We start from the raw sequence: 71,886 nt of genomic DNA on the forward strand, positions 1-71,886 counted from the left end.
GGGAGAAGATATTTGCTAAATATACATCTGACAAACGATTAATAACCAGAATATACAAGAAACTCAAACAACTTAACATCAAAAAAACAAGTAACCCAATTAAAAAATGGGCAAAGGAGCTGAATAGGTATTTCTCAAAGGAAGATACACAAATGGCCAACCTGTTCGTATTATCTGCAGATATGCTGTCCCCGGAAGAGGGTTGTTACAAACTGTCCAAGAGACAGATGACAAAGACAAAAACAGGAAACATCAGAATGAGAAAACGTCAAGAACACTGAAAAGGCTTACACGTGTCTGCCCACGCAAAGTCACTGTCCACACATGCAAGTTCAAAGACAGAACCGCCATCGCCAGAACGACATGTGCCGCCGCCTCAGCTTCGGCTGTGGACGTCTCTTTTATCAGACTGAACATGACAGGACAAAGGGCCACTCGAGCCTCACAGACGACTGAATCGGTCACGTTAGGGACCACAAAATTGTGGAAGCTTTCTTTTAAAAACCAATATTTCTACCATTTACTTAAAAATGGTTGTTACTCAGAAGGCAGCAGCGACCGCGGGACACGACGGACGACACCCGGGAGCAGAGCGGGCCTGACCCGCCCTTCGGCCCGGCGAACCCCCGACCGCGGGGCGGGGACGCGCACCTTGCCCTCGGGGGGACCCCGGCCCTCCGGACGTCCTGCGGCCGTGCGGGGCGGAGAGCGGCATGCCGAATCGGGCCACCGCGACACACGTGAGTCCGAGGGCGCTGCCTTCGGTACAGCGGCGGGGCAGCTCCCGCGCGGACAGGGTGCCGGAGCCGCAGCCGGCTGTGAGGTGCCAACCGACGCACGCGGGGCCGGTGCGCCTCCCTCGGCCGGAGCGGCTGAGGCGTCGCCCGGCCCGGTCGCGCTCGCGGCCACCGCCCACAGCGGTAACGCCCAAATCCACCCTGCTCGGGGGCCCGAGGAGGCCGCAGCGCGAGACCCGGCCCGCACCGCCGCCATCGCCTTCGCCATCGCTGCCCGCAGACCCCACCCCTGCCGTCGCGCGCATGCGCCGCCCCCAGCGGCCGCGTGTGGTGACGGGAGGGGCCTCCCCGTTCCCTTCTTTCACGGACGAGCTCACTCTGGCCGCACTGAGGGGGGCGCTTGTTTCCCCACGTCCTCGGGGGCTCCTCGCTGGGGATCGGCGGCCACGGGCCTGCAGTGTCCAGGCCGGCTAGGCGGGGCTGGCGTCCCCGGGGCCGCGGGCGGTGGAGGAGGGGCCGACGACACAGGCTGCCGGGCCGCTGCTCGGTGCTCCCCACCCCCCGGCGGCTGGAGCGGGATGGTGCGTCCCGCACGGCGCGCGCGGCTCCCGCGCTTCGGGCGCTCGGCGCGGGCGGGGGCGCGGAGGGCGGGGGAGCGGGCCCCGCTTCGCAGGACCGGGCCGGGGCCGCTCGGGCCGCGCTGTAGTCGGAGCGAGCGGGGGCGCCGGCCGCTGCGGGCCGCGCGGGGCGCGGGGCTCGGGGCTGGGGGGGTGGGCGGGGCCGGCAGCCGCCGCGGAGCCTTCCGGGCCGCCGCGACCATGTCGGACCCGGCGCCCAAAGTTCCCGAGGAGATGTTCCGGGAGGTTAAGTACTACGCCGTGGGCGACATCGACCCGCAGGTACGCGGCCTCCCCCGCGTCCCTGCTCCCGCCGCGCGCGCGCGCGCGCGCTCCCGGCCGCAGCGTCCGTCCCACCGGGGGTCCCCCGGCGGTGCTCGTGAGGCCGGCGGGCCTGGGGCGCGGGCGGGGGGCGGCACGTGGGGGCTGCGCCGCGACCCCCGTCCCGGGGCCCTCCGGGTGGGGCCCGGGGCAGGACGCTTCTGGAGCGGCCCCGCGGCGTCCGGTCCCCGGAGGAGCCGGTCCGGGGTGCACGGGGAGCACCCGGCCGCAGGCCCCGCAGGGTCGGGCCAAGGGGCGCTCCCCTCACACCTGCCCGAGCCCTGGCGGGGGCTGGCGCTCGCGGCGCCTGGATTTCCTAGTGGGGTGAATTGTACAGTAAACGTGGAGAACACTCTGGTAACACCATCGTGTTAAACGTGTAATTTTTTGTAGTTTGGGCTTATGCCAAAGGAGATGGTGGGTTTTCCTAAGTAATCTATCTGTTTAATATTCAGACCTTTATCAGTCCATGGTAGGAACGGATCTCAGTTGAACGACCTCTTCAAGTCGATCCTTAGACTATTTCCTTTCTTAAAGTTTAACTATGCAGTTATGTTGCCTTGGGTGTCACATCAGCAGGGCCAGGCTTGGAGGACGGGGGTGTGGAGTCGTAAGAACGTAGGCCTGGAAGGGTGGAGACTCATATGGAGCAGATAAACTTGGATGGTGTAAAAGGAGCGTGGAAGACTGATCCTGGCCTTCTAGAGGCTTGTACTCGGTATCCTAGTAACTAAGTTGCTTTGGATCCTTTTCCTACTGTAGCTCTACAGCGAAGGAACTTGGAGCTTTGAATCTGAAGAGTTAAACAGGTGCTGGACCCGAGTGGTAAAAATGAGCACCTGTAACAGTACCAGTTTTTTCACTGTTGATAATACTCGTTTTGTTTTCTTCCCAGTCCACCAGTCTCTTTCCTCTCCCTTTCTACCCTTCCTATTTCATTTTAGGACTTTGGTTCTTAGAGGGGAATTGAACCAAGTGTTACTTAAAACCTTGAACAGGACGAACTGGAACCATATTTGTTCAACTGTTAATCCCATCTAAGTGATTTAAAACGTCCTTGGCAAACCACTTTTTATCTGAAACAGTTTATTTTCTAAAGAGCTTATAGCCCAAACATCTGATTTTCTGAATCTTATAAATATGGATTGAGAAGGTTCACATGTGTTGAACATCTTGTTTATGTCAGGCATTGGACTAGGTACTAGGTATGATATAAAGATGGAAAAGACACGGTACCTATTCTTGGGTACCCACATTGGTGGGAGGGAGCCCACCTGAACACATTACAGTACAGGGTAGTACATGTGTTGTAAGAGAACAGATTTCTTTGCAGGGATGCGTAGAAGACACCAGTGAAATGTTGCTAAGCACATGTCATTTCAGTTCGGTCTTGAGATAAGCAGAAATTAAGAGGGTGAAAGATTATTTTCTTCATGTGTGTTAAAAGGAAGGAAAACTTTAGACAAATTAAATTGAACAGAATTTAATTGAGCAAAGAACAATTTTCAAATCAGGCAGTCGCCAAAACTAGAATAGGTTCAGAGCGACTCCAGGGCTGCTGTGTGGTCAGATAACATTTATGGACAGAAAAGGAAAGTGATGTGTATATATACTAAGGAATGAAGGCACTCATATTTGGGATACACCAGGATGATCATTATATCTGGAGCAGAGTGACATGATAAATCTAGTAAGATAGAGACTGATAACGTGGAGATTGAAAAGCAGCTATTAGTTGCGTTATCCTCAAAGTCCATGGAAACTCTGAATAAGTATTCTTAGTAGAGTCTTGGTGGAAGGAGCTGGACTGCGGGGAGCTGCAGAATGAATAGGAAGTGAGGAAGTGAAGACAGAAAGGTTCGACTGTTTCTGAAAAGTTGTCACTAAAAGGAAGCAGGGAAGGGGGCCTGAGGAAGAGACTGGTCCTGGGCAAGGGCCTGTGTGGGTGCAGACACGTGCATGTCATGTGGGGATGTGGGAGGCTGCATTGTTCATAGGTTGAGGGAACATATCTATGGAGGAGGGGGATTGGAATCTTAAGAGTCATGCAAACGGCCTTAGAGACAGACTGGAGGGTAGGCAAAGGAGGGCGTCTTTTTCTGTGAAGACAGGTGGCATGGGTGTGTGAAGCCAGGGGTGCCTGGAGGTCCAGGGAAGAGAGGCGAGATGACTCATGGCCAGTGACCATTGGTTTTTTCAATCATTTAACAAAAACTTAGTATCTGCTTTAGTTCATCTCTATTGGTGGTCAATAAAATATTCTAAAGAGGTCATCCAGCTTGTGGGTCCCATCTAGCTGTGTGGCACCATGTCACTTTCATACTTGGTGCGCACTTTCAATTTGTACATTGCTCAGCTGCTGTCATGCACTTGCCTGTTGACCGTCCCCTCACCCTTGCCTTCCTTGGCTGCTGTTGACACTGCTCTCGTCTGATGCTGGTCTAACCTCTACCTGTCCTTGAAGCATTCACTGCTGGCTTTGCCTCCTGCTCTGTGCACTCCAGGAGATGTCATTCACTCTCATAGCTTTGGCTGCCATTGATATTATGTGCCCGTGACTCCCTGTTCTCAGGAGATCCCAGTCTTTTCCTTGTAGATATTACACATGGCACCTAAAGAACAATGGGCCTCAAACTGAAACATGTTCTTGCATCCCCCTGCCCTCTGCTCTTCCAGTATATTCCTCAGTGAATGGTACTGTTACTCCCCCAGCATTTCAATCTTGACTTTTGTGCTTATGCCTCTTCTGGTCACCAAGTCTTGCTAATTCTCTGGCATCTTCCTTCTTTGTATCCTAATGACAGTCCTTCATTTCAGCTACCTTTCCCTGCCTCTTGCACCTGGATTATTGCAGTTGTTTCTTAATTCATCTCCTGTCTAGTCATGCGGCCAACCCAGTCCATTCTTATGCTGACAGTCTTCGGTTTGCAAAATCTGATGTGCTACTTCTCTGCCTGAGATCTTCATTGGCTCTGCAGATACCTCAGAATGTAATACAAATTTTCTTGTATAGCATATAGGAAAGACTGTCCATGGTCTGGTCTGTACTGACTGGCCAAGTGCTTTGAACATGGCTCCCTCCATCCAGTGCTTATGTTTTTGCTGACATTTATGAGTTCATCAGGATTCTGCTCGTGTATCTTCTCTTCTAGAACCTTTCCTTAATTGTGGTGAAACTCCCCATCCCCAAGCTTCTGTTGGAGGCCCAGGAGCACCAAGTGCATAGTCCAGTTCAAGTGGTTGCTGGACTGCATCCTAGTTTGTCCAGTCCATCTGTCTCGAGGGACAGACACTGTCTAGCACCTGGCTCACAGCAGCCTCCATTGCTTGGGTGGTGATTCAAGATTTGTAGCTTCTTATTGTGTTGAAATGTTTCACTGCCACATTATTCAGAGTAAAAGACTTAATTCTATATGGAGAATATGATATGTTTTTCATTAAAATTTTCCATTATTTCCAGTAACTGTTTACATAAATCAAGAATGCAATACAGTATTTTCTGTTTTAATTCGTGTTTTTTTTTTTTTTTTTTTCAGGTCATTCAGCTTCTAAAAGCTGGAAAAGCTAAGGAAGTCTCCTACAATGCACTAGCCTCACATATAATTTCAGAGGATGGGGACAATCCAGAGGTTGGAGAAGCTCGAGAAGTCTTTGACTTACCTGTTGTAAAGGTCAGTAGTAAATCTAATTAATTATATATCTTTCATCATGTATCTTAAAAGCAATACATTGAAGTTTCATTTTAGCTCTTCTCAAGGTCTCTGCTGAAGTGCTGCTTTATGTGGAAAGTTGCCTGATGAATAAAGCACTTTAACATCTCAGTAACCTGTCTTAGCTTCAGGCCCTTTTAATTAAATCACGATGTAGCAGGGTTTCTGTATATTAAGTAATTCTACATCATTTTTTACATCTGCTGTAGGAGTGATCTCATGTTATCACTGCCTGGAAGCTCTGAGCCGAGGAAACCAGTCACAGAAAGTGGATCTGTTGCTTTGAATGAGATGGGTGTTTGGAGTATCATAAGAAAGTGTATTTGATTCCAAAATTGGGCTAAGGCTTATCAAGGTGTAACTCCTGGAACAGGGTTACTTTCCATCCCCATTGTGGCAAGTGGTCCTAATTTCCAGCTAGACTAGCTAAAGGGAGTTCTGTTCCTCGTTAACAATGCTATTTACTCTCTGGCAAGAGTCCCAATGACCGTCAGTCACACTGTTCACCTGATGGTCATCTGGACTGCTGTCCATCTGGGCAGTTTATTGTGGGAAGTGGCGGCTTCAGCTGGTGGGCGAGTTCTTGAGATGTTGTTCATTTACATACCCTGCTGCTCTTTTGCAGCCAGCAAGTGAGCTGACTGCCGTTAAATGTGTTTATAAAATTTGTTAATTTAGGGGCTGGCTGGTGAGCTCACTTGGGAGAGTGTGATGCTGATAATGTCAAGGTCAAGAGTTCAGATCCCCTTACTGGCCAGCTCCAAAAAAAAAAGAAATTGTTAATTTTGTAATTCTGATCCTTCAGTTTTATTTTTGATCTTCTCTATTATATATTTGTTTTGTATTACATATATTGTTTTAACCACTACCATTACCCCCCTCTTGTTCATGCTATTGAATGCTGTCTTAAAAAATTAAAAATCAGTATGAAATTTATTATGTTTTAATAACAACAGAGTTCGGAGTTAAGAAAGATTGCCATTAAGTCCAACTGGGGGCAAAGAAGCTGTCTGGCTGCTGGGAAGTGGTTAACCTCACCGGGTCCAGGGTCTGAAACTCTGCTTTGCAGGCTTACTAACTTGACTTTTGAGAACAGACCTGAAAGTGTGTCTGTCTCAAGAGATGGTTCTCATAAACAGACGGTTCTCAAGAGACTGCTGCTTAAGTTAGAATGACTATTAATTTGCAGTAATGGTCACATTCCTTCACTGGCATGCTTGTTTCTATACGGCCAGCTCAGGCTCACTGTGGTGCAGGTTCTTTTGTGAAGACTGATTATCAGTGGATTTCCTGGTCGGCTCACCTGAGGATACTTTGTAAGACTTACCACAGGTACTAGGCTGTGAGTGGGACACCCTCTTCCTTGGACCGTGTTTTCATCCCTGGTATGCTTCTGTTCCTCCTTAGTTGTGGGGACTGTGTGTGTCTCAGTAACTTCTCCTACCAACACACTTTCTCTCAAACAGTAGCCTGGAGCTATTGTCTCAGTAAGTGACTTTGCATATCTTATGCAGATTTTGTAGTGAAAGGGTAACCTTATTAACACATTTTTGGGACCTAGGTCATTGTTGGGAGACCAACTACAGCAGTGGTTCTTAAAATTCTCTGACCCTAAGCCCCTTTGTAATAATGTTTTGTAGCACTCCCATTATTATCCTGAAATGAAATTCATATGTAAGATATTTTATCACATAATTTAAAAAATGTGTATATAAATTGCCCAGGCTGAAATATAAAGAAGTAAAATAATAATATGTACATTAGTATGTAAATACTCGGTCACAACTACATTAGAGGAGGGCGCGGAAGTCAGATGCTGCACGTGGAATCACTGGATGGGACTGCTGCAAATGCAGATTGATCCTCATATGACACCAGTGGAGTTGCCAGCTGTGAGGTCACATTTCAGAATGCTGATTAATCCTTGATAAAGGTCTGAGCTAAATGAAAGTGTTCCTTCTTTTTATACAGTAGTTGTAGTCCTGGGAGTCAGTATATAAGGCTGCATGAAAATGCCCATTGCTTATCAATTATCAATTAGTTTCTACAGTTACCACCATTTTGCCAGTCTAGCTTCCTATATTCCCATCCTAATTTTTCCCCCTTTGGCTATAGTATTTTTAAATGAATGCCAGACATAATTCATATTTACGTTTTTCAGCATTCCAGTCTGCTTGTAATTTGTGGCAGCACTTGTGTTGTGCAGGGGCTAACTTGTTATATTACAAGGTGATAGAATTTTTCAGGGCTGATCCAACAGTTTGTGTTCACTCTAAGATCTGGCAGACCCTAATATTCTAAACAGTATAGGTTTGTCTTATTTTGGATCCTGCTGCTAATAGTTGAGTCTGAATTCAGCTGACTAAAGGCTGAGGACTGCTTCTATAGGGGAAAATACCCCTTGGCCTTTACCTGGATGTTAAGTTTGACAATGCATTTTAAAAATAAGGCATCCTTATGCACAGTGACAGTTTATCTATCATTTACATGTTTCAGTTTTATAGATGCTTAAAACTTGCTTCTTCAGGCACCAAAACTTAAAATGATTTTTTTAATAGAGATATTTTTCTCAGTGGCCTAGGAGCATCATTGGAAACATTAATTATGTTGACTTGTGGTGGGTTTATTTTTGTATATTGTTCTTTGCCGTTGGAATAAATAGCTCTTTATTACTTTGCTTTTATGGTTCTTCATTTCTTCTTTGTTAGTGTGTTCTACTTCTTAACTTTGTGTGATTTGAGTACTTATCTAAATGAAGGCCTTGGGGTGATTCTACTCTGCTTGGATTGGACTTTCTGATAGCCACACCAGCAGTCTTTAAAGGATACCCTACCCCATAGCCCCAGGGGGAGACCTTCCAGAGAGAATGTTGCCTGGATGGATGGTTGTAAGGGCATGCATTTCCAGATTGGTCCTTCCTAAAGCTGTCTGAGAACACACCCATGAGGCGAATGTGATAACCACTACACTACAGAAACCTGGGTAGAAACCTGGGTAGAAGTGGGGGGTGGAGCAGGAGAAGTTAGAGTTTGGTTAATGAATACAAAATTACAAAAATGAATAATGAATACCAAAATACAAAAGAAAAAATAATATCTAGTGTTCTATAGCACTGTAGGGTGACAAAAATTAATGAAAAATGAATGGATAATTTCAATTAACTAGAAAAGACAATTTTGAGTGTTCCCAACACAAAGAAATGATAAATGTTTGAGGTTAGGGGGAAAAAGGGGGTTGCCAGGGTTTCAGAGGAGAAGGGAGAGGTAGAGATAAATAGGTGAAGTGCAGAGGATTTTTAAGGCAGCAAAACTATTCTGTAATGGTGAATACATGACATTATGCACTTGGCAAAACCCATAGCACTATACAAATACAAAGAGAAAATCCTAATGTAAAATTAATAATAATATATCAATATTGGTTCATAACTGTAACAAATGTACCACACTGATGGAAGGTGCTTGTAACAGGAGAAACTGTGTGTTGTGGGGAAGTATGGGCAGTACCTGTACTTTTTGCTTAATTTCTCTGTAAACCTAAAACTGCTATAAAAATAAAGTCTATTACTTAGAAGGAAAATGCTAATGATAAAAAAAAAAAGAACACACCTGTGGTCCCAGTAGCCCTTCTCCCCCTTTACAACAGAAGTGACATCCCTTCACCCACCCTGATCTTCCTTAGTGCATTGCCCCAGGCTCTGAAAATCCTCCTGCTCACCAGACAGAAGGATGACTGGAAGTGCTGGGTTCAGGGAATCTTCCCTCAGTGCTCAATCGTGGACCCATGGGCTCTGAGCTGCTCCTGGGGCCACTGTCGAGAGTGAGGCTGGGCCCATGTGAAGATGTTCCGAACTCAGAAGAGCCAGAGCCAATATAGATTATACTGGTGCTGGCCCCTCTCTTACGATAACTGGAGTTTTCCCAGGAATATCAAAAAATGTAGAGATACATTGCATAAAGCACATGGATAGAAACATTAAGTGCTTTCTTTCAGATTTGGTGCACTTTATCCAATAAGTTAGTTAAAATCTTTGGTAAAGTTGTCAAATCCTCATTAAATAATTATTCCAAGTGCAGCCAATCTTTATTTTATTTTATAAAATGTTTACTATTCCTGTTTTCTCACAGAAAATTTGCTTATTTGAACTTATGCAGAAAAATTCTAAATTTCACATAAAATGAGGAGGCACTTGATTGTCTGAAATTCTTTTAAGGTGTACATGACAAAACTGGTTTACAGATCATTAGCATGGAGTATAAGTTGCATGAGCACAAAGACTGCATTTCTCTTATTCAGTGCTATATCCCCAATGCTTTGCACCATCTCTGCACAAAATAGATTCTCAATAAATATTTGATGAATGCGTTGATGGATGAGTAATGAGTATTATGTTTCAGTTGACTGAAGTTTCTGGAAGTCAGCTAGCTAAATGGGGGCATTGCTATATTTTTAAATAGTAATTTTGTTTAAGTAGAGCTATCAGGATAATGATTAGTGTAATTTAAAAAATTAAATATAGAAATATAAGGTGAGATAATTTTTCGAAAATATAAATTACCTCAAAAGATAGTAATTAATCTGTTTTATAATTAATCTGAACTTTAGAATTTATAAAAACATTTCCAGGGCCGAGCCTGTGGCGCACTTGGTAGAGTGCTGCGCTGGCAGCGCGGCGACGCTCCTGCCGCGGGTTCGGATCCTATATAGGACTGACCGGTACACTCACTGGCTGAGTGCCGGTCACGAAAAAAAAAAAAAAAGAAAAAAAAAAAAAATTTCCAGGCAGTTGGAAATAATTTTTATGCTTTACAAACATTGCATCTACTTGGCTTCAGTAAAAAAAAAAGTCTCATGAATTTAGATTTAATTGAATTCAGTGCTCAAGGGGCTGACTATTCCCTGGATGGGTTGGTGGTTGAGGGTGGGCTGGGAGGGTAGCAGGTCCCTTGTCCCTGTAGTAGTGAGGTCAGCAGTAATAAGTGTGTAAACCTAGAATTTAAATGTTTATACATAATTTTTAAAAAATATCATAGCACTTTATTCTGTAATTGGATTTTTCACCTTGGGCACTTGTAACTAATCTTTGACTGTGATGTTTCTACTACTGGTGTACTCATATTTGTAACCTGGATGTTTTATAATTGGTTATGAAAGAGCCTTTTAATGTCTAGGAGTAACACTAGTAAAACAATATTATTTTGAATATAAATTGAAAATACTATTTGATTTATCTTTTCTTTTTCAGCCTTCTTGGGTGATTTTGTCCGTTCAGTGTGGAGCTCTTCTGCCGTATCCTTTTCTGGGGGATGGGAAGAGGGAAAGGCGAAATCTGGGTTTAAGATTGAAATATAGCTACCAGGCAAAAAGTAGGTTGATCAGTTAGGGTTGATTGTTTCTTTTGCACTCTATATCCCTGCTGTTTTCCATCCTGTATCATTCGTGTATCTGATCCTTGTCATTGCCCATGTAAAAGGGGGACCAGCTATGAAAAGTAGCTCCAGGCCAGGGCAAGCTGCTAGTTCTCGGATGAGGTGTGAGCTCTGCTCTTTTCAACTTCAGTGGTGTCCAGCTAGACAACAAATATTCCTAAAATTCTAAGTCTGGGAACCAAATCATGAATTATTTGAAGAGTAGATGGAAGAGGGCACGAGAAGAAAATTTCTTGTTTTATAACAAAATACATTGTTAAATACATTGGTTAGAAGGTTTATTAATTCAGTACATGTGTTCTGCACATACTGTGGGTTGGGTACTGAAAATAGAGTGGTGAAGAAGATACTATATCTGCCCTCAAGGAGCTTCCTCGCATGCATGTGTTCATTCATGCAGCCCTGCTCGTGTGTGACTCTGCCCTGAGCTCCATATCAGTGTCAGAAATGAGGCATTCAAAAGGCCTCCTGTTTATTCTTCTAGGCCTGATGGCTCCTGCTTCATTCTGAAAGGATGAAGCTTCACTGGAGATTCACTCTAAGCATAACGTGATTGTGGAAATCACTTCTTTTAAGAGAACCTGGTCTCATACAGTTACAAGGTCAAAATTTTAGGCCTGGGCAAGAGATTATGTCATTCACTATATTTTACTTTGCAGTTGTGCCAGGCAGTTCCTTTGAATGCAGTTATAACCTGTTGAGTCAATGCAGATGGAAGGAATCTTATTATAATGAAATATTTATAGGGGACCTCAAATAAACAGAGAAAACATCCCTTTAAAAGCAGGTTTTGGAGGATATGCAGAACTTTAGCAGCTCCAACTCAAAAATTCTATGATTTCTCATCCACAGTTTAGAGTGGAAGGAATTCAGTTCCTGTTTGTTGTTTCTTATTTTGTTTTCTTTAAAAGCACAGGTAAAAAAGACTGGGAGCGGGATGGGTATTTTTGAAGATAAGAAGCTAGTTTTTCTGGATCATTTACTTTCCATGCAAGACTTCCTTAAAAACTGTCATCTCCTTTGAGCTGTCCCTTGCAGTCCGTAGGAAGTTTAGAGGAACCTAAAAGGGAGCCCAGGACTCTTGGTGGACAGCACATTCTGAGATTTGCCTTTGTTAAGGTTTCCCCAAGTCTTTAGAAGTAGAGAATCCCTGTGCTAGGGTAGGAAGATAGAAATTGATCTTGGATAATGGAGTTGAAGGCATTATATTGGAGTCTGCAGAGTTTATCGTAGTAAGGGAAGGCTCACATATTTATAAGATTTGTCAATATACTTGTATACCTTTATAGGAGACTTCAAAATTGTAATAGATTTTTCAATGATATGTTTTTCTTAATTCACCTATCTCAGTAGGTGTGCTTTTCCTTCAAAGGGAAAGAGAAGTATACTTTAACTAATTTTGAATTCTAGATACTCCACATTACTCAAAAAGAGTCACTGCGTGTGCTTTGAATAGACTGTAAAGTATAGGTGTGCACAGAGATGTCACATCTGCCCTGTGTAGAGCCACACTCCAGATGTCTGGGGCATGGTAAGCCCTCAGTATTTATTTTGAATGAATTTTAAAAATCAGAGCTTTAGAACCAGGGAGGATCTTGGGAATCATAGATTCCAACACTCGTATTAAAAGGAGGGAATCCAAAGCTCAGAGTGGTCTTGCCTTAGTCCACAAAGTTAGTGGCGGTAATAGAGCTAGAACTCAAGCAGTTTTATGAAGGATTCTTCCTACTGTGTAACAGAAGTGATCACGTTAATGTTTCATTCTGTAATAAATTAAAACATTTACGTTTGCTTTAAAAATAACTGTTATGCTGTGTAAGTATATATGTGTATATACATATGTGTGTTTATATTGTATATATAGTTAGCTAATAATCAAAGGTCAAATATTTTCTCCCCATGAGTGTATTATGCCCATTTTGTTTATGATATAAGTGGAGAGATTGGATTTCAAAATGTGCTTTACAGAAAATCACTCAGTTCTTTGGTCGTCTTGTCTGTCTCTTTCCTAAATGGATTGGGGCAGGGGGGAGGGAGTCCCAATGGGCAGATAGGGGATGTATGCTAGTGAAGTACAGGTTGCGCTGATCTTACTTCATTGTAATCTTAATAATGTAAACCAGAGTAAGTGGTTTTTCTCCAGAGTCGTGTCAGATTTTTTTTGGAATCACTGCCTGCCTTTCTCAGGTAAGCATGACTACAATTAGTCTTGTGTTGTTTACACATGACAGTTGTTTTTATGTGATTGGATTTATGGTCTATTGGTCACTTTTAGAGAAGCTATTTAGTAAACTGTATATTCAATATGAACTTATGACTCACTTATGATTATTTAAATATTCATGTTTTTAAAGATTTAACATTTTTAATGGGTGAAAATGGTCTTTCATTTAAAGAAATTACAAAAATGTAAAACGAATATGAAAAAATATTAAAAATGAAATTAAAAGATAACAAGAAAAAATTAAATCAGAAATGTAAACAGAATTTTCCTAATAAAGAGTTCATACAGATCAATAATGAATTTACAACTTATAAAGAGGAATTACAAATACTAAATGTAACAAAACATTTGACGTACTTTATATGAACATTTTAATAGTGAGATAGGAGTTTTTGCTCATCAGATGTGTGACAGTGTATTCAGTGCTGGTGGAGATGCTGAGGACAGACTCCTACTCTTCGCTGGCAGGAGTGCAAGTCACTGTAACAACTTTTAGAGGTGTTTAGCAGTGTCAAGAGCCTTAAAATACTCATTCTATTTTCCCTACAGTTCTCCATGTTTAGAAATGTATTCCATGTTGATAGAAATAAGGACAGATTAGTGCATAAAGGTGTCCACAGCATTATTTATTAGGCAGTAAAACTGGGAACAATCAGATCATCCACTATTTGAGAATGTTTAAGAAACCTGTTGTATATACTTTTACAATAGTCTAGCTATGTAGCCATTTTTAAATTATGTTTTGTGAAAATAGGTAAAGACATGGGAAATGTTTTAAGTGAAAAAAAGCAGGATATAAAATAGGTATGTATAATGTCACATCAATCAAAATATAAGAAATATCTGAAAGGAGGGACTAAAATGTTAACAGTGGTTACTTCTGAGTAATGACGGAAGTGAATTTTTTTCTTTTTGTCCTTTTTTTTGGTGGCTGGCTGGTACAGGGATTGAGCCCTGGACCTCGGTGTTATCCACGCCAAGCTCTAACCAACTGAGCTGACAGGCCAAGAAGTGAATATGTTATATTTCTTTATTGTATTTTGTCTTTCTAATCTTCAGCTAAGGAAAACCTCAAACCATAATAAAAACTGTTATTAAAAAGTCAAATTTGTATTGTTTTAACTCATTTTAAAATTATATGGAATAATTTGTTTAAATTAGTGGCGGTTAGACAGGAAGAAGCACAGTGCAGAATGCTCCCATCTCATCTGACCTGATGGCTATGTCCCAGGCCGCCATTGTGGGGTAATGTATTTGAGAAAATATTTAGTCCTCCATCTCTAGCGAGCGTTTTAGAAAGGGACATATCAAAGATAGTAGGTGAGATGGAAAGGAGTTGATTATAGTCTCGCTTTTTCCTTATGCCTTTGTGATAGAGGATTAGGGAACTAGATAATATTTGGTTTAACATTGTTGGGTTGTTGGCTGGACTCCACTTTTTTGTTTTTTTCTTTTCTTTTCTTTTTTTTTTAAAAGATGACCGGTAAGGGGATCTTAACCCTTGGCTTGGTGTTGTCAGCACCACGTTCTCCCAAGTGAGCAAGTGAGCTAACCAGCCATCCCTATATAGGATCCGAACCCGTGGCCTTGGTGTTATCAGCACCGCACTCTCCCGAGTGAGCCACGGGCTGGCCCTTGGACTCCACTTTTAATACAAATGATAGTGCCAATCTAAATTTGACTTCTTTGTCCAAGTAATAAGTAAGTTTATCTGTGGTTACTATGTTTTTGTTTCTGTTTCTTGTAAATTCTGGAAATTTTATAAAATATAAAATCTCTGTTTTTTTGATACATCTGTTTCATCAAGATCCTTTGAAAAGCAAATTGACTTTTTTTCCTTCTTCACAGGAATTTTTTTCATATTTGTATTTTTCAGTGTTTTTTCTTATCTGTTATAAATGTATATTTACATGATGATGATCTTTAAAGTTGGCTAAAATGAAAACCTTTTAATGCTGGGTGCTATGGTTACATGTAACTTATTGTTTTCCTTATACTTCTCTGTATGTTCCAAATTTACAATCAACACATCAGAAAAGTCTTAAAAATGAAAACATTACTAATTACTACTTATGCGTAAATACAGTGTACTTTGGCTAAAATGTGAATTTTTCATTTAATTCTATTTGCATTGGTTGATTTCTGGGTTTCAGAGACTCAGAGCCCCCTACCCAAAAAGGGTTCAAATTGACAGAGAAAGGAAGGAGAGCTGGGCTGAGTGGAGACAGGCAGGCAGTCCTGGATGCTTTTCAGAGATAAGGTCACAGTGACGTGGGGTTTAGCACACTTGACGTGGGGAACTAAATAAGAACACCAAAAGAATGTGAGTATAAGATAATTACAGGATTTTAAGTTAGGTAATTAGGTATTATTAAGTATCAGCTATGAGCTTAGCACTAGAGAATACTTTTAGTCTTAGAAAGAAAAAACTAATAGTTATGTTTGACAAAGGTTATAATGTATAGTAGATTATTACATAATACACAGAATAAATGATTCATTCCATATGATTATGCAAAATCAGGGGGCACAGGTATGAATGCATGAATTTAGAAAGGAGAGCACCAGTCTGGGCTACGAGGTGAGGAGAGTCATGATAGAGGCGGTAAGATCTGAGTGGGCAGAATTGGAGTAAAAGGGGGAAAGGAGGAGGGCATTCCGAATAGAATAGGATCACAGGAGAAGCGTGAACATACAAGAGGCTAGTTATGGAGAGACTGATATTGGGACCAAGGTTTTATCTTTGTGTGTAGAGAAGAATGGTTGGGTAGGTAGATGGACAGAGAATATGGAAAACCTCTAAACCTAGGTGTGTGAGTTCGGACTGGGTAAAATAATCGGCAGGATGCTTCTTTATTTTTCTTGTGTATTTACTTATGGATTACAAATGTTTACGTTAGAAAATTTGGAAGACACAGATAAAAGCAAACAAAATCTAAGCCCCTTGTGATCATTCTAGGTAAACTTGGTCTGGGAGCTCTGCGCAGGACGTGCAGGCAGGGTAGAGGCTGGGCTTCTGACAGGCAGAAAGCTGCAGTCTTTCAGGCTTGACATGGAGATCTGGATTCGGGTCCGCAGATACGACAGGAACCTAGCAACAGATGAGACTTGACAGGTTGTGGTGACTTGGGAATGCTGTGGCACAAAGAAAGAGAAGCCAGCATGCCCTGGGCTCCTTCCTGTGTCAGAGCCCATGGCGGTGCCTTCCCGTGAAAGTCAGGGGCCAGAGGTCATGTCGTCATTTCAGAGGAGGAGCACTAGTCAAAGGTGGGAAATGGAGGGTGCCTGATTTGTGAGGGAAGGTACTAGAGTTAGGGGTGTTGATGAGCTATCCAAATGTAGGAACTCTGAGGAATTCCCATGGAGAGAATTCCTGCAGAGTGTAGTAGAGAGAGGAGCAGATAACCAGGAATGGAGTCTTGGGTAACATGCATAGTTAAGGAGATTGGTGGTGGGGTGAGCTTGAAAGTAAGTAGAGATGATATTGGAGGAGTAGGATATTATTTTTAGAAGCCAAGAATGATTCAGGCTTAATCATTTTTTATTTTTATTGCTGGGAAGTAGCAGTATAAGATTTAGAACATAAATTTGTAGCAGATAGTTGCACATGGTTGAGTGTGTTCCCTCAGTACTGTTCTGTGACCCAGGAGTGGGAGAGAAAGGATGATAGAAAGTGATACAGGAGTACTGACTGGCTCAGTGAGCATCACACAGGCTGAGGGGACTCAGTAGACCTTGGGCTCTGGGCTGAGAAGATGCCAGTGTATTGAGGGGCAGGGAGATGGAGGTCCCATGAAGAAGACACTCGGTGAGGAAGCTGTGGTCAGAGAACATGTCTAGATTCTTAAAGGTGGAATAGTGTCATTTCATTGTGTGGTTGGGGAAGTGGCCCTCCTGGTGACAAATTCAGAGAAGTACTGCTTGCCAACTTTTAGATGAAAGGTAGAATTTTATTTAGGTGTTGAACTCGTTGAGGGAGTAGCTGGGTCTGTGGTGGACAAAAAGGTGGATTTCGCAGTGTCTTTGACACCATGTTACATCCTTAGTAAATTCATTCAGTGAGGAAGACCAGACTTTAGAATCATTATGAGCCTTGTGATCGCTCACTGTACTTATCACAGTTTGTCACTTACTATGATGGATTGAAATCCCCATTGTGTCATGGGGTAAAATAAAGAGCACTTTAAGTTCAAAAAGATTGTTCAAATAAGGATGGGGGGAGATTTTATTTGACAGTAACTTTTATGAAGAAACTCTGGACATTTTGGTTTGAGAAAAGTGCATTGGGAGCACTAATATTTTGTGGTTGCTAAAAAATGTTAATTTGGTTTTAAGATATATTAACAAGCATATGTACAGTGTGCAGCTAAGGGACTTTGGTTCAACAAATCCTTGATGAGTACTTCCTCTGTGACAGGGACAATGCAAAGGGGTACAAATTAATTAGGATGTGATTTCTCCCTCAGTAAATGTACAGTCTAGAAGGGGACAGACATGGGAACAAATGTGCTATGTTAACATGCGCAAAAATGAAAGTAGGTTCCAGGCATAGAACAAACAGGAGGGAGCGGTCGTGTGGTTAGTCTCTGCACTGATCAGAGACTCTCGGTGGGATTGGCACCTTTTCTGCACACTGGAACACCTGTGTGCACACGTGCACACACCAGGCAGGACCCCACCTTTACACAAGGACTGTTTGCTTGGTGGTTCTCAGTGACCTTCTGTCTTTTCCCCGTCAGGGTGTTGATACAAGCTGGAGCTCTTTGTTGGAGTCTTCCAGAGCTCTCCCAGGGAGAGGTAGGGAAGGGAGCTTGTGCCAGCAGAAGTTGGGAAGCACAGAGATCATCTGCCTTCTTCTGACCCGGTATTGATGCAGGCTGAGGCCTCTGTTGTAATGTGCTGGGTAGGTTTTGGGGAATAGGTCAAGAATCTAATGGAGAGCCTGGCCAGGTCATAATTTAAATCTAGAAGACTATAAATAAAAGTTCTTTCCATTCTGTATCTCAATCAACAAATATTTCTTGACTGCCTACCCATGTGCCTTGCACTGTACCTAGGTACTGTGAAAGATATCAAAGAAATTTAGGACATATTCTTATGTAAGACTTTAGTCTTTAGTGTTATAGTTCATAATCAAGACTGGGCAGGGAGAAAATCTTGTAAGCTTGAATCAAGGAGTGTCTTATTGGGGGTGGTAGGACCAGAAGGAGAAGGGTGGGTGTTCCTGATTGGTTTAAAGGAAAGCATTTATTCCTGGGGCTACAGAGGTGAAGTTCCAGGCCTCTGCTCTTAGTTGCTTAGAATATAGTGGGAGAAAAAGACAAATAAGCAGACAGTTCCAGAGTTAGAAGTATTTAGATTTCTGCACAGTTCACTGTGGGAGGACAGAGTCAGTGATACGTAAGCTGAGTCTCAGAGGAGGAAGAGTGGAGAGCGGGGAAGGTCTGGCCACGGGGAAAGCCTGGCCTGCTTGAGGACCGATACTGAAGTGTGCCTGGCATCAGGGTGCACGTGGAGCAGCACTCATGAACAGGAGGAGGTGGTCAGGAGCCAGGCAGACTGAAGAGCCTTGACACCATGGGGGAGCTTTTGGATTTTAGCCTCAAGGCATTGAAGACACATGAATGCTTTGTTAACCAGCACCATAAGATTGGTATTTCAGGAAGATGGCTTTAAAAAAAGAAAAACACTTTTCCCCAATTATAAAATTAATGCTTTTGAAAATTTGGAAAATACAGAAAAGTATAAAAATGAAAATAAAAATACCCTCGTAATTCTGTCACCACTAGGTAACTATTGTTAACATTTTGGTGTGGAAAGAGCATCCTTAATTATTAATTATGCTGAGGCAGATTCATTAAATGACCTGGTATGGATGTTCAAAGTCATTTAATCCAAATGTACATTGATGAAGAATCTGGGTCATGGAAGTTTTCCAAGTTTACATAAGCGAGTTGTTGGAGACTCCTTATTAGTCTAGTCTCCATCCCTCCCTGTCTGATGTTCTTTCCACAGCAATATACTGCACCCTGTTGAGGGCCACACCTGTGATATGGGCCAAATAGGCCATAGCACTAGATTAACTACAGTAAGTAAAATAAAAATAATACTTAGCTGGCATGGCCAAATCTTGGTAATCAAGGCATATCTAGATTATGTTTTTTAATTTCATTTTTAATAAAGATTATCTTATGATTCATTGGATTAATCTGTATTATCACATTATTAAATCTCGGCTCTCCAAGTGCTGCAGGATATAAATGCTTTTGTGAAAGCCTCCAAAAAAAATAACCTGGTCCAGTCCTCTGACATGTGACATTGACTTACTAAAAATTAAAGAGATATAAAATAATGAGTTTAAAAGTGATTTTAGAAAGCTAATGTGTTTTTGTTAGTTTTTTTTAGATAGTGTTGAATATAAAATACTTTCTAAATATATTTGTAAAATAGATGAGAGCATAGATGTAGAATGTAAGATTATTGGCAACCTGCACACTGGCAATTAAAAAGAAGTTAACATGCTACTTATCAGTACTTTTAAAAAATTAATTTGAGACAAAGTTCAGAATTCTTCAACAACCATAATCCCCAACTTAAATTTATCCAGAAAAAAAATTCCCTTGTTTAGAGGATTATCTTAGAATAAAGTGCTTATACCTTCATTTCTCTTGATTGTTTCTTTTGCCTTTTAGACTCTAAAATTTTATTTTTTAGGAATTATTTTTGACTTTCACAGTAGAAACTGCCATTAGAGAAGCAGTGGAAAAGTACAGTGTGGAGTTCAACCTGGGTTTAGACTGACCTGGGTTTTAAAAGCCAGCTTTTTCAATTGTCAGGTGTAACTTAGTTTGTTTCCTTATCTTTAAAATGGGGCTGACAAATCCTGTTTCACTGGCGTTGTAAGGATGAGGAGTGTATATGAAGCACTTGGCACAGTTCCTGGCACATAGTAGGCAGGCAATAAATGGTAGCTGTTCTTATTGTCATGGTGAAAGCCTGTTTCACAGCATAAGCCATTATATCTGGAGTCCTTACTTCATCACTATACAAGCATAAGAATTCTTTTATGCTTGCCTTATTTCTTTTTTTGTGTTAAATAATATTCATGTTTTCCCCCAAGCTTACAAACCACTGTATTTTTATCTTCCTTTTTATTTTATCCATTTCATAATTAGTGTTTATTATCTATTAGTGTTAAGGAGTTACTTAAATATGGTTTTGATGTTGCTATTGTATTTAAACATTTTTTAAAATGAAACAGATGGAAGCTTGGAATGGTGTACTAGTTTTTTCTGCCCTTTTTTTTTCAGTATCATTTTTCTCATAGATTGAAATAATCCTGCATTCAGACTTTGTATATAAAATTTTTTTATTCATTTGGTGACAAGGCAAAAAACAAGTGACTTATATCTGTAAAACTGTTATGATAGGTATTTGCTTTTATTTTTATTTATTTTATTTTGGCAGCTGGCTATAAAACTTATGATAGGAGTAAAGTTTTTATTATAATCAGCAAATAGTTTAAAAATGTCTTTTTTTTCCCATAATATTTTTAGGTTAATTTTATTTAAAATGAGAAAAGTAGATAAAGCAAAATGGTTATGTTGTCACACTGTATTCTAATAATAAAGTAAAAATATAAATATGCATAGATTGAAATGTATGGTAAAGCCTTATTTTTAACTTTCTACCAGGTGTCATCTGAAGACAGAAGTGCCCTGTGGGCTTTGGTTACGTTTTATGGGGGGGATTGCCAGCTGAACCTCAATAAGAAATGCACACATTTGGTTGTTCCAGAACCGAAGGGGGTAAGCATTTCACGTACATTCTTCTTTTATATGTCATTTAATTATTTCCGGTAATCAAATGTCTTTTTTGAGCTTCTTTTAGGTTAATTATTAGATTACATTTACAAAAGATGATTATAGTGGTTTATATTATTCATATCTAGCCTTATTTCACAAAAGATGTGAGATGATTGTGAATTATATTAGAGCCAAATACGACTTCTAAATACAAAGAAATTTGGCTCTGTTTCATAGGGAAAGTAGGAAAGTTTTTTTTAATCTCTAGAATTTTCTTTCAAATCCAGTGAAACTTGGGTTCATTTTTATTTGTGACAAAAATATATTTTTAGTTCCCTTCACAATTTTTAAAAAGTCCTTGTGTCAAGTGTGATTATGAATATGCATTTGGTGAAGTTTTTGATATATTTCCTTCTTTATAGTCTAGAATATATAAAAGCTACATTCGTCTTGATAAGGGCAGGGCTGTAATCCCTAAGCAGTGGTGTGGACATAGAGATTTTGGTTTCATAAGTGGGGTCCCTGGGTCAGCAGTATCAGCATCCCCTGGGGGCTTGTTGGAAATGCAAGTTGTGTAGCCCCTTCACACACGTACTAAATCACAACTTGGTGGGGGCTAGGGTGGGAGCCCAGCAGTATGTGATCATTCCCTCTGGGTGATTCTTATGCATTCTAAAGTTTGAGAATCACTGTTCTGTGGAAAGCAAATTTTTTTCTCCCATGAAGGATTTTTTTTTTTTATAACTTTGAAAATCAAATTTGGTATATTTATAGTACAAAAGTCTCCTGACTAGTTAATTTTTTCACATACCAATCATTGCCTTTATATTTCTTTGTTTTTGATATGAGTCAGTATTGTCATAGTATTTTGTCTGAGTGCACTGAATCACAGATGCAGAGGAAGGAAGTGTGCAGTGTATGTCACAGGCACTGAAGTGGTGTACAGAGCAGAGGGCTGGCACCAGCCTCACCCTGCCAAGAGTGTTCCCACTGTGTAAAATCTTTTAAACTATTCAGAAGTGGTCCATAAATGTGTGCTGTTCGTTGTGCCAGTTTCCTGACAATAAAATGAATTTTGAGCCGGTGAGTTTGGTTGTATCATAGCATTAGTAAGCTGCACTATCCAAGAAGAAACCTTTTCTGTGAAAATTTATGATGCGATTCTTAACATTTATTTAAGTAAAAAATGTATATTTTATATAGCAATTCAACTGACAAATAGTATGTGTATGCTTTGGTTAAATAATGAGTGTAAAGGTTATTTTTATATTAGTATTGATTTATAGCTAACAATGAATCATTTGATTTTATTTAGCAAGTTTGAAGGGGAAATGAAATCTTTATAACTTTTATAACTGAATAATACTTCCAAAGAGTCAAAATTTTAATTTGAGGCAATATATGAATAAAGTGGGTTTGTCAAAGTTGTTTTAAATTGCGATTTTACTTTTTAATACTAGAGCCTTAATTTAAAGGTTGTTTTTTCTCGCCAAAAATATTTTGCTGATAAATCCTTAGTAACTTTTTGGGTTTCATGATATAATATGTATTTTAAAGTAGTTATTGACTCTAGATTTTTATTTGGAGGAAAACCATGTCTAAGTCAATAGGGGTATGTGTGTGTATGTGTGTGTGTGTGTATATATATATATATGCTTTAATTGGACTTTATTTAGCCCAACAAAAAAGCATTTAAAATAAATAATTTTATTCGGTTACAACATGCTTGTGAATAAGACAACAAATATGCTACATGATTATTTTTAGAAAAAGCAAATACTGTAAGTATTTTCAAAGTCTGATATTAAACAAGTCTGTGCACACATGCACTATCATGTATGTAGGGATTATCTAAGTCTATAATAGAATTATAGTATTGTCTTATGCAATTTATTTACTCTTCATCTTTGATTTTATTTATAGACTTGAAAAGAAATGTCTTTTTTTGCTTTTCCAATTTTAATTTCCCAGTTCTAAAAGAAATAATTCAATATAGGGAAAAGGAAACTACTATTTTAGTGCTTACTACATTTCCTCTGCAGTGGTAAATACTGGCCAGAAGCAGATTTTGTGTTTGTCAACAATAAAAGTAGCAAGGATAGGCACCATTATGGAGCACATACTGAAAGTGCTGGTAATGCTCACACTGTGGTGTGAAGTCAGTCCTGTGGTCACTGTGAAGAAGTGAAACACAGGGAGCCACCACCCCTTGTGATAACAAGTACCCCTTTCTGCACATGCCTTACTGTTCTTAAATAATTTTTAAGAAATCATAATGCCCACATGTAAAATAAATAGAAAGCAATTGATAATAGTATATAGGATTTTTGAATGCTCAAGTACAACTATGCTAGAAGACAATGAAGTAGTAAGATATTTATATGTATGTAACATGTATATAAGCATGTATGTTTATATAAGTGTAATCATCATGAATATGACAGCTACAAAAAGACTAATGTCATGTGTCTGTTGTAATGGTGACATAAAAACCATAAGTGATACTGCCCTTACTGACATAATTTTCCAATAAAAACCAGTAAAAAAATGAGTGACCAACTTTTGAATAAGATAGAAATCATCATTCTTTGATTTTTTTCTTGGTAGCTGCTTTCGTGGAAAATGTATATACCACTAGATATTTTTTTTATATGAGTATTTGGTGGCACCTCATCGGAATATCGTTTATGGGTTAACACTTCAACTGTGCAGCTTTGTCTGAGTCATTCTAGGATTTAGCATTCCCAGCACCCCTCTTCCCCACCAGCTTTTGTGGCAAACAAAGAAACAAGGCCCTCACAAATTTCCAAAATTTGAGGGAGTGGTAACAATTCCTTTTAATATCATTGAGTTAAATAATTTCAGCCAAGACTGCAGAACTGAAGAGCAGTGGACAGACATGGGTACAAATGCTTAAGCACAACTATGCCAATTGTACCTATGTCTGTCCGCCGCCTCCACCTGAGGCAGTGTTGTCATGGTACTTCTGGATCGTGCTAGGCCAGCACCCTCCTCTAGTCAGTTCCTGAACGGGCAGTTCCTGCGTCACGTACCCTCTTCCCGGTTCTTCCCAGCGTGCCTCTGAAGGCTGAGAAGCACAGTCTGTCACATGAACTGGAGTAACTGTGTGTTCGGGCATAGTCTATTTGTAAAACCAAAGTGGTTTTAAGTTCATGTATTTTATAATTAGCCATTATGTTCTTGATTTATGATCATAACTGTGGCTTACGTAAGTAACCACAGTTTTGAAATTACATCTCTTTAAAAAGACTGAAGTTTGATCATTTCATGTTACTATATTCTTTAATCTATTCAGACATGAATTTTTAAACTTAATAATGATGAATTTAAAGTTTTCAGTTTATCAATTGTATGACTGCTAACTGTCAGTATCAAACTATTTTGTGAAAAGTGAGAGAAAACTTGAGTGATAAGGCAATTTACTTAAGTGTTTTACTTCGATTTGCATAGGAAATAGTCCAGTCATTTCTGACACATGAAATGCCATCACCCTGTACAGATTAGGAACTCAGGAGACTGCCACAGTGGATCCCAGGCCCTTCAGTGCAAAGTCCTCTTTCAGTAATCAACATATTAGGTGACTCCTCTTCATGGCAATAGTTTTAGTTTAGTATTTGTTAACAGAATTAAAATTTACTTTATTTCATATTTCATTATTTCAACAAATACCTTCCTACCTTGGAAGAATCATATATAAATCATACTACGTGTGATATGTTACTTGAGCACATTGTATATTTGTATTAAATATTTAGTTTATAAATTCTTCAGTGTATACCTGGACTTCATACTTTCCTAAAATAACTCTGAGATTATTCTGGGAGGGGTAGTTCGGAAATTGAAAATCTCTGGTCTGTTGTAGAAATTTATCATCATCTGTCTTTACTGTAGGGGGAATCTGTGTAACATTTTATGCTTAAATATTTAAGAACAACATGATTTTTAGGATAAGGAATAAAAACTTTTTTTTATCAAGGGTAAGGGGAAATTGATACACTCTTCCATAGCTGGTGGAAGTATAAATCGATATAGCCTTTTTTGGAGGGAAATGTAGTTATAAATATGAAGCCTTCAAGTCTAAATGCAAAAACCTAGGAATTTTATCATAAAATTTAACTTCAGTTTTTCACAGTAGCAAAAACGCTGGAAATAACTAAGTGGCCAGCACTAGGGGATTGACTAAATTATATAACTGTGCAGTAGAAGAGCATGCTTATGTTCAAACTGTGTGCAACTATGAAAAGGTTTCTGAGACTATTGGGGAGACGAATGCGCCTGGGTGTGAAATGAATCATATTTCATTTCACAGGGTATGATAATAGTGGTCGTTAGAAGTCATTATCAGTTAGAGATACATAAAGTCAGGGAGGAGGCAGATGAAACAAGATTTTCAAAAGGTTGCTGGTGGTCGAAGCTGGGTGACTGGCCGGGGAATTTATTATACTACCCTCTCTACTTTGGGGTGTGTTTGAAAATGCACATAAAGAAAAGTTTAAAACAGAAGTGCCAGTGTAAGAGAATCCATGTTGACATAGGAGGAGATTGTTCACAGCGCGTTAAGTGAAAAAAGCAGTGTTTGTGCACTGACGGTGTGGTCCTTCCGTTTACCCTCTTCATGCACATGTATGCTTAACAAAAATGATGATACAATTAAAGTGTTGATTGTGGCCCTCTCTTGTCAGTGTGATTTTGATTACATTCATTTTCCTGTGCTTAGCTTTTATTCATGGGTCTTTCCCAAGACTGAGTTTTACTTGTGTTTTTAAAAGGTTTAGGAAAGAACATCCTCAGCAGTAGCAGAAGGTGAAATCACTTAGCCTTGTGTAGAGCGTACTGTTTGCCAAGAGATACGTCTCCCGGCTGTATGGTGTTTTCCATTCTCAACTCCGAGAGCTACACAAAGTCCGCAGCGACTGGATGCAGTCCTCTGTCCTGCTGCTGCCTGCGACCCTGCTGAGCACGAGCCTGCCCAGCTGTGGACTGCGGGGGCCGGCGTGGGCCGCACAGCAGGCCGTGGACGTTAGGTTAGGGCCCACTTGTGCGTTTGCCAGAGAATCGCTGCTGTACTCTAGGCTTTAAGAAGCAGAGGGTTGAGAGCCTGTTATTTAACTGAGCCGTATTTACAAACTCATTTAAAAGCTACTCTTATTTGAAAGTTTGTTTGTTCCCTCTTTCCTTGGTATTCGTTCCCAGTGCCTTCCACATCCCACCTCTTCCAGGGCGAGCCTCTGCCTGTGAAGCCCTCCTGGCGTGTGCGGGCACCTCTCGGTCCTTCCGTGCCTGCCCTCCTCTCTAACTGCACGCCGCCGGCAGCCCAGCCCCGGCCACGGGTCATCTTTCCTTGGGCTTTCCCTGAGTCCTCTGCCTTCCCTCGATGTGACTCTCATCTAACCTTATGTCCTTGTCATTCAGAGCTGGTTTTATATTGTAGTCTCTGCGTATTTTTAATTTCTCATTACAACTCAATTGCGCTCCTCGTTAGGTCAGACACTACTGCATCCTTCCTGTCTACAGCCCGTGGTGTGGCCTGGCATGTAGGATGAGCTCGGCAGGCACTAGGGCATTAAAAAAGCTTTCCAGGGAAAGTCCGCCAGACCCCTGTGACTGCATGACGCATTCCTCAGTGTGCTCTACCCCATGGTCACTTTACCTAAAAAAAAACTGTCATAGAAAACTAGCTTCATTAAAACTATCAGTAGATAAAAGCTTAGATCAGATAGCAGGTATTCATTCGTTTTGAAATTTTTCATAGAATTCCTAGCTCTCGTGTTTAAAATATCACAAAAGTTCACTTAAACAAAATCTTTTAAGACTCCTACTTCAGGCATGAGACCTTCCTATAAACATTGATGTATGGTTCATTTTAACTTTTTGGCTCACGTTCTTTGTCTAAAAAGAAATTAAGCTTTTCCTGTGTGCAAAATGGTAGTGACACTTGCTGAACATTTCAACTGCACACTTCTCCTGAAGTTTTTTTTTTTTAAATGCATAATTCTAGGAAATTTGATAAAATTTACAGCTTTGTTTTGCATGTTTGTGCTTTATTCATAGGAGAAATATGAATGTGCTTTAAAGCAAGCAAGCATTAAAATTGTGACTCCTGACTGGGTCCTGGATTGCATATCTGAGAAAACAAAAAAGGACGAAGCATTTTATCATCCTCGTCTGGTTATTTACGAAGAGGAAGACGAGGAGGAGGAGGAGGGGGAACATGAGGAGCAGGAGTCTCAGAACGAGGGCAGTACGGATGGGAAGTCGAGCCCCGCCAGCTCTCAAGGAGGGTCTCCTGGTGACCAACCGCTTTCTCCCAAACCAAACCCTGAAAAATCTAAAGGGGAGTTGATGTTTGATGACTCCTCAGATTCATCACCTGAAAAGCAAGAGAGAAATTTGAACTGGACTCCAGCTGAAGTCCCGCAGTTAGCTGCGGCAAAGCGCAGACTGCCTCAGGGAAAGGAGCCTGGCTTGATTAACTTGTGTGCCAATGTCCCACCGGTACCAGGGAACATCCTGCCTCCTGATGTCCGGGGTAATTTGATGGCTTCTGGACAAAACCTCCAGAGTTCTGAAAGATCAGAGATGATAGCTACTTGGAGTCCAGCAGTGCGGACACTGAGAAATATTACTAATAATGCTGACATTCAGCAGATTAACCGACCATCAAATGTAGCACATGTAAGTCACTCTTGAAAAAACAAAAATTTAAGTATTGGATTTTTGAATTGGATTTCAGTTTGTTTCAGTATAGTTTTTTATTCTGCTTCTTCAGACCAGATAAGGTACAAGCAGTATTTGTGTGAGAACTTGTTTTATCATTGTATATATGCAGACATATGCCCATGTCATAAATTCTGTCATGAAGGAGGGGGGCGGTGTGCGTTCGGTTGAAAACCTAGCACAGCTGAGTAGGGCCAGGACACCAGTGAAGGAGTGCTGTCCCTTGAAGAAGGGGCTCCACTCTTGCTTAGTCCTAAATGAGCAATGGCAGCAAAGAGAAGAGTGAAGTTTACTAGCTGTCTTTGATTTGCTTATAGTAAATTTTATGGTAAATAAATAACATAAACTCATTCATTCATTGAAGATGCCTTGATTTCAATTGATGGTTTATGACATGGAGCTTGTTGATATAGAATGGATCTTAAAAGTTTTAAGTAGATATTTTTCAACTTAAGACAGAAAGATGATGATTGTGGTGGTTTACTGGCTACTGCTTGTATTTTTCTGGGCACAGGAGATAAAATGGTAAATAAAAAAGACAGGTCCCCTGCTGTTGGTTTTGGTGGAGAAGACAGACGGTACGCAGACAAATGTGAACAAAACGGCTTCGGATGGCTACAGGTGTTTTGAAGGAGATAGTAAGGTCCTAGGATAGCAGTTGGGAGAAGGAGGCTATTTTAGGTTAGGTGATCAGGCAGGGCCTTGTGAAGGAGATGACTTACATCAGGGTTGGGTGACAAGGAGGCTGTGGGAGGAACTGAGGGCAGAGGCTCCAGTGGAAAGCAGCCACCAGAACCCACAGGTGGGCATGAACTTGCTGTGTTCTAAGAAAAGAGAGTTAATAAGACTTGAGCTCAGTAAGATGGGTGATTTAAAAGGGCGTGGCAAGGGGTGTGGGCTGTCTTGGAAGGAGGCCATGCGGGCTGTGAGTAGGGCTGGCATGGGAGCGGGCAGGGGTTGTGTAAATACTGGATGGCAGAGGGGCTGGGGTGGAAGCAGAGAGCCATTCGGAGCTGTTGGTGGTGGAGTTTGAGGGAGAGGAGCGAAGGGCGGGACCTACTTTCTGGCTTTAGCAGTGAAGATGGTGCCATTTCAGAGACAAGGGATGTGGGAAGAGCTCAGCCTTTAAGAACGTAAGTTCCTGTTCAGATGTGATGGGTTGGAGGGTTCTGACACTTCCCAGGGAAGGGGTCTGGTGAGCAGTGGGGTGCCCGTGCTTGGCTTTCACACTAGAGGCTCGGCTAGAGACACAACGGGGTGAAATGACACAGATGGGAGCTCTGGAATGGATGAGGGTGTGTGGCAAGATGGGGCAGAGCATGAGGGGGGTCTGGGCCCAGTGCTGGGAACCCTGCGTTTGAGAGTTGGGTGGGTTATCCCGTCTTACAGCAAGGCCGGGCCGCTGGTCACTTTGTCTGGCACTTGCATATTTTGTTTTCTGAATAGCAGCTCGAAGCCCCAGAGAGTGACTCTGTAGAATATAGGGACAATCTGAAGCAGGATCCAGCATTCCACACATCTACTTTTAGCAGGACGACTTGAGGGTTATGAAGTGGGGAAATTTGAAGATGGCCTGAATGTGAAGTTGTATTAAGAATTATTGTTCATTCTATTGGGTATGATAATGGTGGTTTAAGAAGTCTTTATTGGTTAGAGATGATTTAAAAAATCTCCCTTCCTCCCTCCTTCCTTCCATCTCTCCCTCCCAGCAACCCTCATCAGATTAGGCAGTGAATCATTGACAGTACGTGGTTCTTGAGAAGGGAAGAGGATGGCATCAGAGTGAGCACACGTGCACCAGATACTAGAAGGAGGAAAGGACAAATGGTGTAGGCCGGGTGGGCAGAGAGAGAGGTCATCAGGGATTGGAGGGGAACCGAAGATTCTGAAGTGGTTCATGCAGAGACTGAGAAGACAGTATTGCTGGACATGGTTGGGATCCACACAGCTCAGGATGGTTACAAGAGAGAATAGAATGGATTCTAACCTAGAGAAGGGACGGCAGAGGCAGCCAGTCCGGTGGAGACGGAGAACAGTCTCAGTGGTAATGGGATGCTGGCAGCCCGAAAGGAAAGCAGGTTTGGTTCACAGTTGGTATATTTGAATCAGCAGTTGTGGGGGCATGGCAGCTTGGGTGGTGAAAGACACAATCCAGTAACTGACAGGCCACATTCTGCCCAGACACATTTAGTTTTGCCAAAATAATTTCTTAAAATTTATTTGCCATAATTATGAGATGCTTCGTACAAATTGGATTTCTGGCTTATCTTGGGAAGTGGATGGCCTGATAAAACGCTTAGCTGCCATTTCTGGAGTCCTGAATGGTGGCAGTTCTCTGGGCTGAAAGCAGCTGCCCCTTTAGTGACGTCTCTCATGTGTGCTTCGTTCCCACTACTTTATATTTTATTAACTGTCCTGTCACACTTTATGTGACCTGCCTGGGTGCTGGAGGTAATTGATTGTGGGTTTGCACCTGACCACAGGTCTGGAGGGTGACGAGGATGAGTGGTAGGGGGAATAGGGGGGGATCGAGGAGAAGGCCACTGAGATGAGGTGGCCGAAGAGCTGCAAGGCCAGAGCTTGCCTGGACAGGTGTCCCTGTCAGCACTGACATCACCTGCGTTAGGGGCAGAAGATGGAATGTAGAGAAGGAGCCATTCCCTACACTGTCGGCGCTCGGGGTGGAGGTGAGGGTGCTGTCTCAAGTGTGTCAGCATCTAGGACAGGGAGTGGGTGATAGGGCTACATAGTGAAGTCTCAGGAGAACAGAGGCTTTGAGGGGAGAGCAGGGAGTCCTGGTTAGAAGGTGATGCCAGAGAGCCGGAGGGCTCTGTGCTAGATGGACGGAGAGCAGAGCACAGGAAGCACAATGGGCTGCAGGCAGAGGGGTTCTGAGGTTGCTGATCCAAGCCATGAGGAGAGTGGTGACGCCCTGAGCTGGGGAGGTTAGAGGGTGAGCCAGCTGGGGCGAGAGGACCTGGGCCGGCCACTTCTATCCCATGGGATCGGTGTGAGAATTCACAAAGTATGTGTAAAGCCTGTGACAGCTCAAGAAATGGTACTTTCTTTCATTAAATTATGGATGTAAGTCATCCATATAAAGTAGAAGTGTTCTCTGCTCTTCATTTATTTGCAGTGTAGGAAACAGTGTTGACAAGTCTTCCCACTATATTCTATATTTTTCAGATTTTATGAATGTTGGTTTAAATCCAAAGTTCCCTAAGTTTGTATTTGGATAAAATAATCTTGTTTGAAAAAGAAATAAGTGACTAGACTAGGGAGTGTGGGTGCATCTCTGCTTTTGAAATTGTCCTTAGGAGATGAACTTGCTGTGCTCCGCAGGTGGGAAACTGGGAAGGCTCCGTCCAGTGAGTGAATGGCTGTGATCACTGGTGAGAGCAGTGCCCAGAGATTTCCTGAGAGTTTTTCAGTGATGTGAGAGAGAACATAAGGACATTTTACTGCTAGATGGGAAGAAGATGAATTTTTGAAATGTTAGAAATATGAGACAGATTTAGTTTAACATTAGATCATGGTGGGGGGAAGACATAACTAACCGTCAAAATCCTGTTTAAGTTGCGACTTTATAGTGGTGAGGAGCCATGTAGAATGTATCATAATGCTTTATATATTGTGGCGTGCGGTAACTCTGTACTCATGTAATTTAAATAGGATTATGCCAGTTGTGATGGAAAAATTCAAACCTGACATTCATTCAGAATTGTTCTTTGCAGTATGGCTCAATTATGTGATTGAGCAATTAAGATTGTTACTTTTTCTTACATTCATCAGGACTAACGTGTTTCAGCCAGAAGCAGATCAGAGGATTGGAAAATTGATCCGATGAGTGTGGCGGGTGTTCTAAGAGGCGTATGGCTGGCCTGCCTTCCAGGTGTCCTCCCCAGCCAGGCCTGCACTGCCCCTCCACAGCTGGCCTTCCAGGTGCACAGCTCTCCAGGCCAGAGGCCATCTTCATGCCCAGCTGGGGCTCCCATCCTGAATCTCCATCTGTTGTTCTTCCTTCACGGGCTAGGTCGGCATTGGATGGGGACCCTTCTTTAACCTTTTTTTTTTTTTTTTTAAAGATGACTGGTAAGGGGATCTTAACCCTTGACTTGGTGTTGTCAGCACCACGCTCAGCCAGTGAGCTAACCGGCCATCCCTATATAGGATCCGAACCCATAGCCTTGGTGTTATCAGCACTGCACTCTCCCGAGTGAGCCACGGGCCAGCCCCTAACCTTTTTTTTCTAAAGCCCACAACAGAAACATTGCTGAGTTGCCTCCTCTAGGGTTGTGATCACCCATGTAGACGGCAAACCCAGCTGAGTCCCTTTGTCCACTCTGCCAGAAATATAGTGCTGAGAGGAACAGCCTCTGCTCCAGGGGTCCTCTGTGTCCCCGTCCCGACTTCTGTCCCCTTGTTTGTGTAGGTGCTTCCAGAGCTCTTCTTTGCTCTGGATTGGTGGCGGCTGAGAGGAGAGCAGACGTGGCACTGGTTCAGTTTTGCTCATTGTGGCAGACAGGCACTCATTTCCTTATTGTCCATCACGTTTCCATGGGCTGTTTACTTCTGAGGGTGAGAAAATAACACGTACAGAATTTTAAAATTCAAATGATGCCGAAGGATGTGGAGTGAAAAGTGGAAGTCCCTCTCACCTCTCGCTCCCGTTTACCCTCTCAAGGCAGCCACTGTCACTTGCAGCTTCCTGTACAGAGCCCGTGGCTCATCTGCCTATAGGAAAGCAGGGGTCTCCCCCCTATACCTGCGTTTCTATGGGAATGTCAGCACACCAAATGCTCTTCAGCAACTTGGGGTGGTATGTGGTGGGGTTAATTTTTCCCTCCACTTTACTTGGTATTTTTTAATACTTTTAAGTATAGAGAAGAAACATTTATCTCTTTATTAAATTTGTTTGAAAAACATTTCTGTTTAGAGCTCAACTGAGGTGCTTCTGAAATATTGAATCTTTTTTATAGAGATGTCGTATTTACAAGACAGATGTGCGCAGGCTCTTGAGTTTGACTTACTTCAATTGTAAATTCAGTTATTTCATCTCTAAATCCAAAGCCTGTTGTTACCTTTGCAGATTGTATTATTTTTGTGTTTTGGAGTCTATTTAAGTGAAAGATATTTGTTAAAATCATATCTGAGATTTTGGTATAGTTCTAGTGTATGTTAAAATTGAATTGCTAGAGTTTCATTGAAATGATAAGTATGCTTTTAATAGGGTTAAGTTGTATTGATTGGGTTTTAGTAAAATCTGTTTGTATGGTTTCCATGATCATAAGAAGTTGGTTTCAAGTATTTATTTGAGCATGTGAACAAAAGTAATTGTGTAATATGTTTCTTTTATTTTATCCAGTGCTGTGTAGGACATAAAAATACTCTGCTTGGTAGGCATCTCCCAGTCACTGTTTCCTCTCCTCCCATTCCCTCAACATGCACAGAACTCTCAGCTTATTCCCTGTCATTGTGAAGTAGAATGAACTAGAAGGAAAATAGTCTGGCTTGAATGATTTTCTCTAGCTTGAAACATTTTTGTCCCATCTAAAGTGCCCAAAGTCATTTTTGAGGAAGGGTAATTTCCCAGCTCTAATGATGGTTGGAGGAATGTTTATCATTTAAACACACCTGCTGTTGGTGTCTTGTCTGGCCCTCTGATGCAGCATACGAATACACAGAGCAGGCTGATGATGGTGCAGGAGAGGTAGGTGGCCGCGCCGGGGTTAGCTGCTTTCTGGCTGCTCCTGCTGATACTGCTCGGGTTCCACTGCTTTCTTCTGGAAGGCAACTCACCAGGGACCTTCGTGGGACTCTGAGCCATAAAGTAGGAGGGAATGGAAGATGGCAGCTGTGCAGAGAAGGTTGAGATGTGACTGAGTCTGACTACAGCTGCCTTTCTACCTGTCATTCTGCAGAGCGTCCTTTGGTCAAGAGGAGGTTTGTGGAGCCAATGGGAGCGAGATCTGCACACTGCACATCGCTGCGGAGCTCCAAGGCTCAGACTCCCAGGGCCAAGAAGTGAATAGGACAGAGCACTTTTGGGGTGGGGGGGGCTACCCTTGTAACTCTGCTCTATAAAACACATTAGTCATGAGTCTTTATGTTTGTCAAATTTAATCCATTAGCTTATTTCATTTTATTTGTGTAGTTTCAAATTTTGGTGGTCTCAAAATATGAATTTGTTTACTTGCTTTATTGAAGTTGGTGATACAAAATAAAAAGGAAAATGCAGTATTGTTTTTGAAGTTTCCAATCATTTGACATTTCTATTTAGTTGAATATTAAACATTTGACATTTCAGCAACTATTGATAATGACTTCGCCTAACTTTTGTTTTTTAGATCTTACAGTCCCTTTCAGCACCTACGAAAAATTTAGAACAGCAGGTGAATCACAACCAACAGGGACATGCAAATGCCAGTGCAGTGCTGTTTAGCCAAGTGAAAGCAGCTCCAGAGACACACATGTCACAGCAGCAGCATCAGACTCAGCAGCAACACCCAGTTTTACACCTTCAGCCCCAGCAGATTATGCAGCTTCAGCAGCAGCAGCAGCAGCAGCAGCAGCAGCAGATTTCCCAACAACCTTACCCCCAGCAACAGTCGCATCAGTTTTCTCAGCAGCAGCAGCAGCAGCAAGTCCATCAGCATCAGTTTCCACAGCAGCAGCTACAGTTTCCACAGCAACAGCTGCACCCTCAGCAGCCATTGCATCGCCCTCAGCAGCAGCTACAGCCATTTCAGCAACAGCATGCCCTGCAGCAGCAGTTACATCAGCTCCAGCAGCACCAGCTGCAGCAACAGCAATTAGCACAGCTGCAGCAGCAGCAGCACAACCTGCTACAGCAGCAGCAGCAGCAGCAGCAGCTCCAGCGCATGCACCAACAGCATCAACAGCAGCAGCAAATGCAAACTCATGCAGCACAACACTTGAGTCAGATACCCCAGGCGCTGCAGCCTCAGGTCCCACATCAGCAGCCCCTGCAGCAGCAGCACCCCCCTCAGCAGCAGCCTCTCCAGCACCACCAGCTGTTCGGACATGACCCAGCAGTGGAGAGTTAGTAATGGGGGGATTTCTTACTTTCTCCTGAAAGTCTTGCACTTACATAAGTGCTGTGAGAGTGTTTGTTGTTGTGGGATTCATACTAAAATAATTGTTACAAAATGGAGAATGTAAATCCTGTACCTGACAGACAGTATCATTACAATGGGACAGTTGTGCTTTCTTTGTACTTCGGGACGTCATATATACTGAAGTGAGCGTTGGTATTCCCCAGAACATCTGGGCTGCCATGAGGACTAGCTCAGAGTATCTAATGGCCAGGCATAAATTATGTTGGTTTTATTTTTTAGTGATCATTTTATGTAGACAAATTAGCCTATTTGTAGCAATATTCCAAATGTACTCAGATTACTGGCAAATACATCATAGTCAGGACTGATTAATTTAATAAATCTCAATTGACCTTGGCAAAATGCACTTGTTAATTTTTTGTGCATTCGTGTTTATAGGGTTTTAATCTTCTTTTTTTCTTGCATGATTCTATTCTAGTTCCAGAAGATGGCTTCTTACTGGGGTGTGTGTTTGCAATTGCGGATTATCCAGAGCAGATGTCTGACAAACAGCTGCTGGCCACCTGGAAGAGGGTGAGGTTATATCTGGAAGAAGTAAAACTTTGTGTTTGAAGGTGTTGCTTTGTGAATGTAGACCTAACTGTGTTCGTTTGGCTGCATTCACTAAGATCCATGTACTCATGCTCTGAATGTGCTGTGGGCGTTTTTATTATTAACGATCTCTGTGGCCTTGGGCACATCACTTTTCTGGGCTTCACTTTTCTCAGCTGTTAGATGGGGATGTTGGGCTTTATCATTCTTAAGATTCTTTCAGCTCTGAAATTCTAAGGGGCACTAATTATTTGTATATAATTGGTTTGGGAATAGGTTTTTGGTGACTTAGGACATGGACCTTTATCTTGTATGTGTCTTAATCATTTCTTTTTCTCCAAAGGCAAGTGTTAGGAAATCCTACAATCTCTAGGTTAGAAGGCCCCTCACAGTCTTCCAGTCCAGTTGTGGAGCTGTAGTCCCGGTATTTATTATTTTGCACAGTGGCCTGTAAAGGAAAGAAAAACTACAGACTTTTTCTTGAATGCCACAAATCAAAACTAAGTCAGAATTTTTTTCTTGTGAAAACTGAGCTTAAGTGTCGTTTGCATACATTTGGAATGTGCTTCACTGTACACATTCGTGGTGTGTGACGTCTGCTGTTGCCCAGTGTGCTGTGAGGCCTAGGCAAGGTGTGTTGCATAAGCAGAGGTTGGGGACACTGTGGACCAGCAGGAGAGATGGACGCATGCAGATAAACATGAGCAGTGTGGTAGGTGTGGGGGCAGAGATGGGCACAGGGTATCCTGAGAACCTGAGAAAGGACATTCACCTGTTGGGCTGAGGGTGGTATGTGAAGAACAGTCTCCTTGAAGAGGTGATTCCTGAATTGAGTCTTAAGGACTCAGATTACTTAAAGTAGGAGTAAGAATTAGAGCAGCAGAGGTAGAGGCATGCAGTTGCAGGTGTTGATGGGTGCACATGGTCGGGTACTTGCTTGGGGGCTGGAGGGCACGAGGTGGGGAGGGCTCAGGACCACGGCAGGCCGTATCTTCAAAGGCCTTGTTTACTTACATGCTGTGTTGTGTGCAATGTGGCTTTTTCTTGCTGTAGGCTTTAAAGCGTATAGAAAAGGGGTGGGATGAAGTGATCTGCTGCACATTTTAGATGACCATGTTGGAGGCCAGGTGAGCGAGGCCTATAGCCTGAGTAGGGCAGGTGGGAGGGAGGCTGTTCTGAGAATGACGACGGCGGAAACCTGAAGACACAGTCAGAGGCCTTTGAGGGTAACTTGTGGAAACCACCCAAAGAGTAGAACAAAACTCAAAGATGCGAAAGGTAGTAGAAAAAAGTTCATTTTGATTTAAAGTTAAAGGATTAGTCTAAGAGATCTAACATTAAATAATGGGAGTTTGGGAACAGAGGAAATGAAGGCAAGAAAATTATTAAAGAAAATAGCCAACAGCCGAAGGATGTGTCTCCAGACAGGAAAGGAGTGGGAGAGGAGACACACTGAGCAGCCATGCAGGTTCAGGGCGTGTGGGACAGAGAGCTGACAGAGCACACTGGAGGGCAGCATGTGGGAAGCGGGAAGCGCAGCGCGCTAGCGGCTGCAGCCTCTCCAAGGCTGTGCATGGGAGCTGAGGACGTGGAACAGCTGCTTCAGAACTCTGAGGGAAGGTGATTGCCAGCCTGGTTTATTACGTACAGCTTGTCAGTCCGGTGAGACCAGGGAATGAAGATATTTTCAGACTTCTATGGTCAAAAAATGACCTCCCGTGTTCCCTTCTTAGGACGCTACCTAACAGCACAGGGGAAGGTGTGCTAGCCAAGAAATGGGGGATCTGGACAGAGCTGGAAAGGGAGCTCCCGGGTGGAAATGGAGAGACATCCCAAGTGGATGTGAAAGCAGGACCAGAGAGTGACCGGATTGGGAACCATGAGACGGAGGTCCTGGAGGAGCAAATGAAGAGACGACACCGATGGGCTAAGGAGGGCCATGTGTGCGCCCGCTCTCCACGGCGGGGTGGTCAGTTCCCAGGCCTTAGTGCTTCAGAGCAGTTCGCGTGTGCCCTGCCAGGTCTCTGTGGGCCGGAAGTGTCAGAGTGCTCAGTGGGCTGGGGTGGCTCAGGCTGGCTCCAGAGGTTGCTGTCCAGAAGTCGGCTGGGCTGCAGGGGCCCCGCCCAGCCACCCTCACGAGGCCGTGGGCACTGCCTCCCACCTCTCCTGCTGTCAGCTCCGCTGCGCCCTCCTGGTGAGGAGAGAGGCCCTCCCTGGGTCTGGGCCACCAGAGGGACAGGGCTGATGCTCCGGCTCTTAGAGTGGGCAGCGTCAAACAAGCCACCATGTGGACGCTTCTCTGAAGGGTTTGGAGTGAACAGCAGAAGGCGTACAGAAAACTAAGAAACAGGCAGGTGGCTGGGGGTGGAGCGAGGCCATTAACGCCAGGGAAACAAAAGCTTAGGCCAGAAAGGAACTTTAACCTTAGGATGCCGTGTGAAGCCAATGTGGCTGAGCCACATGGTACTAAGTCAGCGAAGACTGATTGAAACAAGGGTTGTGGGATAACCAAACTTGGAAGGTGCGGGTGTGGGAGTGGGGGAGGGTGGCCTCCAGAGTAGGAGGACAACAGATCACACGTAAAACTGAAAGACAGAAATAGCAGCATAAAACATGTTTGTTAGAGTACATTGGTAATTATCGGAAGAAAGAGCTTACAGAGCTGGCTGCAATTGCTTTGGGGAACAGAAGGCAGAGATAGGACAGGAGACTGTTGTTCTTGTCATATGCCTCATTAAACTATTCGTGAAGAGCTGCGGTAAAAAACGCTAAAAAAGTAGTAAATGAAACCATCAGGTTTTGGGGGTGGGGGTAGGTCTTTTTTTAAAATTTATGTTTTAACGTAAGTAAAATTTCCCTTTCTTTGGTGTACAGAGTTTTGAATTTTTACAAATGCCGAGTGCCATGTAACCACCACAGTCAGGACACAGAACAGTTTCCTCACCCCAGAAAACTGTTTTTAAAAATAAACTTTTGGTATTCACCAATTTCATTTTGATTTGCTCCCCCTCCCCCTTTCCTTTTGGAGTAATGTTTCTTAAGGCGAATGTACCCTCGTGGGACTTGTGGCAGTGACATTTTTAGTTGTCACAACTAGGGGACTACTGCTGGCATCCAGTGGATAGAAACGCAACACACAGGAGAGCTGCACAATGCAGAATTAGCTGGTCCCAGATGTCAGAAGTGCTGGGGCCGAGAAACCCTGTATGAGAAGACGACTACTCCATTTTTCTTCCCTTTCTCCCTGGAAATTCACATTAAATGAGTTTTGGAGTTCGTTTTCATTTTACAGTGCTGGGTAGAAAAGTCTGTAAATATAACTGTATCTTTTATATTTTGTTGGAGTATACTATATAAATATATGATGGACTCTGTTGATAGCTGTCTTATTTGAAATTATAATTCTATTCTCTTCTCTTGAGTAATCAAAATTGATGACAACTTGGCTTGGGTCCTTGTGTCTAGATAATCCAGGCACATGGCGGCACTGTGGATCCCACATTCACCAGTCGATGCACGCACCTGCTCTGTGAGAGTCAGGTCAGCAGCATGTATGCACAGGTAAGGGAAAGAGCTCCGCCTGTGATGGGGCCAGTGTCTGTCGTTTGCATACGCGGTCAGAAGATTCTAGGGTTGGAAGGACTTTTGGTACCTCTAAAAATAATTCTCATGAACTCTTTGTGGATTCCATTGTCTTTGAGCAATGGAGAAAGAAAGGGAAACTCACATTTGCTGGTAGGAAGAGGGTGGACACTCCTTCCAGTCAGTGTCCAAGGAGCACTGCAGAAGAGGTCTGACACTGCTGGGCATCAGCTCTCTCCGCAGTGTCACTTCCTCTTACCCCCTGAAATTTCATTTCTTCTCTTTTCATAAAAATGTTCTTATCTGTAGACAGATTAATGTGACAGATGACCTCCAGGAAATTCTTAAAGAGGATAGCTATTTACTGGATCCACTCTTCAACTAACAGTGTAGAAATACTTGAGAGGCTTTTTCGTGCAGCTAATTTTAGGTAGATGGTTATATTTTTTATATCTTGTTTTATGTGGGGCCCTCTGTCGTCTTGTGGGAGAATTTTAAATTTGATAATCATAAATGTTACCACATTCATGATTAAAGTTATTTTGAAGGTTGCTATAAAATTTGTTGTGTTCATCTCCCATTGCAGCTCCTGTTTGTAGATAGATAGTAAAATTTTCAGGTTGCATTAAAAGTAACTAGCTATACTGTTGTAGTTTGTTACTGTAGTAAATTGAATGTTAAATGTCATGAAATTCTTTTATTTATGGGGCTCCCACTAAAGATGGCATTGTAGTTACACAGCCTTACAGTTTTGTATTTGACCTTGCAGCATAAAAATCAGAACAACACAGCTGTACTTTCGTGTTTGACAGGCGCTGAGAGAAAGGAAGCGATGTGTCACTGCACACTGGTTAAACACAGTCTTGAAGAAGAGGAAGATGGGGCCGCCGCGCCGGGCCCTGCACTTTCCGGTGGCCTTCCCCCCGGGAGGAAAGCCGTGCTCGCAGCATGTAAGCCAGAGCCTTTCCTTCTGTGTTTTAGTTGTTCTTTTTTGGTGGATAATCGTGTACTAACTAACCATCTCCTACGGTGCCTTCTGAGTCCATGTTTTTCTGTGTAGGTTGACCCAGTTTATAAGTGCCTGAGCATGAGAAATATTTCCTTGTATTCCCCTATAGCAATCTTGGTTTTCTGCACATAGCAGATACTAGTGGATTCACCAGTGTTTGACACTATTTAAAATCCTAAAAGAAATCAGATGTCCAGAGGTGGCCACCATTGCAAGGAACTTCATCACTGTTGTGGGTTCTCCCGTTCAGTGACCTCAAGTGACCTCAAAATTGGGACCAGTAACGAAATAAAAAACTGACTCGTATTCACATGCTTAATAACTGTTAAAATTATCTGAACAATGTCCTATCAACACAAAAGTTTTTTCTATATTTAGTATCTCATGTTCCTTTTTCTCTCTCCCTATAAGGGCTTTGTATGTAGCATTTTTACTGTTAATAAAATTCTGGTCTTGACGTTTTTAGGAATGATATTACCAAAAGTGTTTCATAATGCTAAAGAAAACAGAAAAATAGAAGACAATAGTACATGAGTTTATTTATTTATTTTACCCTATTTACTCTTTTTTTCCTTAGATTATTTCTGTGACTGGATTTGTCGATAGTGACAGAGATGACCTAAAGCTAATGGCTTATTTGGCAGGTGCCAAGTATACTGGTTATCTGTGCCGCAGCAACACAGTCCTCATCTGTAAAGAGTAAGCACTTTTTGAAACCATTTTTAATCATAAATTTACATACAACATAGTGGCTATTTCAGCAATTCTGTATTACTTAATATGTCATAGTTTTAAGAAATTTGAGTGAGGAATTCAAAGTCTGTTAAAAGACTGGCAGTAATGCTTACAGTAATGTTAGCAGAAGTACCCATAAAGAACTTGAATTAAAGAAACGAGATGCGTTAACGAAATTAGTCAGCAGGAATAGGTGAAAGTAGGACTAGTAGGTGGTCTCATAAGCCAGTGTGAGCCTGGAGGGAGTTCCCAGCCAGGGATTACCATCAGCTTTGCTAAGATATACCTGCCACTTCTATTGCGAGAATTTTTTTATTGGCTTTTGTTGAAAATAAATATAAATTTGAAAAGTAGAGACCTCTAACATTTAGTGAATGTTTTCTCCTCAACAACAACAACAACAAAAGACCAACCGGTTTAAAGTACGAGAAAGCCAAAGAGTGGAGGATACCCTGCGTGAATGCCCAGTGGCTCGGTGACATCCTCCTGGGGAACTTCGAGGCGCTGAGGCAGATTCAGTATAGTCGCTACACAGCATTCAATCTACAGGACCCATTCGCCCCGACCCACCACTTGGTCGTGAACATGCTGGGTAAGTGGAGTTTCGTACGCGGTTGGTCTCGCCTTCCACGCTTTGTCCCTGCTGCCCGCCGTGCTCAGCTGCAGCTCTCCCGTCAGTTATTCACTTCCCGTTTCCTTTCCACTCTTTCTGCCTTCCCTGACTCTGCAGAGGGTTTTTGTTGGTTTGGTATTTTTGTTTACTTTTCATAGCCTCTCAGAGATGGAAGGAACACTTGAAAGCCAGTTATCTTTTGCCAAAAATGCCTCTACATCATGGAACATTCCCTGCTTTCTTGGGATCTATGTCTTGTCTTTCTCTGTCTCTGTCGAGCTTTGACTTACTTGCTGTTACGTCCAGAACGCTGTCCTGCTCCTGCGATAGGCAGGAGGGCACGTGCCCGCCACCCCGCCTTTCAGTACACACAGCTCCTTAGGGAGTCCTCTCCCCATTGTAGACATCGCCACACTGAATTTTAATTCTGCTTTTACAGAATTGGACGTCATTCCAAAAAAGGCATTCAAATCTGCTTGGACATTCTCTCTTAAGGGCACCCATGTTGTCTTCAGAAGGCTTGTCATGAAAAAGCTCTTCTTCATTTTGAGCCTTGACCTACTTGCCTTTAACATACCTGTTAGTCTGACTTCAGCTCTGTAGCCATTCTAGAGGCGACCTCACGGACAGCTGTCTCTGAGGATGTAAGCCGCAGTGCGCCACAGAGTAAACGTGCTGGTCGCGTCAGCAAGCCCCTGCTCAGTGTGGTCCTTTCCATCGGCCACCTAGTGTCATAACTGGTGTGTTAGAGCCCAGACTGTGTGGCACCCAGAACTGGACACAGTCTTGTAGAAACATCTAGCCAGACAATACATATGGGATGGTGAATACTATGTATTTATTTATTTATTCATTTATCTATTTATTTTGGGGTGGCTGGCCGGTAAGGTGATCTGAACCTTTGAACTTGGTGTTACAGCACCACACTCTAACCAACTGAGCTAACCGGCCAGCCCACCGCTGATTTAGACATAGTGTCTGCTTTGTTGTTTGTATGCTGCTGATTTCCTTAGTGCTTCTTCATGAAGATAATGTGCAGTAAACTAAAGCATCGAGAGTGCTCACAGGAGCACCTCGCTTCTCCCTCGCCTTGCACTGGAAAGCTTTAACTTAGTGAGGTGCTTGCATTTATCCCTGCAAAGTCTTTTCAGACAAGCCACCTAGGTGTCTGAGATTAGTAGCCCCTGAAAAGGCTTTTTCAAAAAGGCTTTTCTGTTTAAACAAGTGTAAAAAATAACATATTTCTCTCTTTAGATGCTTGGAGAGTTCCATTAAAGGTGTCGCCAGAGTTGTTGATGGTATGTCAAATTGATTACCTTGCTTCGGATATTACTGTATTGTTAAAATATAGTGGGGATATATTTGTAAATTAAAATTCTTTTAGTAATTTGTCAATATGATAAAAATGAAGGCTATATCTTCTCACCTGTCATAGAATGTCAAGTATATACTGGTCTGTTTTTCTCTTAATTGTTGATGATATGATTGTCATTCATATACGTACATGTGAGGAGCGATGTTTACTTTGCTGAGCTATGTGATTGCTTATGAATTGGAGGACAGAGTAAAGTCCTGTGACTACGTCCTGTTTGTCAAAGGGTTAGGGAGGCAGGAGCTTTGAGAACCACCAGAGGCAGTAGGTCTGTATCCCCCTTTAGGCCACAGATTGGAATTAAAGGAGTGCCAGATCTCATTATAATGAGAGGCAGTGTTTCCTAATGTCCCAGGTTGGGGGTCACATCACGTTGGTTGAGGTCTCTGGAAGTTTGAGGACCATTGGTTGTTAGTTACAAGACAAGTATGGGCTGGCTTTTTTATTGTTGGTCAGTAGTGGTGTAATTTAAAGGCTTAGGTTTATGTACATTTTGTTATATATATGTATTAACCTATATTTTCCAAAAATGGACTTCCATGTCGTGTGTGTTGAATTCTTTACCGCATTTCTATCATGTACAGAGGTAATTTAGAGTTCACGCTACTTGTTCTCGTCAGGTTACCAGTCAGCTCCTGTAGGAGCCTGTGTGCTGGTTGCTGGTCTGCTGGCTGACTCGTTTTCCAGGTCTAATTGGGGAGCTGCTGGTTATCATCCCGAGGCTTTCAGGAAGACCATGTGTATAAGCTGGTGTCTTGTTTTTTTTAATGTTAATGATAATGTGATCATGTATGTTTCTTGTTTCTAGTTTACACTGATTACTATGATTTTGATAAAACATGACCCTCTCTGACATATCAGCAAAGTAAATATTCTTCCAGTTCCTTTGGATGAAACCAAGCTGGGAAAGTGGTCACCAGGGACTTTTCCCCTCCTGGGCCACATGGTTTATATTCTAGAATTGTTAGGGGCTCCAGATGTCTGTTTGTCTTGTGGCTTTGTGTCAGGAATTAAAAGCTGGAAATCTTAGAAACAAGAAGGCCCTTTTTGTCTATACCAACATTTGTTTCTGCCCTTGCTACTCATGAGTGGAAATTTGGAGACTTAAATGTGATCTTTGGAAATAGAGGGTGGAGGGATTATTTTTTTGTGACAATGGTAGTAAGAAAAAATATAAATCTTGCTGCAAATTATTGTAAAGCTTGATTCTCCCTGTCTGAAAGGACTAATAGTTTTCAAATACTTTCTGCAGATCTGCTTATATTTATTCTGGTCTGTCTAGATATGGCAGCAATATTTAGAAAATGTAAGTTGTAGTTAAGGTCAAGTAATAAGATCGAGAGGTAGTGCTTAAAATAGCAAAACATGAGCAAGTAAAGTATCTTCTGGAAAGTTCTCTGAACTTACCATGTGAAGATGGGGTGAACAAGCAGCAGGGGCCGGACCGAGACGCTGACAGTGGCCGGAACCCCACCAGGAAAGCTCGTCTCCTCCCTTCTTGCTTGGATCAGCTTCTGCTCCAGGGTCAGGCTCCGGCTGGCTCTAGTGGACGTGGGCACGTTCTTGAGACACAGTGCAGGTTTCACACCTGGTCTTGGTCTGAATAGCACCACTGATCTGACTGTCATGTAGTATCTTTTGTGAAACCTCAGAGGTGAAATTTCTGTTTTAGGAGTAGTCTTTTTTAGTGGGGATGTAATTGCAATGCTTATGTTTTCCACATTTCAAACTGGGACACAGGACAGGATATTTGTAATAAACATGGTTCTGTGAAGTTCAAGGTTGAGGACTGCATGTGTAACATGAGGTGAGGAAAGAAAGGGATGAGCATATTTTAGAGAACTGAGAGGATTTGGTGAATAAAGAGGAAAGGCAAACAACTAATACAGAGGTTCTCTCCAGAACGTTGGCTTCTACTCCTGGCTTGTGTTATCCTAGTTATCTTTCTAGGCGAATACTAGCTCATGTGGTAAAGAGCATGCTGCTTGTGTATAATTAAGTAGTTTGATTATTTGACATGTAAATCTCTTGGAAGCTACTGTATTACTTGGGAGATTGATTTGATTAAAGTAGACAATATTTTAATTACAGGGTGTAAGACTACCTCCCAAAGTGAAACAGAATGAAGTAACTAATATCCAGCCTTCTTCCAAAAGAGCCAGGTATGGATAGTAACCTTACTTTTTTTATGGTTGGTTATCTTTCACAGGTCTGTTTTGGAAAATTGGTGACAATTGGGGAAAGTTTCTAGAAATTTTCACAGTAAATAGAATTTGAAAGAATTTGCTTTTTGCTTCACAACTTTATTGTGATATGTCTCATTTTACTGCTGGAGACAGACAGTGGATAATGACATAGGCCAGTATATGTTTTTTTTTTCTTTTTTAGTAAAAGAAAAACAAAAAACAAAAAACTGACTCTTCTTTAAGCAAAACTTTACCAGAATCCCCAGTATGTAGAACCAAAGCTGCTGTGGTAGACATGGGGTGAGCGGTCTAGAGCCCAGCTAAGAGCATTGCATGGAGCCCCAGGTACCAGGGCACTGCTGAGGAAGCCCTGCCCTAGTGCCCTGGAGAGCGTGCCGGGACATGGAGACCTCTTGGGTGTGCTCTGTGCTCCTTTGACCTGCTGGTTCTCCATGAGGATAAAGCAGTACTAGCTGTAGTGCAAAAGAGAATCCAAGAACTCTTTGGAATGACATGTATGCCACGTTGTGCATGTTGAATTTTGGCTTGGGGTGTGCAGATTTGTATGGATATCATTTTAGTCTCATCCAGTATAAAGACATGGTTAACCACTACTAGTCAGTAATGAAGTGCTGGCAATCATTTAATCAGGAAAGCGTAGCAAATGCAGGAGCACACCAAGGGAGCTTTGTTCTCTGTTCATTTTTTTGGTGTGGCTGGTATGGGGATCTGAAACCTTGACCTTGGTGTTGTAACACCGCACTCTAACCAATATTGATGTTTTCTGTTTTTGATATAGAAAACTTTTATTTCTTAGCTGTACTTGGTGAAATATGGTGAATTGGATTGTTTCTTGCCATTACCAACGTCCTCATCTTTTTTTTCCCCCCGTTCCTCCTCTTTCCCTCTTTACAGTCCCTGCGTTGAGAACAAACCAAATTGTTGTTGACCCTTTTAGTAAAATCCTAATCATGGGATTATATTTTTTAAGACTGTGATCAAATTGCCACAAATAAAATCTAAAATAGATTTTTTCCTGGACTTTACCATTTAAATATAAGCTGAAAAATAAGATTTTTAGAAATTTAAGGAAAATGTAAAAGGACAAAAGGTTTAATGTAAATGTGTGCTTGAGTAAGGCAGCTTGTTTTATACCTTCTGGTAGAAGACAGAGGGCTAGAATTAAAAAGATACCAGAAGCTCTTGGTATACTTTCTCTTGGCTGACTTGTATTGATGTTGAACGTGAGAACAAGCAACAGCCTGAGTCACACAAGGTTATATAAAAACTTGATATAAATAATGAAAAGCAGCCACTACAATGGTTAAGCTAGCAAAATCAGCGAAATGCAAAGATCAACTTCAATATTTGCTTTTTAAAGACAGTTAAAAAAAATAATTAGGGGATTGATAAGGAAGAAAGTATTGATCCAAACCAAAAGTTAATTGGCTGCTACCCTTGGAGGTTTTTGATGTAGTCTTTTGGGGGGTGTGTTTGTGTAAATGGTGGGAAAGAAAGGATGGGTAACTCATTGCATTATTCCTTTAAGAACAAAACCATGCACATTTAACACTATTAAAACTTGTTAAAACTATTGAAATCTCTTGTTTTCTAAAGAAGATTTTAATTTTAAGTAAATAATAAAATATCACTTTTGTGTGTATTTTTATAGAATTGAAGATATACCACCTCCCACTAAAAAGTTAACACCAGAGTCAACCCCATTTGTGCTTTTCACTGGATTTGAGCCTGTCCAAGTTCAACAGTATATTAAGGTGAAATTTAATTTTACTTTGTATAAGGATTTTTAGCAGTGTTCCTTTCTGTGTATATTTTCTTCAGGCTAGCAGTTTATTATAGCATATTTATAAAGCAGTAATAAGTAGTCATTAAATTGTTAGTGACTTCATGGTTTGTGCTTTGTTCATTCTTAGATACTTGTTTTCTTATTAATAGAAAAATATGATTCAGATTTGTAGGCCAAGAACCATTTTTGTAGTTGTGTGAACATTTTTGCAAGGCTATTTGAATATCCTTTTCATAAAGACATCTGGCATAGAAGAGGTTCTCTGAATGAAACAGTCTACCCAAGATTAGTTTTCTTGGATAGAGTGAGGCCGAAGGGGGTTTGTGTATTTGTTTAGATGGTAAAGTGGAACTGAATTTTAAATACACTTTAAAATAACAACCTAATAGAAGATGGGATTTTTTTTTATTGTGTTGGTTTTTTGTTTTGTTTTTTGATTTTTTTCTGTTGGTGATGAGAGTGTAGTTAAGACTATCAGTTGACCTGTATCATGTTGGATTCATACATTTTACTCCTAATTCTTTTTAAGGAAAAGAAACAATTATAAATGTGGCTACAGTCATGTGTCACTTAATGATGGGAATATGGTCTGCAAAATGTGTTGTTAAATGATTTTGTCATTGTGTCAACATCATAGAGTGCACTTACACAAACCTAGATGGTGTAGATAGCCTAGTACCTACCTAGGCTGTATAGTGTAGTGTATTGCTCTGACCACCATTGTACAGGGTGATGCGGAGCGAAATGTCCTTATGCAGTACATGACTATATTACAGGCTTAGTACAATTTAATTTTTCTACCTTTAAAATATGGATATAGTTATTAAGAGGTCATTTTTTGATATGTTCATGTTTTAGTCCATTTTTATGCCATTATTTTTAAAAGTGGAGAATGTTTGTTAATGTACCTCATTAATACCAGTTCCAGATTAAAAAGTCTGGGCATATTGACTTTTTATTGTGAAGTGAGCTGCATAATTCTCACATCATTTTGTTTATTCATAGAGATATGTGATTGAAGTTTGATGGAGAATCTCTTTTTAATCTTGATTCATGTGGAATTTACTACAAAACTATAAAATTGTAAATTCTGCTGTTTATTTTTCCTACAGTTTTGTTAGGTTTTGTTTCGTTTGGTTATACCTGTCATACTGTTTTCTGTGGCAGAGAATTACATTCATAAATCTTGTCTCCGGGAAGGTTGTCATCTGTTACGCTCTGTGATTTGGCTCTGCAGATGTTTGGTTTTTCATTTCTGATCTGTGTTTGTGACCTTTAGAAGCTCTACATCCTTGGTGGTGAGGTTGCCGAGTCTGCGCAGAAGTGCACACACCTCATTGCCAGCAAAGTGACACGCACTGTCAAGTTCCTGACGGCGATTTCTGTCGTGAAGCACATAGTGACACCGGAGTGGCTAGAAGAGTGCTTCAAGTGCCAGAAGTTTGTTGGTAGGTCACAGCCTCTGTCCCTTCATTTTTAGTGCCAAAGAGACTTTCACATTTTTCTCTTGAATTTATCTCCATTTTTATCCTAAAAGGCATCTAGTTTATTTTTTAACTATTTGATCATTATTTATTTAAATTTATAAATTTATTTCATGTCCCAGTGATTCCTTTGATTGATGTCTTTGCACTTTACCATGAAATATAAAGATTCTGGTAATTTGGATAATATTGGGGGAAAATGAGCTCTGTATTCCTCTTTGTTGTTTTGTTATTAGTACATTTTGCTTGGAAATCCAGCTGCAAATTGAGATTGTCACAGTGCAGTAAAGTGTAATTTTTCTGTTTATTTGGAAGGAGAACAGGTGTACATGAATGTCCTGGGACAGTCTGAATGTCGGTTTACTTAGGAGGGAACTGTCTGCCTCCACTTGCTGTCTGCCATCGCTCAGGGCACCAGAAGGGAATTCCTTTACTAGCAGTCACGTTTAGGGGTGGTGTGTAGAGAATAGTTTTTTTATTTTTCTTAGACTGTAAAATATACCGAAGTGTTTTTAGAACCTTGCTAAGTATAAAATTATTGTTAATTCAAAGTGACTTTTTTCTCCATAGAAGCTATATAGCCAGAACAAATTTGTACGTTTATCATCCTAAGTAGCAGCAGTGTTGGCTTTTATATGCAGAGCCTTGTCTAGGCCAGAAACCTCTAACCTTCCCCAGGTGTGTCCTTGGTCCTTACCAGTCCCTTGTCCGGGTGGAACAGGTAGCAGAGACACCTGGCCCTGTGATGAGCTTCACCATGTTTTGTTTTATTTCTCATTTGGTCTTTATGCCCCAAATACACTGGCACTAAAACTGAACTCCCTTGCTACCCTGCCTCGTAGCAATAATATTGATTACTGTCCTCTGATTTAGGGCATACACATAATTATTTTCTTTTTTGTCAGTAGTCTACCCTTTATTTCTGGGCTCTGCTCACATTTTCTCACCTGTATCCCCCTCTCTCCGCTCCCCTTAAGCAAGGTGTGTGGCTGTGGGGCAGGCAGGGCCTGCAGGGACACCGCTGGTCTCCACCAGCACCATGCTCTTCTGACTGACTAAACTAATCTATTTACCACTTAACAGGCACAGTCATCATTAAGTTAATCTTATTAAAACTTTTCAGATCCATGTCATTTTCTTGGCCACTGGTATTTTAAACATAATTCAGTCTTTAGTGTAAAAAATAAAAAAGTATGTATATTTTAGAGTTTATGTAATCTAATTTCACAGGTGAGAAATTAAGATCCAGAAAAATAAAGACACTTAAGATTGTTGTTTATAGCAAAGCTAGAACCAAACTTCCATAGTTTTATATCTAAGGCAGTAAAACATAGGAAAGAATAAATCATTAATATCATGAAAAAAACTAAGTCTGCTACTACAGTATTCAGTCTGTTCTTGTTATTCACATAGTTATGCTCTATACAGTTGCCACAAATACTGAATTAGTGAATACTGAACTGTGGCTCCTGGGGAAATACAGGGTTAGGTTCCTGAGAGCCTCTGATTACTACATTTTCATCAACCAACCAATACATAACCTTGTTTTATATGTGTCTGTTTAAAGGCACCTTATTTAATGTATATTGTCACTTCATTGACATTGAACTCATGGCCAACAGCGCTGTAACTTATGCCTGACAGAGGTTATCTAACACATGTATTTTCTCCATAAGGCACATCATGGCTTTTTTATGCTTAGGAACACTAGACAGCACTTAAGTACTGTTCTTGGGGCCATTTTAAACAATGAACACCAATGAAAAGCACAAACATTTAAAAAAAGCAGCACTGCCTGGCAGCTGGAAGCCTGGGCTCACAGAGGCTGTGACTGTGTTCTACAGTCTGGGAATCTAGCCCCAGTCCTGCTGAACTGACCCATTGCCATGTCTCCAGCCAGAGATCCGAAAGGCAGGCCCTCCTTAGGTTGACCACAACCCATTTCCCCCCACCTCACCAGCTGACTGAATTGTATACACCTGAACCCCCAAGTCAGAAAAACAGCTCATAGGTCTCTATATAATGAATATACCTTTGGGCTGGTGAAAATAAAGTATATCTGCCCTTTTCAGAGAGGCGGCCTGGTGGCTCCACCCTGAATGGTCCCACCTAGCTGCTTTGCCAGCAGACCTGGAAGGAAATGCACTAGCTCCTCCACAGCAGAACTGCCTAGTGGTCTTCCCCACTGCCCACAGGCAACTGGACCGGGCACTTGGATGCACACTGGCACAGCAGCCCACACCCAGCGCCCACAGGCGGCTGGACCAGATGCTCTGAAGAGGGCCCATCCAGCCACACTGCTCATTGCCCACAAACAGAGGAAAGGGGAGGTCAACTGAGGGCTTCCTCCTGAGAAGTGGCTCAGCAGCCCCTTCCTTGGCAGTCCAGCACCCACACCATAAAGGAAAGCACAACCACTGCTGTTGCCACCCCAACCCTAGAGCACTAGCACCACAGCTGCCCTTCTCCCCACGCAGCAGTCAGCCCCATGCCCCACCAGTGCCCAGCCTCAGTGACATCAGCTCCACTTCACCCAGATCTGGGTTGTTCCCACATTTTACCAGGCAAGAGGAAGGAGGGAGAAACAAGGACTCAGAAGAAGCCTCTGCCCACAAGAAAGAGGAAAGAGATACCTCACCCAGGGTCATCCATTCAAGCCAGATACTTTCAGCACACCCCAGTGCACCTGTCAGGGGCATGGGACACTAGCTGGGGTGCCAGCAAGTCTGCCCAGGGCTAAAGGTCAGTATAAGACACATCTATAGGAGGGAGTCTCTCCTGAAAAGCCGCTCTGGAGTAATAGAAAAAGCTACTCCACAAGGTGACCAGACATCAGTGTGGGAATACTAGAAATAAAAACAAGAAAATATGACACCATCAAAGGAATATAATAATTCTGAAGTACCAGACCCCAAACAGCAGGTAACTTTTGAAATGACTGGAAAGGAATTCCAAACAAAATCTTACAGAAATTCAGTTAGGTACAAGAAGACTCAGATACGTGACACGACGAAATGAGAAAACAATTCAGGATATGAAGGAGTAACTTTATAAAGAGATTAGTACCTTAGAAAAGAATGTAGCAGAACTCATGAAACTGAAGGATTCATTCAACAAAATAAAAAATAAAACAGGCTAGAGCAAGCAGAAGAAACAATTTTCAATCTCTAAGACAGATTTTCTGAAATAACCCAGGTGGACAAAGAAAGAAGAATTTTTTAAAAAGAAAATCTATGAGAGCTTTCAGACAACCTTAAGTGCACAGACATCTGAACCATGGGTGTTCTAATAGGGGAGGAATAAGGAAAAGTCATTGAAAACCAATTCAGTGAAATAATAGCAGAAAACTTCCAAGGTTTTGGTAGAGATACGGACTGTCTGATCCAATAGGCTCAAAGATCCCTAAATAGATTCAGTCCAAAAAGGTCCTCTCCAAGGCATATTGCAGTCAAGCTGTCAAAAGTCAAAGACGAAGAGAGAATCATAAAAGCAGCAAGAGAAAAGTGTCCAGTAACTTATAAGGTAGCTTCCATCAGACTAGCAACAGACTTCTCAACAGAAACTCTACAGGCCAGAAGAGGATGGGATGTTATATTCAAAGTACTGAAGGAAAAACACTGCCAGCCAAGAGTACTATACCCAGCAAGGCTGTCCTTCGGTAATGGAGGAGAAATAGTTTATTTCCCAGACAGATAAAAGCTGCGGGAGTTCACCACCACACGACCAGCCCTACAAGAAATCCTCAAGGGAGTCTTTTATCTGGAATCCAGAAAATGGTCATCACCACCATGTATACATGAGACAGGAAAACAAAACAAAACACAACAAAAACCCTGTTAGAACAGATATTCAATTGGGAAAGAGAAAGAAACTGGAAACTATATCATACCACTTCAAAAATCCAGCAAACACCGAAGACAGTAAAAAGAACAAAAGATGTTTAAAAGAACCATAAAAAAGTAAAAGACCAGGAGTAAGGCAGTACCTCTCCATAACAGCCCTAAAGTCAAGTGAATTCCCCACTCAAAAGACAAAGTAGACTGACTGAGTGGATTGAAGACAAGACCCAGCTATATGCCATCTGCAAGAAAGCTCACCTGTAAAGACACACAGACTAATAGCAAAAGGATGGAAAATGACACACCATGCAAATGGAAACCAAAATGAGCAAGAGGAAGCTATTCTTATATCAGATAAAGTAGACTTTAAGCCAAATACCATAAAAAGAGAAAAGAAAGTCATTATATAATGATAAAGGGATCTATTTAGCAAGAGTATTTAACAATCATAAATATATAGGCATCCAACATCTGAGCACCCAGATATATAAAGCAAACACTATTAGACCTAAAAAGAGAGACCCCAATACAGTACTAGATGGGGACCTCACACCCCTCCCTCAACATCTGGCAGATCTAGGCAACAAATCAGCAGAGAAACAGGATTTAAACTACACTTGAGAGCAGTTGGACTTGGCAGACATCTACAGAACATTTCATCCAACTACAGAATACACATTCTCATCAGCACATGGGATAAAAAGAAACAAAGAAACAACAAACAATATGTTGAACTTTCAGAAGGAGAGAACAGAACTGTGGTTATTAGTGGGGGAAGCGGGAGAGGAGAAGGATTAGGGAGAAATTGATAATGGACACAAAGAACGAGTACTTTTTGTAATGATGAATATGCCAACTGTCCTGATTTGACCATCACATATTATACACAAATACTGATCGTCAGCTCTGTACCCCACAAATATGTATGATCAATTGTGTTTCAATAAAAATAAGTCTTTGAAAAGAAAAGTAGCACTATACTGAAGAGGACCCTTGTTCACAGTGTGAGCTGAAATAGGAGGGTGCGGCCCTGTTTCAGCCAGGAATGTGCACATGGGTGACGCAGATTTTTCTCCAGTGTGTTCATATCCATGAATGACCATGAAAGTGCCACAAGGACTGATACTGGGGTTACAAATAAATTTTAGAGAAGAGTAGGCAAATTCATAGATATTGAATCTGTGAGTAGTGAGGCTCAAGGGTATTAAGTATTTAGAAATTTTTCTTAGTTGAAATTTTGGAAAAAATTTTTGTTCATAAATAAAAAGATACAGGCAGAAGAAAAAAATTGTAGAAACAATTATTAAAAACCTATATTTTTAGCTCCCAATTTTGTATAATGTTAAGAGTTACAAAATTTAGAATGAGATAGTATGTTCTTTGATTAAAATAGTAAGTATAATTTCAAAGGTTCTCCTGTGGGGGTAAAATACACGTGGGCTTGGGTGCTGGAGGACACAAGCCCGTGGTGGTCCACCTGCCATTGGCTCTGTTGGCTGCTTTTGCAGCACCCAGCTTTCCCTAAAAAGATTTCCCTATCTTTATCATTACTTAACTGACTTTTCTTTTTTCTTTTCTAAGCAGAAGCATCCCAACTTGAAAATCAGTTTGCCAAATGGTCGATTTAGTGAGTGACCAGATTTTCTTAATTTTACAAAGTTACCAGTGTACAAAAATCTGATTTTTTAAAAATCTGTTTATGAAGTTTATAGTTCATGTTTGATGGGAAGTTTTGGTTGACTGGCTTTCCATTTCTTTATAGCGTTGTTAATACATGTTTGCTGTGATCTCTGAGGGTTATAAAGTGGTTTAGTTATATTATACACATTTAATATTCAGAAAACGTAGCACATATTTTATCCCCCAAATTTTAGGATTTCCTAAGAGAAGGTTCTTTTTTTACAAAGGCTATTTTTTAGGACAGTTGTAGGTTCACAGCAAAATTGAGCAGAAAGTACAAGTTTTGAGCAGGAAGTACCCCCCACTGAGCATCCCACACCAGCGCGCTGCATTGGTTAATGTCAGTGAAACTGAACTGACTTTGGGTCACAATTGCCCACACAGTTCATAGTGACCTTAGTTCCCTCTTGGCATTGTAGTTCGTTGGATTTTGACAAATGCAAAATGACGTGTGTCCACTGTTACAGTATGGTGCAGGCAGTCTCGATACCCTAATCTCTGTGCTCTTCCAGTTCATCCCGCCATGCCCCTCAGCCCCTGGCAACCACTGACCTTTTTACCATCTCCATAGTTTTGTCTTTTCTGGAATGTCCTATGGTTGGAGTTGTATGTAGCCTTTTCAGATTGGCTTCTTTCACTTGGCAGTATGCATTTAAGTTTCCTCCATGTCTTTTCATGGCTTGATAGCTCACTTCTTTTTAGCACTGAATAGTATTCCATTGTCTGGATGTGCCACAGTTATTTATCCATTCTCCTACTGAAGGACATCTTGGTTGCTTCCAAATTTTGGCAATTATGAAGAGAGCTGCTGTAAACATCCCTGTGCAGGTTTTGTGTAGACATAAGTTTTCAACTTCTTTTGGTAAATACCAAGCAGCTTGATTGCTGGATCATGTGGTAGGTATGCATTCCTACCAGCGAAGAGTGACAGTTCCTGTTGCTCCACGTCCTCACCAGCACTTGGTGTTGTCATGTTCTAGATGTTGGCCATTCTAGTAGGTGTGTAGTGGTATCTCGCTGTTGCTCTAATTTAAAATTCCCTAATGACATTTGATGTTGAGCATGTTTTTATGTGCTTATTTGCCATCTGTGTATCTTTGTTGAGGTCTCCCAATCTTTTGCCCATTTTTTAATTGGGTTGTTTTCTTACTGGTGAGTTTTAACGTGGTTTTTGTGTATTTTAGATAACAGTCCATTATCAGATATGTCTTTTGCAAACATTTTCTCCCTGTCTGTGGATTGTCTTCTCATTCTCTTGACAATATCTTTTGTAAAATAGAAGTTTTAAATTTTAATGAAGTCCAGCTTATCAATTATTTCTTTCATGGGTTGTGCCTTTGGTGTTTTATCTAAAAATTCATCACCAAACCAAGGGTCACCTAGTTTTCTCCCATGTTATCTGCTAAGACTTTTATAGCTTTGCATTTTACATTTAGGCATGTGATCCATTTTGAGTTAATTTTTGTAAAGAGTGTAATGTTGGTGTCCAGATTTATTTTTGCACGTGATGTCCAGTTGTTCTAACCCTATTTCTGCAATGCATTCTGTGTTGCCTTTGCTCCTTTGTCAAAGATCAGTTGATTATATTTATGTAGGTCTATTTTTGTGCTCTCTATTCTGTTCCATTGATCTATTTGTCTATTCTTTTACCAATAATACCACACTGTCTTGAATACTGGAACTTTATAGTATGTCTTGAGGTCACATGGTATCAGCCCTCTGACTTTATTTTCCTTCACTATCAAGTTTGCTATTCTGGGTCTTTTTCCTCTCCATAATAAACTTGAGTATCAGTTTGTCAATGTCCACTAATGATTTATTTTTAACACATATTTAAAGATACTTTATTTTGACAAAAGTTTACATTTTCAGATTGTTCTCCAAATTTCTCAAGAAGGCCATTAACCTTTGTTTATTATTTCAAGCAATTAATACCTGAAATTTCGCTTTCTATTTTATTTCTTGCTTTTACCCATCTTTTAACATTTTAATCAAAAATCAATTTGGTTTTTGATTTTTGGGGGTAAGGGCTTATTTTTGGAATTTCGTATTTATGTTTAATTTATGTAAAGTTTGAGACACCAATATTATAGATAATTACTTTTTGGAATACTGATTTCCTTTATACTGTGAAAACTTTAACTTCCAGGTTGAGTCTTTCTACAGACTACTACTAACTGTACCCTGTTGTTCCTTTTAAAAAACAAAATGTCAGTATGTCATCTGTGACAGGATTGTTTCAGTCACTCTCTTTTATTTTTCAATGTCATTTTCTCTGTCATAGACATTAACTATTTCCTGGCAGTCCCTCACAGTTCTTCAGAAGGCATTTCAGTCTTCAGCATTTCTGTAGTGAGGTAACTCCTCTTGCCCAGGGATCAGAAACTATGGCCCATAATCTAAGAATTGTTTTTACATTTTTAAAGCATTGCTTAAGAAAAGGAGAAGAATATGCAAATAACACGTGGCCCACAAATCCTAAAGTAAGTGTCATGTGGCTGACCATAGTTTGCTGAACCTGATTCTAGACTCTTCCTTGTTTCCTGCTTTTGATGAATGTCTTATTGGGTTTGAACTGCCTGTGTTGTGCTATTTGGTTGTTAAGAAATGTGGAAGAAGAAGAAACACCTTTCTGGACATGAGACATAGTCACAGGAAGATTAAGACGTTTTATGATCTTTAACTTTTGATAAGTTGGACGTTACTTAAAATGTTGCTATGAATACTCTTGAAACCGGTCATTTAAAGATTTTCAGAAGTCTTCAGAAGTTGGTAAAACTATCCTTTACAAATTGCTGTACACTTTTATATACTTGAATGTGTCTATGGTAATCTATGAAGTTTGGTAAATTCACCTAATTGATTATCAGCTAATTGACTCTGATGTCCCTCAAGTCATTGAGGAGTTGGTCATTGTATATATACTTAGATGTGATGATAATTTAAAGCTTGTCTTCTAGGACTGGCGTTCTTAACCTGGGGTCTGTGGGCTTAGAGAGTTTATGAACTCCTTAAGACAGCAAGTGAGATTACAGTGGAGAGGGGAAGAGGGCAGCTGCAGCCATGGGAGACGTTCTATAGGTTTTAGCAGGTTTTTTCCAAAGGAGTTCATAACCCTAAAAGGTTAATTATCAGTGATCTAGGAGAAAGAATAACTGCTGGTCTTTTTGGTCTGGTTGTTTTCAGGGGGGGAATAAATGAAATACACTAGTGAGACTTAAATATTCAAAAGTTGTATAAGTAAATGTAGCCACGAATAATATGTACCTGAATAAGGAGAGAGTTCTGGGAGTGGGCTGCGCCTGCTGTACTTCATGTGTCTGCGCTTTTCAGAGCATGTACTCTTCTGTTTTCCAGATGAGCAGAACTACATTCTCCGAGATGCTGAGGCTGAAGTGCTTTTCTCTTTCAGTTTGGAAGAGTCCTTAAAACGGGCACACATTTCTCCACTGTTTAAGGTACATTTTAAAGGAAAAAAGTCAAATCAGTCCAGGTAGATGTATGTAACACGTGGTCCAGCTGAAGGTAATGAACAGGTGATTGGGCAGGAATGGGTCCTTCGTGGCTTGTCCCCCTTCTTGGACATTGCCCCTGGAGGTCTTCCTTCAGTACAGCACACCTGTAGAGAACTCTTCTTACTATAATTTACAAGTATTGGCACAAAAATTAATTAAGTAGACCTCTTAGAGATAAGGTGTTCAAAGAATTTGTCTATGAATAATTTCATTGGCAAGAGACATTTATGTTCATTTTTCTGCTTTTAACAAATTTTTAGAGGTTACTGCTTTCTTAATACTATTCTCAGTAAATGTGTATTCAGCTGGAGAAGATACTTGGAAAATAATTGAATGTGTGCATAAATAATTCATAACTAATGATTTTAAAGTGTTTGTTAGATAAGATACTTAGAACAGTTGGGAAATATTTTTTTTTATATCAGAGAACTAAGTAAATCAATAAAGATAATTTGTTCTTTAAACTTTTTAAGGAGCCATCTAGGAATTAGAAATGATTTGAAATACTGAGTCTTACCTAAAATGATCTTTCTACATGTTTGATTTTTTTTTTCCTATGAGCACTTTAAAATAAAAAAATAGTATTTTGTGGTGTACTCAGGAGAAAGTTTGTTGGAGAGTAAATCTTAAGCATAAATATTATTTCCTACTCTGAGTCCAAGTAACATAGAGAAAATAAAGAAAAAGGAGTATAGGCCGGGAACCCATGCAGCGTCAGTCTGTTGCTTGACAGGTGAATGTGGTTTAAATGTAATGCTGATTTAGAATTTTATAGAAAGTGTGAAAAACGTTTATAATATTTCTGCTTATTCACAAAGCACTTTATTTCTTTTAGGAACTTAAGTCTGGTTACTATTAATCATCATAGGCCATACTTAACATGGGAAAATGCTTAAATTATTTCCAAACTTACATGCCTGGATTTCTCTAGGCCCACTTCAGCTTGAGTATTAGTGGGAGAATATTACCTTCATAATTTCATGAGATTAAATATTTTGTCAAAAAACTCAGGTTAGAATCTATGAAAAATTAAGTACTTTAAAAATTAAAAGCATTTAAAAAACATAGGACATATATTTTATTTTATTTTTAGGCAAAATATTTTTATATCACACCTGGCATCTGCCCGAGCCTTTCAACTATGAAAGCAATTGTGGAATGTGCAGGAGGAAAAGTGTTACCTAAACAGCCGTCTTTCCGGAAACTCATGGAGCATAAGCAGAACAAGGTGGGTGGGACGAAATAAAGAGGCTCTTGATCCATCATTGTCACGTGAAGATTGCTGCTCACTGATAAGCTCCTTCTCTTTTCCTTTAGAGTTTGTCAGAAATAATTTTAATATCCTGTGAAAACGATCTTCATTTGTGCCGAGAATATTTTGCCCGAGGAATAGGTATGGCTGCTGCTCTCGCTGTGTGTTAGCGTGTGTGTGTACACATGCAGCAGCGTGTTTACTGACTGTAACGGTTTTTGTTTTTATTCCATTCAGATGTTCATAATGCAGAGTTTGTTCTCACTGGAGTGCTTACACAAACACTGGACTATGAATCATATCCTTTTAGAAAGAGAACATAACGTGGATGGGCTGAATGTGAGGATGGGTTTTCAAGGTTGATAGAGCAGTGCACTTACTGCTTTTGCATGCCGTTTTTCTTTGCTTTGCTATTATGATTCATGCAGCTAACAATTCTTTCTCTTCAGAATAGTCATTTGAGTTTCAGGTAAAAACATTCTCTTATTGGGTGTTCAGTTTCAGTAGGTGACATTAATTAGAAAGTATCTGCACTATCTGCTTAAGTATTCCACAGTTAAATAAAATAGAAAATAATTGCAAAAATAAATATACGTGTTTCTTCTTATCAGCTCATTTTTGAGCTTATAGTTTTGAAGTAAAGTTTAGTTTGTTTACAGTGTCTGTACTCAGGAACTTTTACTAGAAACATGAAAATGAATAATTTATGAGCATGTTGCTAATAGATAAAATGCAAAGGTAAATCTTTAGATTAATGCATTCTGACATACTTAGACTTTTGTATTTCAGGCATTCAGGAAAAAAATAAAGCTTGTCATCTGTTATTTATACTTCTTATTAAAAATCTCTGAATTACTATTTTAATGTGTGAACAGCCTATTAGTGAAGCTAAGTGTGCCTCATAAATCCGTATAAAAAAATCATATTCCAGTCCCAGTTTCCCACTGCAAGAGGGCCTGCTTTCAGGGGATGTTTCTGGATCTTCTCCCTTGGGCTGGTGCACTTGGGGGCTGGAGGGCAGGAGTTGTTCTACTCTGGATGAGCGCAGTAGCCTCCATGGCTTCTGACAGATGTCAGCCTTAGCTGGCCATTTCCTACACAAGGGAATTGTGTGCATGGGTGAGTCACAGAGGTCAGAATGACGTCCAGCCTTGGTGAGTTTTCTTTTCCTTCTCATGTGCCTGTTTGATCCAGTTGATTGTATTTATCAGACACTTTCCTCTTAACGTTAAAGTGCTGGTGTGTAATACTAGGCAGAAAATCTAAGTATCACTGGGAGAAAAGCACTTTTAAGAAGCAAAATTTGCCTCAGTTTTGGAAGCAAATGTCATGTTTAGCCATAAACTGCCTACCTAGTTAGAATGATGCTTGGTGCAGAAACCCTCTTATCATTGCTGTCAGAGCTTGGCATATATTTCATATCTCCATTTATTGGGAAATTATTGCAGGAGTTACTGATAGGAATGATAAAAGACCTATTAAATTTTTGGAGATAGGCTATAAGCATTAGTATTATAATACTAATTATAACAGTATTAGTATTATAATACTGATTGTAATAGTATAATGGAACTGATTAACATTGGGACCCTTTATTCAATATAGTTCTTTGTGTTTAAAAGTGGTTTTCCTCAACACACCCACGTATAAATTTAACTGACAGTGTGTCTGGACTGCTGTGTGACTGGAGTCCTGGAGCCCACGTCTGGCCGTCCACTGGTGATAGCACACTAGGTCTTCCTTCAGATGCCCTTGTTTTCTAGCTGCTTTTTTCTAAGGGGTCAATACTTTAAAGCCAGAAAACAAATATAATAAATATATTGCATCTTATTAAGATGTGTGACTTTATTCTGAGGAAACATAAATTATGTTTTGTATTATATGACTTTCAGAACCCACATTAGGTTATATGATTCATTTGCCAGATTTTTAAATGTTTTCACAAAACTGTTACAGAACTTCAGCAACAAGTAAAATGGTGTAAATAAAGACCTTGCTATCTAAATTATGGATGTTAAAGATTTGCAATGTTTTGTACTTTGATTATTTTTATTTCTTATACTGTTTTCTTTTATATTGATATCTTGCCCACATTTTAAATAAATGTACTTTTGAACTTTATTTAGAATTGAGTGATCCTTTGTTATTCCATTTTTTTTGGTGTAACTTACGTGATTTGCATCAAATTGGATCACATTTTAAGTAATTTCAAGGTAAAATATTTTCTAGTAAATTTTCTCCTCAAGTAATAATTTTTGGAAGACAGCCGTTTTTAATCAACGTAATAAGTAAACTCTCACACAGAGAGAAGTAGATTCAAAATATTTAGTAATCAGTAAGTGCAGACACCAGCCAATCAGAACCAGCAGTGCTGTATCAACCCACATCCATCCTGCCCATATTCCAGATCTTCTTGCAGCACGCTTCATGCTGGCTTGCAGGTACAATAAAATAACTAGAGATCACCATTTTACTAAGTATAATTAGGGTAGTGGCTATTAATATGTTCAGGATCATGTTGACCGGCACTGTCACATGATGCTCAGAGTGTCTCTCCTGTCGCTGTGCTCATCAGATGTGTTCCTGAAACATGGAATTTGCTGCCATAATAATTGGGGAAATGTGATCTACTGGAGAGTTTGGTCTTTAATTACACAGTCTCTGCAATTTCATTCCTGAACAGTTTTAGGTGGATTAAAAAATAACACAATGAATTCCGTATTATGGGAATTCTCAGTATTCCTGTAGGGCTTTCATGTTGGTTACACATTCCAGACATCATTATTTCAGGTATTTCTCCTGACCCTGATAGGCTAGGACTGTGTTCTTTCTACAAATGGAAAGGAAACTCAGCTTTGTGAACATCACCACACAATTTTGTATTTTTAAAATGAGGATCCGTATCTTCAGCGTTACTCATTCCCTGGCTAGTCCTTGGCCTTCCATGGTGATTTCACGGTGACCCAACCACCACGTGGACACCTGCAGGTCTGACTAAATATAACTGATTTATATGTTTATTGTCTATAAGAAGTATTTATCTGTGGAGTTATTTTAACTGTGTCCTAACAGCAGTTTTTTCAGATGTACTTTGTCTTGGCACTTACTGGTATTTTTAACAAACTTTGTACCTAGAAACATGTCTACTTCTAAGTGCATATTTTTGCACCTAAGCAAACTTATCTGTAGAACTGACCTTTTCCCCTCAGGTACCACAGGTGGAGTTAGTGTCGCTATAAAATATTTCAGAGTCTGTAGAGTCCTGGAAGTGCAGAAGAGTTTTACAAATTGGAATAAAATATTGATTTGCAAGATATTAAAAAATACTGCCATACTGTGTGGGACCTTGAAGAAAAGTGAAGATAATTATAGAATAAGAGGGGCTTCTGGGTAGAGTATAATGCATCTGTTTAATCTTCAGTGGAGACAGGGTGTTTGTTTAACCAACATACAAGGATGACTGATTTGATTTACCTTTCAATTAGTGATTTTTTTTCAAGAGCTGCCAAGAAATAATCCTTAGAAACTCCAGGAGCTGTCTAAAGCCAACTGGCTTGCACAGCTGTTAAGCACTGACTGGGTGGCTCAGGGACTTATACAAACATATAAGAATAAAATGATTGTAAGTAAATACTTCTTAGAAAATTGATTAGATCAGAGAAGTATTTTTCATAAGAAAAGACAATCTTTCTCTTTTATTCAATCCTGCTATTTTTGTCTGGCTCAATATTATTATAATAGAAATATAATGTGAACCACATGTAAAAAATTTTAGTAGCCACAATAAAAAAGTTTAAAAATTTTAATTTTATTAATTTTATAATTATTTTATTTAACTAATATTTCAAAATATTGTTTGACCTACAGGTAATCAATATTTTATTTATTTATTTATTTATTTATTTATTTATTTATTTATTTATTTATTTATTTATGTATGTATGTATGTATGTATGTATTTATTTTCTAAAGTAATGACGCAGTAGGGTCAATTTTATTTTATTTTTTTAAATTTTATTTTGTCGATATACATTGTGGCTGATTATTGCTCCCCATCACCAAAACCTCCCTCCCTTCTCCCTCCCCCCCTCCCCCCAACAATGTCCTTTCTGTTTGCTTGTCGTATCAACTTCAAGTAATTGTGGTTGTTATATCTTCCCCCCCCCCCCCGGTTTTGTGTGTGTGTGTGTGTGAATTTATATATTAATTTTTAGCTCCCACCAATAAGTGAGAACATGTGGTATTTCTCTTTCTGTGCCTGACTTGTTTCACTTAATATAATTCTCTCAAGGTCCATCCATGTTGTTGCAAATGGCAGTATTTCATTCGTTTTTATAGCTGAGTAGTATTCCATTGTGTAGATGTACCACATTTTCTGTATCCACTCATCTGATGATGGGCATTTGGGCTGGTTCCAACTCTTGGCTATTGTAAAGAGTGCTGCGATAAACATTGGGGAACAGGTATACCTTCGACTTGATGATTTCCATTCCTCTGGGTATATTCCCAGCAGTGGGATAGCTGGGTCGTATGGTAGATCTATCTGCAATTGTTTGAGGAACCTCCATACCATTTTCCATAGAGGCTGCACCATTTTGCAGTCCCACCAACAATGTATGAGAGTTCCTTTTTCTCCGCAACCTCGCCAGCATTTATCGTTCAGAGTCTTTTGGATTTTAGCCATCCTAACTGGGGTTAGATGGTATCTCAATGTGGTTTTGATTTGCATTTCCCGGATGCTGAGTGATGTTGAGCATTTTTTCAGATGTCTGTTGACCATTTGTATATCTTCCTTAGAGAAATGCCTACTGAGCTCTTTTGCCCATTTTTTAATTGGGTTGCTTGTTTTCTTCTTGTAAAGTTGTTTGAGTTCCTTATATATTCTGGATATTAATCCTTTATCCGATGTATATTTTGCAAATATTTTCTCCCACTCTGTTGGTTGTCTTTTAACTCTTTTAATTGTTTCTTTTGCTGTGCAGAAGCTTTTTAGTTTGATATAATCCCATTTGTTTATTTTTCCTTTGGTTGCTCGTGCTTTTGGGGTCGTATTCATGAAGTCTGTGCCCAGTCCTATTTCCTGAAGTGTTTCTCCTATGTTTTCTTTAAGAAGTTTTATTGTTTCAGGGTGTATATTTAAATCCTTAATCCATTTTGAGTTGATTTTAGTATACGGTGAGAGGTATGGATCTAGTTTCATTCTCCTGCATATGGATATCCAGTTCTCCCAGCACCATTTGCTGAAGAGGCAGTCCCTTCCCCAGAGAATAGGCTTGGTGCCTTTGTCAAAGATCAGATGGCAGTAAGTGTGTGGGTTGATTTCTGGATTCTCTATTCTATTTCATTGGTCAGTGTGTCTGTTTTTATGCCAGTACCATACTGTTTTGGTTATTATAGCTTTGTAGTATAGCTTAAAGTCAGGTAGTGTTATGCCTCCAGCTTTATTTTTTTTGCTCAGCATTGCTTTGGCTATGCGTGATCTTTTATTGTTCCATATAAATGTCTGGATAGTTTTTTCCATTTCTGAGAAAAATGTCTTTGGAATTTTGATGGGGATTGCATTGAATTTGTATATCACTTTGGGTAGTATGGACATTTTCACTATGTTGATTCTTCCAATCCAAGAGCATGGGATATCTTTCCATCTTCTTGTATCCTCTCTAATTTCTCTCAGCAGTGGTTTGTAGTTCTCATTATAGAGATTTTTCACCTCCTTGGTTAACTCAATTCCTAAGTATTTTATTTTTTTGGTGGCTATTGTAAATGGGCAGGCTTTCTTGATTTCTCGTTCTGCATGTTCACTATTGGAGAAAAGAAATGCTACTGATGTTTGTGTGTTGATTTTGTATCCTGCTACTGTGCTGAAATCATTTATCACCTCCAAGAGTTTTTTTGTAGAGGTTTTAGGCTGTTCGATATATAGGATCATGTCATCTGCAAACAGGGACAGTCTGACTTCATCTTTTCCAATCTGGATGCCCTTTATTTCCTTCTCTTCTCTGATTGCTCTGGCTAGTACTTCCAACACTATGTTGCATAGGAGTGGTGAGAGTGGGCATCCTTGTCTAGTTCCTGTTCTTAAAGGAAAAGCTTTCAGCTTTTCCCCATTCAGGATGATATTGGCAGTGGGTTTGGCATATATGGCTTTAATTATGTTGAGATACTTTCCCTCTATACCTAACTTATAGAAGGTCTTTGTCATGAATGAGTGCTGAACTTTATCAAATGCTTTTTCAGCATCTATAGAGATGATCATATGGTCCTTGTGTTTGAGTTTATTAATATGGTGTATCACATTTATTGATTTGCGTATGTTGAACCAACCTTGCATCCCTGGGATGAATCCCACTTGATCGTGATGAATAATTTCATGTATGTGTTCTGTATTCTGTTTGCTAGTATTTGAGTGAGGAATTTTTGCATCTATATTCATCAAGGATATCGGCCTGTAGTTTTCTTTTTTGGTTATATCTTTACCTGGTTTTGGTATCAGGATGATGTTTGCTTCATAGAATGAGTTTGGGAGATTTGTGTCTGTTTCAATCTTTTGGAATAGTTTGTAAAGTATCGGTATCAATTCCACTTTGAATGTTTGGTAAAATTATGCTGTGAATCCATCTGGTCCTGGGCTTTTCTTTGTTGGGAGCCTTCTGATAACAGCTTCAATCTCCTTTATTGTTATTGGTCTGTTCAAATTTTCTACGTCTTCATGGTTCAGTTTTGGGAGCTTGTGTGTGTCCAGAAATTTATCCGTTTCCTCCAGATTTTCAAATTTGTTGGCGTATAGTTGTTTATAGTAGTCTTGAATGATTCCTTATATTTCAGATGAATCAGTTGTAATATCGCCTTTTTCATTTCTAATTTTTGTTATTTGAGTCTTCTCTCTTCTTTTTTTTGTTAGCCATGCTAATGCTTTGTCAATTTTATTTATCTTTTCAAAAAACCTACTTTTTGATTCGTCAGTCTTTTGAATTGTTTTTTGGTTTTCAATTTCATTCAGTTGTGCTCTGATCTTAATGATTTCTTTCCGTCTGCTAACTTTAGGTTTGGATTGTTCTTGTTTTTCTAGTTCTTTAAGGTGAAGTGTTAGGTTGTTTACTTGCCATCTTTCCATTCTTCTGAAGTGAGCTTTTAATGCAATAAATTTCCCCCTCAGTACTGCTTTTGCAGTATCCCACAGGTTTTGGTATGATGTATCATTGTTTTCATTAGTTTCAATAAATTTTTTGATTTCTCTTGGACCCATATGTCATTAAGTAGAATGCTGTTTAATTTCCATGTGTTTGTATAGTTTCCAGAGTTTCGTTTGTTATTAATTTCTAGTTTTAATCCATTGTGGTTTGAGAAGATACATGGGATAATTCCAGTTTTTTTGAATTTATTGAGACTTGATTTGTGACCTAATATGTGATCTATCCTGGAGAATGATCCATGTGCTGATGAGAAGAATGAATATTCTGAGGTTGTTGGGTGGAATGTTCTGTAGATATCTGCCAATTCCAATTGGTCTAGAGTCTTGTTCAGATCTTGTGTTTCTCTACTGATTCTTTGCCTAGATGATCTGTCTAACATTGACAGTGGGGTGTTCAGGTCCCCTGCTATTATGGTATTAGTGTCTATTTCCTTCTTTAGGTCTAATAGAGTTTGTTTTATAAATCTGGCCGCTCCAACATTGGGTGTGTACATATTTATGATTGTTATGTCTTCTTGATGGATCAGTCCTTTTATCATTAAGTAGTGTCCCTCATTGTCTCTTTTTATGGTTTTTAGTTTAAAGTCTATTTTGTCAGATATAAGAATAGCTACTCCAGCTCGTTTTTCTTTTCTGTTTGCATGGTAAATCTTTTTCCATCCTTTCACTCTTAGTCTATGTGAATCTTTATGGGTGAGGTGGGTCTCTTGTAGGCAGCATATAGTTGGGTCCTCCTTTTTGATGCAGTCAGCCAGTCTGTGTCTTTTGATTGGGGAATTTAAGCCTTTTACATTAAGGGTTGTTATTGAAAGGTGTTGATTTATTCCTAGCATTTTATTGTTTGTTTGGTTGTCTTAGGTGTCTTTTGTTCCTTGCTTTCTGATTTACTGTTTGGTTTCTGTGTTTGTTCATTCCTTAGGTTGTAGATAGCGTTTTTGTTTGCTTGTTTTCTCTTCATGAATGCCATTTTCATTATACTAGTGGGTTTTGATTTTTCTTGGGTTTTTATGGCAGTGGTAGTTATTTTTCAGGAACGAAACCCAGTACTCCCTTGAGGATTTCTTGTAAAGGTGGTCGTGTGGTAGTGAACTCCCGCAGTTTTTGTTTGTCTGAGAAATCCACTATTTGCCCTTCATTTCGGAAGGATAGCCTTGCAGGGTAGAGTATTCTTGGCTGGCAGTATTTGTCTTTTAGTATTTTGAAAATATCATCCCATTCCTTTCTAGCTTTTAGGGTTTGTGATGAAAAGTCTGATGTTAGCCTGATTGGGGCTCCCTTATAGGTGATTTGACGCTTCTCTCTTGCAGCTTTTAAGATTCTCTCTTTGTCTCTGAGTTTTGCCAGTTTGACTATGACATGTCTTGAAGAAGGCCTTTTTGGGTTGAATACTTTTGGAGATCGTTGAGCTTCCTGGATCTGAAGATCTGTGACTTTTCCTATACCTGGGAAGTTTTCTGCCACTATTTTTTTGAATATGTTTTCAATGGAATCTCCATTTTCCTCCCCTTCTGGAATACCCATGACTCGGATATTTGAGCGCTTGAGGTTGTCTGATATCTCTCTCAGATTTTCTTCAATGTCCTTGATTCTTTTTTCTTTCTTTTTGTCTGCTTGTGTTATTTCAAACAGCCCATCTTCAAGTTCAGAGGTTCTCTCTTCAACTTCGACAAGCCTGCTGGTTAAACTCTCCGTTGTGTTTTTTATTTCGCTGAATAACTTCTTCAGTTCAGCAAGTTCTGCTACATTTTTTTTCAGGACATTGATTTCTTTGTACATTTCTTCTTTCAGATCCTGTATACTTTTCCTCATTTCATTATGATGTCTAGCTGTGTTTTCTTGTATCTCATTCAGTTTCCTTAGAATTATCACTCGAAATTCCTTGTCGGTCATTTCAAGGGCTTCTTGTTCTATAGGATCTAGAGTTTGAGATTTATTAACTTTTGGTGGTGTACTTTCTTGATTTTTTGTATTTCTGGTATCTTTTTTTTGATGTTTATTCATTGTGGCAGGGGGTTTCACAGTCCACCGTTTTGAGACTAATGACTAACTAGGATGTTGCTGTGGTTGCCAATTTCTTATGGCTCCCTCCGTGGCTGCTCAGTTGGCCTCTAGTGCCTTGTGTGTGTGGTTGCCTCGGGTCTTGGGCTTCTCCGGGGAGCCACCTTTCTGGTCAGCTTGGACTCTGCCGGGCTGGTGGATCATGTACCACAGGGTGTGTGATCGCTGTTGAGCTTTCACTTCCTGTGCAGGACTTCTCCCTGTTCCGTGTGCTCTGGCCCAGGCTGTTAGATCGTGCAGTGGCGACCCCACAGGGTGTGTGGTTTCTGTCGAGTCTCCTCCTCCCTGGCCGCACGTCTCCCCACTCTGTGCACACTGTGCTGGGCTGGGACGTGTCTTCTGCAACCCTCGTCTATCAGCTAGGCCTTCAAGATCCTGCTCGGTACCGCCTTGCCCAGGAAGTCTACCAGGTTTCTGCTAGGCACAGATGACCGGTCGCTCTGGGTGCCTTTGTAGCACTGTGTAGATCTTTCTCGGGACTTGTTCACCTTTGTATCCCCCCGGTATAAACCAAGTCTAGCGCCCGCCTGCAGCCAGCTCTCCGGCAGGTTCAAGCGGACCTGGGAACTCTCCTTCCACACTATTCCCAACCAGAAATTGGTTAGGCTTTTTTCCGAACTGGTGGCCGCAGTAACTGCCTCCCAGTAACAGGAAGTTTACCGGGGGCGGAGTCCAGGGTGTGGTGGAGTGACAGTCGGCCCGCCCGTACTTCTTTGCCCTCCCGACACTGGCTGGGACGCCCCACGCCACCAACCCGCCAGAGAACCGCGGAGGTCGTGGGAGGGGAGGCCTCCCCCAGGTTCCGGAAAGCCCTGCGCCGGGCCAAGCAAGTGGGAAGGCTCCGTGAGGGCCGAGCCAGGCGGAGCTGCCAGCACCTGGGAAAATGGAGGCAGCCCCGGGGCGGTGAGTGGCCTGGTGATGCAGGCGGGAGCCGGGTGGGCGTCAGCCCCCCAAACAGGGCTGGTCCAGGGGTCACTCACAGGGTTGTGCCAGGTCGGGCGCTCACTCTCTGCCTCTGGTTTGCCGCCTTCCCTGTTCTCAGCCGCTGCCGCCTCAGGCTGTTCAGTTGTGGCGCGGCTCAGGCGCTCCCAGGAATCTTCTTTAATGCCGGCCTGCAACCTCAAATCCTGAATAGGGCAGCTGGTCGCCTTCAGCGCGGCCCCGGCCTCCGGGATCCTGTCTGCATCCACAGCAGCCCTGGCGCCATGTTCCCTGTTTAGAGACTCGCTTTTGCAGCTAAGAAACAGTTCTTTTCCTGCTCCACACTTCAAAGCTGTTGCCTGTAAATGAGGCAGCCTCTCCTGCCAGGGGCAAAGTGGCGGTCACCCCCACAACCGGCCACCAGCAGCGGTCCTCCCTTAAGAGATGGCAAGAGGAAGGTCCACACGTTTCCCGGCTGCCTGAGGCCCAGTGGCCACCTTTTCCACCTCAGCTACTCTGCGCCAGCCGCCGCAGCCACCACCATCTTGAAAAACGCCCCAGGTAATCAATATTTTAAAAAATTATTGAGATACCTTTTTTTTTTTTGGTGCCAAGTCTTTAAAATTCGCTGTGTATTTTGTGCTTAGAACACATCTCAATTCTGACAAATTTTCGTTGGAAATAGTTGATCTATATTTGGATTTTATGCCATTTACAGTTGGAAAAGTAGACTTATATACCCAAGTTATTAAAAGTTTAGGTAGGTATTTTTCAATAACTGAATTAGTTAACAGAATTTAAAATTGAGCTCCTCATCTGCACTAGGCACGTTTCTAGTGCTCAGTGACCAGGTGTAGCTGGTCATGTTTGAAGAAAATAAACAGCCATCTGTAATTGTGCTGTCTCATTTATTTACCCTAAACTATATAGTGCTTCGGCAAATAATGGCAGGAAAGATGAATGCCAGTGAGGAGGGTGTATACGTTCCTTCCAGATCATTCCAAGGTTTGTTTCTTTGGCAGAATAATTTGAAAAAGCATGTTTCCTTCTACTACGTGATAGGTCACAAAAGGCGGGTTTTTAATCTAAGTAGGTGCTAGGTAGTGAGATAAATTCAGAAGGAGTAATGAGCATCCTAGCTCTCTAGGAGTGTAGTCTCATTAGGAAAGGTTGAACGGCATATGTCTTAATCCAGCAAATACTTGGTAGTTTAAGAAAAAAGCATTTGACTAGTGATAGCTGCATAACACTTTATCTTCACATATTTTGGCAATAGAAAAGAATAAGGTTAAATGAAAGATAATGGTATCCTCAGCTCTTGAAATCTAAGTGCTATTTAATTCCCCGTGAAGCTCTCCCAAATTATTTTTGTTGAATTAAAAAATAAGTGTTTAAGTTCTAAGTGTGTATGAAGTCAGGCTACCTTTTGAAATGGATCTTAGCATGTCTCTGGTGAGTTTCTCTCTTCCACCACCCACCCACTCAGTCTCCAAACCTTCTTCAGTGTTCCTTGTCTCACTTAAGGCACTCCCCGCCTCCCCGGGGTCTGGAGCTAAACGCGTGCCGTCAGCCTTTACTTTCCTCCGTCCCTCCCCTCCTGCTCATTGCCTAGCTTTGTCCGGTCAGCTGGCAACTGTTCTGTCCGTCTCCACAATCACTATGCTCATCTCTCTCCCGCTCGTAAATCTTAGCAAGGGTTTGAGTTTGTCTTCTCTAGTCTCTCCCCTTTCAGGTTGCCCTCTGGACTGTTCCATTTTCACGGCCTCACCGGGGAGCAGGTTAAAAGCCCAGGGCCTGCCCACAGTGGAGAGTCTGGTGCAAGACCCCCTTCTCTCAAGACTGGAACCGCAGCGAGCTCGGCCCTCAGTACAAGGATGAGAGAGAAGAAAACCTAAAACAGCCACCAGCAACCCTGGGGGTCACCACAGTTCTGACCCTTTGTGCTGCGACACTCGCTCGCCACATGCTCGCCACACTTCATCACTGAACTCTACGCATAGAAGTGGTTCAGACAGTAAGGTGTGTTATGTGTATTTCACCACAATTAAAGAAGGAAGTGAAGAGCACTGCTTACGCCAGTGGGTTGGCGAACAGGAGGGTGGCCAGGAGAGGTTGTGTTCTGAGTTCGTTCTTCGCTCTGCCGCAGGACTTCTGAACTTCTCTTAAACCAAGTGTTCAAAACCCAGCATCCATGTGTAGAATTAAGTTGTGGGGAAAGGTGTCAGTGTGTGGGGGCATATGTGCATTTTTCTGTGGCTTTCATCACATCTGAGAAACTTTTTGATCCAGAGAAGATAAAAAAAGATTTACCATGGTCACAAAACAAGTACCACCCCCCTACAGTGCAGGAGAGGCACCGCAGACAGCAGAGCAAGGACCTCCGAAGACCTGCTTCTCCATGAATGTGACAAGCACACGACATGCATTGTCAACATCAACTTCTTCACAACTGTGGAAGTTCAAGGCTTGCAGTGACCTGAAGTGTTTGTTCAAGAAAAATGGCTGAGGTGCAGTAGACAAAGAGCTTTGTGGATTCTAACTTTTCCTCTCCCCCACCTCCCACCACTGTCAGCTCTGCAGCAGCCTTGAAAGCCAGCAACCTATTGGACACTAGAGGGGCAAGACGGTCTAGGAGTCTCCCAAATCCTCATTCCCAGAGAACTGTCACTCCACCCTGCTGGCAGCTCCCTGTTCAAGCCCCTCACAGAGCTGGTCTTGACCGGACCTGACTCAGATCTCCTGGTGAGGAAATCCCTATCCCCAGAGTGTCTGTGGAGAACAACAAGCAGTAACATCAACATCCCAGCTGCCCAAGGTGGTGACGCCACTTAGGACAAAAAAACTAGTCAAAAAACTTGAAAGTCTAGGGAGTGAGATGTCCTTAGGGGGCTTTGAAAAGTTCTGACTTATTCCTGGGGATTTAGAGGGCTCACGTGTGCAGGGCTGCAGGTGTGCCCAGGAAAGACCTGAGGAGGCCCTACACTCTCACTCTGGCTTCCTTGAGGCTCATCCAAACAGGAGTGGAGGTTGAGGTGCATCTGTAAACCGCGGGCATGTTGCAAGCATACCCCCCAAACAGCCCCGAAGCAACGAGAGGCTTACTGGTTGAAGGCATTTAGGGGATTCTCTGTCCAGTCATTGCTGACCACTAAGCTGCACACAAGAAGAATACAGTCTTCACAAACAGATCCAGGGACGTCACCAAACAAACCAACAACCACAACAACCACAAAACACAGCAACACAACAGCAGTGTGGAGTGAGCTTTGCTTTCCAGAATTGATGTACAGTGTCCAGTTTTCACCCAAAATTTACAAGACATACAAAGAAACTGGAAAGTATGGCATACATACAAATAAAAAAAGCAGCCAATAGAAATTGTCCCAGAGT

General features: G+C 41.1%; 1 protein-coding gene across 5 annotated transcripts; it reads left to right on the forward strand.

Moving 5' to 3' along the window:
* Positions 1–696: 696 nt before the first annotated feature.
* Positions 697–60,330, forward strand: PAXIP1 (PAX interacting protein 1). Of its 5 annotated transcripts, XM_063099395.1 has the most exons (21): positions 1,531–1,636; positions 5,212–5,346; positions 10,631–10,674; positions 12,938–13,001; positions 20,733–20,846; positions 26,916–27,539; positions 33,929–34,643; positions 35,139–35,233; positions 38,717–38,812; positions 39,646–39,783; positions 40,420–40,541; positions 40,985–41,169; positions 42,445–42,488; positions 44,654–44,724; positions 46,421–46,523; positions 47,835–48,003; positions 56,916–57,016; positions 58,167–58,301; positions 58,391–58,466; positions 58,563–58,622; positions 59,969–60,330. In XM_063099395.1, exons 1-21 carry the CDS (start codon positions 1,556–1,558, stop codon positions 59,983–59,985), a joined length of 3,189 nt encoding a protein of 1,062 aa, XP_062955465.1. In that variant the 5' UTR covers positions 1,531–1,555; the 3' UTR covers positions 59,986–60,330. The 5 variants fall into 5 exon arrangements, with proteins under 5 accessions (XP_062955466.1, XP_062955465.1, XP_062955464.1 ...); XM_063099396.1 differs by lacking the exons at positions 1,531–1,636; positions 59,969–60,330 and adding an exon at positions 697–740 and having other exon boundaries at positions 58,563–58,745; XM_063099394.1 differs by lacking the exon at positions 59,969–60,330 and having other exon boundaries at positions 58,563–58,745.
* Positions 60,331–71,886: the final 11,556 nt, after the last annotated feature.

The sequence above is a fragment of the Cynocephalus volans genome, chromosome 6, assembly GCF_027409185.1.
Source record: "Cynocephalus volans isolate mCynVol1 chromosome 6, mCynVol1.pri, whole genome shotgun sequence".
NCBI lineage: Eukaryota > Metazoa > Chordata > Mammalia > Dermoptera > Cynocephalidae > Cynocephalus > Cynocephalus volans.

Excerpts from the sequence above, each read along its gene's own strand:
- PAXIP1 (XM_063099394.1), top strand. The coding sequence starts at position 1,556 with ATGTCGGACCCGGCGCCCAAAGTTCCCGAGGAGATGTTCCGGGAGGTT. Across the intron at positions 1,637-5,211 it reads TGGGCGACATCGACCCGCAG|GTCATTCAGCTTCTAAAAGC; the intron begins GTACGCGGCCTC and ends TTTTTTTTTCAG. Across the intron at positions 34,644-35,138 it reads ACATGACCCAGCAGTGGAGA|TTCCAGAAGATGGCTTCTTA; the intron begins GTTAGTAATGGG and ends ATTCTATTCTAG.